This window comes from Amborella trichopoda, chromosome 3 (genome assembly GCF_054954075.1).
Source record: "Amborella trichopoda isolate Santa Cruz 75 chromosome 3, AtrichopodaSantaCruz75HAP2 v2.0, whole genome shotgun sequence".
Classification (NCBI taxonomy): Eukaryota; Viridiplantae; Streptophyta; class Magnoliopsida; order Amborellales; family Amborellaceae; genus Amborella; species Amborella trichopoda.
This window is the reverse complement of record NC_142338.1, coordinates 8,958,337-9,030,425: the sequence shown is the minus strand read 5'-3', so window position 1 is coordinate 9,030,425 and position 72,089 is coordinate 8,958,337. Positions and strand designations below refer to the sequence as shown.

The window sequence follows — 72,089 nt, the reverse complement described above, 5'->3', positions numbered from 1 at the left end:
AAGTTACAACATTATATAAACTTTTTCCTTTATGAATCCAAAGAAATTCAATGCCCATAAAACTTCATTATCTGTGTCAGGTGTTTACAAATTCGGATAGGGCGCATGCCATGAAGGTTCTAATGAGGCTGAATTTGGAAGATTGCTTTGAGCAAATCATATGCTTTGAGTCTCTTAATCCCCATATTTCCATGTCTAGAGAGGTCCCTGTGGTTCTAAAGCCATCCAAGGAAGCAATGCAAATTGCCATCAAATTAGCACAGGCAGATCCACACAAAACTGTAAGTCCCCTATTTCCTTTAGAAAAAGCTTTTGGTAATTACTACTTGAACAAACTAACAAAATCCATCCGTATAGGAAGTAAATAGTTTACACAAATACCCTGATTAGAGGTCACAAATTCTACAAGCAAAGAAATAAGCTGGGGATTGTATACAATGAGAGCACTTACCTTTGATACAAGGAGGTCACAATTACTTACAATCATTAGATGTCAAATCTGATAGTTTGGAGGTGTCACAAAATTCAAAAAAATTAATTGTAACCATCTTGTACCAAAGATAAATAGTTTGATTGTGTATTTTTCTACTAGGCAGTACAATATGTATGCTTGATAAGAAAAACTTCAAATAGTAGGGAGGCATGCAAAGCATTTCACATAGCGCTTTGAAATACTTTTAAGAGTTTTCAATTTGAATGCAGCGTTAATATATTTAGTTTGTTTAATTTTTAAGTCATTAATTTTCATACAATTTTTAAATTCTCATTTTTATTTTTATCAATATTGTTTAATTTTATTTTGTAATTTCAATCATATATATATATATATATATATATATATATACACGCCGATTTGGTAGTGGAAACAAGTTTTGTACGTTTCCAAAAAGAAAGAAAAAATGAATGAATGAATAAATAAATAAACAACTACGTAAAAATTTCTTATTGTATATAATTGTTTTCTTATTATTTTTGAGTTTCTAATTGTTTTTCCTCCCATTTTCTATTTCTTCTTCATCGTTTATTTTTAGTGAAAAGCAAAATCAATTAATAGAATAAGACAAATTTAGATAGACTTTAGTTTTTTTTTTTCTTGGTTAATTGTGATTAGATTAAGATAAACAATGAGAGGCCTATCACCAAGACTATCTAACATAATAATGTTAATCTATTTGGTTACAGAGGGCTATGTGTTTTGGTTGGGAAAGGGAAGCGCCTTGGCTCCTCATCTGAGTTAGCGGAAGTCTTCGATGGTATTTTTTTAAATAAAGATTACAATATTTTAAAAAAATATAAGTAAAAATATATCTGTACATAAAGAGCCTATTTGAACGACAATTACTTTTGTCTAGAATAAACTATCTTATCTGAAATTAATATATTAGGAATAATATTATTTTGTTGTTTGGTTGGTATTTATGTCGTAGGATGCATATAGAATGGGGTCGGGGTCGTGGTGGTAGCACCATTTGTGTCTCAACTAAGGCCTTCCATTCTCCCTTAACGCATTAAAAAACTACGAACGATTTCAAAAAACGGGTAGAGGCTCGTCATCCTCATTGAATTACCAATATATATATATATATATATATGAAAAAAGCTGGGATTAGCCCACTAGCTCACATGAACTTATGAGCCCAACGGCCCAGATTGAATCTAGGCCGATTTGATGATCACAGATGTCCGGTAGTGATTAAATTTTATTGTTTTTCTACAGGTCCAAATCACTGAAAATTTTAAGTGTGTGTTCTTCTCATCAAGGCGCACAGAATAAAAATATAAAAAAATTTATTCATGAAAAATAAAATGGCCAAAATACCCACTGAAACTTTTTTGGGGTATTTTGGTCAATTTATTTCATGTAAAATATTTTTTTGATATTTTTTGGAGATTTACTAATTTTTGATAAATTCACACCTAAAATTTTAAGTAATTTGGATTTGTAGAAAAAAAAAAAAATTCAAACACTACCGGACGTCCGTCATCGTCAGATCGACTCATATTCAATCTGGACCATTGGATTCATATGTTCATATGAATTAGTAAACTAATTACAGCTTTTTCCTCTACATATATATATATATATATATATATATATATATATATATATATATATATATATATATATATATGAACATTTTCACCAAGTTTCAATTGTATTCCCTTATTTACTTAAAATCCGTGGATTGATATAGACGGTGGATGTTGAGTCATAATACCCGACTATACTTCACCTGAGTATTAAGACCATATTCATGCCAAGTATAGAATATTTTCCGCAAATCCTTAAGGTTTTATTTTATCTAATTCGTAAACCATTGGAACCGGTGTTTTAAAAAACGGCGAGTCAAACCAGACTCGCCCGGTTCGACTTGAAAACACGTGTGCCCGTGCCGGTTCCAACCAAAAATCGGGAACCACCCGGGTTCTAAAGTGGAACCGCTGGTTCTATCCGGTTCAGCTCGGTTCACACACGTAATGCAGGACATACACGTGCGAGCGTGCCCCACGCACACTCACACGCGCATAGAATATTTTCTGCAAATCCTTAAGGTTTTATTTCATCTAATTCATAAACCATTGGAACCAATGTTTTAAAAAACGGCAAGTCGAATCGGACTCGCCCGGTTCTACTTGAAAACACGCGTGCCCATGCCGGTTCCAACCAAAAACCGGGAACCGCCCGGGTTTTAGAGTGGAACCGCCAGTTCCCATCCGGTTCTATCCGATTCAGCCCGGTTCACACACGTGCAAGCGTGCCCCACACACACTCACACACGCACATGTGTGTCCAAGCGCATGTGCAAGCGTGCCCCACGTACACTCACACGCGCACACTTGTGTCCAAGCACACGTGCGAGCGTGCCCCACGCACTCACACGTGCACACGTGTATCCAAGCGCACGTGTGACCATGCCCCCTCGCACACTCACGTGTATCCAAACGCACGTGTGAGGTTGCCCTAATATTTTTACACACATTTTATAATTCATATTGTATAGGTATTTATATACCAAAGTTGAATACCCATCTTTCGATGTGGGATAATTCCCAAACATCATTAAATGAAAACGAAATATAAATATAGTCTATTAATCAGCAATTTACAATCACATGTAGTTAGATGGCTTGATGGTTATGATTTTACGTTTTTTACTTGAGGTCCCAAGGTTGAATCCCCTTGGGCATGTATTCCATTCGAATCCCCTTGGGTATGTGTTGCATTTTTGTTGTGTATATAGTGGTTGGTATAAATATAAATTTTTTTGTAAATAATATAAAAGACAAAAAAAATGAAAAATAAAAAAATTAATTTTTTATATAACAGTTAATTTTTGTTGTATATAGTGGTATAATTATTTTTGTAAATAATATGAAAGGTATAATAAAAATAAAAATTTTATTCTATTTGAAATCTCCATCTTTCTACTAACAATCTCTTTTACTAAATTTATTATAGAAACCTAAAAAAATAAATTTTTGAAAAATTGAAGTGTTATTTCCAAAATTTGTACGCATTTTATTAATTTTTACATTGATAACTAAATCTTTTATTTTATTTATGAATCTTTACATTATAAATCATGTAATGTACTATTTTTCTTACAGTTGTCAATAATACATTTTAAATTAGATAATATTATAAAATATTTTTAATTTGTTATTATTTGTCTAATAAAATAATTATAAAATGTAAACTAATAATTATAATTTCAGTATATAATATTATAATTAGTGAGGTTGTAATAATTTTGGATTATAGTTAGTTAGGCTGTAATAGTTTGGGTTTTTTTAGCGGGTTAGGGTTTTTCGCCAAAACGAGATTTTAATGGCCATTCTTTCATTGATTAGTCTACTCTTTATAATTGTCCATTATAATTATATATTTTATCCATGATAATTCTATGATTTTTTTTTATGTAATGCAAATTTAATAGTTAAAATAAGTTTATATAGAGAAAGAACATCTCAATATTCACAAATTGATAAAAAAAATGAAAGTTATTAATATAGTACCCTCAGTTTTTATTGGATTCCTAAAAAAAACATTTATAATGAATTTTAATAATTTTTTCGGATTTTTTTGAAGCTTTAATCTGATCGATTCAGCCGATTCCTGATCCGGATCGATTTTTGAGGTGCCCCATCTGGGTCACTGATCCGCTTTTTAAACCATTGATTGGAACCATCAATTATGCATGATAGGAATAAAAAAGGATTAACGCATAATACTCTTACAATTTATTATTATTGCCCACATGGGAGTAGGGTTGGGAATGGATCGGGTTGGAGCTGGGTCAACCCCCACCCCGACCTCGCTATTTATAAGTTGGATCCAGACTGGTCTCAATTGGACCGGACCCAAAATTGGATCTACTCCAAGTCAACTGGATGCAGACCCGAACCCCGACCCATCAGATCGGGTTGGGTCCGGGTCCATAAATAGCAATATGAAAAATATAGTATATATTTTATATACTGAGTCAGGTCAGGTTGACTTGGACCCAACCCAACAAGATCTAAGCTGGATCCAGGCTGGAGTCAGATCAAGGTCAAATGGATTTAGATCTAAGTTCAGATCTGGACCCGGTGTGGTCGACCCATCGGGTCCACTGTTCTACACAACCCAATTCCCACCCCTACATGTGAGGTGCCTTCATTTTTCATACAGAAGAAGCAACTTGAGGTTTCTCATGATATATTTTAATGAGACATTTTTTCCCACGTTGGAACTTTCTTGCTATTGCCGTAGGAAATTTAAAAAATGGCACAACAACAACAAAATAAGAAAATGTATATTAAAGTAAAAAGGGAAAACAAGAAACATAAATAAAAGGTAAGTGTTTATATATGGTTGAGGCACTAAACAATCAAATTAGGGTGCACCTTAAAAATTCATTAGTACATATTGTGTTTCAATGTCGAAAAACCTTAGAAATCAATCATCACGACCTCGAGATGTATAGACATGAAAAAAAATAGATTTCAAGCCTAGGAAATAATGCATCTTGTAATGCATTAGCTGGGCCATCAATTTTCAATATTTTCAAACGTTTATAAATTTGCACGATCTACAATATTTTTGAATATTTAAATTTTATAATTTGATAAGAAGATAAATTTTTAGGCTATCACAGATATTTCCTTGTAAAATTTATCTTTCAACACTATTTAAAGTACGCCTTACTTTGATTTTTCTGAGCCTCAACCTTATACAAACCTCACCCTAATTAAAATAACATTAATTTTTCTGAGCCTCAACCTTATACAAACCTCACCCTAATTAAAATAACATTAATGTATTGGTAATAAAGTGACATTATTATTGTGAGTGTTGGTGACACGAAAACCAGTGCTTTTGGCGTTTTATCACGTTGGATTTTTGTGACCTTTAAAGGCCTCATGAGATCTTGTATGAGCATTGTATATGATGAATCATAAACTCAGTGAGAGTGTGATCCTCTTATAGACCATACTAAGCAAATGCAATTTGCTGATACTCAAACTATGCTTGACGTGCTAAGCCAACAAATTTGAAAAACCCAAAATACCTGGGTATAGAGATATAATCAATGAGCGTTTAGTAGGTTAGCCTTTAATGAGGTTGGAGTATGCTCGGATGAGAGACGAGGGACTATGTGACCCTTGTTTGTGATGAATAGTCTATAGAGACAGGGCGAAAACATCATCGTTATATCATCACACGGCATGTACATAGATAGTCGTATTAAAATAGTAATCCACCATTGAGGGTGAAGCGTGTACATGTGCGAGAGATTATCCCTATGCAACATAGAGTCATGATTGCATCATAGTATGGCCGATCATGATTTGTCTCTAGGGGAGAATCTGAAATCTATAGACTGGGATTACATCCTCTAGCCCATTGATTGACTGACTTTGGTGGTCCAATCCTGAGCCCCTGTAGTGGACTGTGAGTCATGGAAACTGCTGGGTCAGTTTGAAAAAGCTAGTGTGGATCGTGGTCCACAGTTGAAGGCGGAGTGCTTCTATGCGTTGACTAAATCCTAGACTTATTCGAATCCGATTCCCATAAAAATTAATTTAATTTAATTAATTTAATGTTATTTTATTTTTTTAGAATGTTTATTTGAATTTTTATGAATATTTTGATAAAATAAACAAATAGGTTTTTTTATTTTTTCTAAAATATGTGGGACCGTCCATAATTATTAGAGGCCCATTTAAATCACATGAGATAATTGGATAGGGCCCATGAGGCCACCAAAGGGTAGCACCCTCCCACTCATAAGGAATTACCTTTTTTTTGCTAAATATGGGGAGAGGCATCTCATACTAGTTGGCTTTCCTTTTGTGGAAAAAAGCCTATTTGCATTAAAGGAATGAAACATATGGGTTTAGAAAATCTTGATAATCAAGAAGGTTTGATTGAGAAATAAGGAATGAATATTTACTATTAGAGAAAGTAAAGAAATATTTTTCTTATTTAACTTATTTGATAGGAATAGGTTTAGGAAGGAGATGATAAGGTTCTAATATATTTCTTAGCATCTTGATGGTGGATTTAGAGAATGGATGGCTGACATCTCTTATCCCACAAGTCTTCTTATATTGATGGTCAAGATTTGCTCATACGATTTTATGGCAAACCCTGATGCATAAAAAATCTATAAAATGGATCATTTTCTTCCTTTGTCTCTAGACTCCTTACTTTCTCTCTCTAAAATAGAAGGGGCACGCCCAAGCTAGGCAAGGTTAAGCGTGAATATTTGGTTATGTGATTTTGTGGGCAGCAAAAGGATCATCCCTAAGTAGTAGTTTTTTTCCCTCTTTTCTTAATTTCTATATCTTATAAGGATCAAGCCAAGAGGCTTGAATTAGGCTTAATCATTGAGGCTTTAGGTGACTGGCTCTAGATTGGGATCCATATGCATTGTTTGAGTTTTGCCACAAGAAAGAGAAATCAAGAGACCGATCAAAAATCTTGAATACTATCGGAAGAAAGAGACTCGGTATGGGGTGTACTAAACTCAATTGACATAATTTCCGGCACCCTCTTTTGTTTCTTCCATATTTATATATTAAGTCTTTTATTCCCAGACATAGGTTGGGTATTTTCTTTGTTATTGAAAGAAAGGTTTTCAATGGCTTCAAGTTCTTGAGATCTTATTGTATTATTTTCTTTTATTTTATTTGAAGTTGTTATATTGTAAAAGGACTTCTTGTGAGTGATCTAAGCCGTGAAGAAAAAGAAAAGAATTTAAAAAGAAAGAAAAAAATATATTATATATTTCGGCTAGATCACATGTGTCCTTTCATATCCTATGTTCTAGGGATTCGTTTGAGGAAAATTGTTCCAGGCGTCGGGGGATGCATTTCTACATTTGTGCATCCCCGAAGTATAAAGCAGCCATCGTAAACAGGCGGTTCATCTAAAAACAGTTAAAACTAACCGTCCAAATGATTTCTTCATAAAATTATTATTTGTAAATTTAAAATTTTATTTATTTTATCATATTCATGATCTTCATGTTAGAGATCATGTCCTTAAAAATTGGGTCAAAAAATCCATCTCAAATATATTTTTAATAATAAGAGACTCATTTCTACATGGACTCATATAAACCTTGTCCTTAGTCGAATTCATTTTATAATTTTTGCAGTTATTTTTTGATGATGGTGGCCGGAATATTTCAGCTGGTAAAGCATGTGGCCTTGTGACTGTCCAGGTAAGGGAAATGCCTCCATCTTGGCTACAAATTTTATCTTTAAAATCAAAAAATTTATAGCTCTTCACTGAGTAAGAACATGGAAGATTGAATCTTTTGAGTCACTTTTTAACAAATGGAAGCTTTGAAGCTTCCTTCCTAATGTCAAATGTTAGATAAAATAATAGTTTTCTTACTTAGAGATTCAATACCATGTTATTTTCCAAATTTTGATTTAAATTTCATCAGAATTAAAACTAAATCCTGGCAAGTGAATTATTTCGTTGAGGGAAACATTGTTTCTAGAATATTCCCACACCTTGCACATATAGAAAGGAAAAGAAAATAAGCTCACCAAGACCCTTTAAATATGATCTAGATAGAACCTTCATTTAGTTGTTTTATTGAGGGTGGCAGCGGGTCGGGCTAAAAATAAATGAAGAAAAATAAAAGAAAAACAATAAAAAAAAATAGGGTCGAAGCAGACCAATGCTAGCCCTTGCCTAGCCCTTAGGTCATAGTTCGTGGCTCAGGCCCTACGTTTTCGTGGTTAGGCTGCCAGGCCCATTGTCAGCCCAATATTTTATGAACTGAAATTTGGGGATCTCAAACTTAAAACAGATGTTAGTGAAAAATAACCAAAATTTGGGAACTAACGGAACCAAATCAAAATTTTTATTGAACCCAAGCTTCTTTGAATCACGATTCATTGCCCAAACTAAAATTTGAATTTTTGGTATCCAAGGTGGGAGGATCAGCAGATGCTCGGGGAGCGGACTATATTATTGAAAGCATCCACGACCTACAACAAACGATTCCACAAATTTGGGTAAATTACAACAAAAAAGAAATCACCCAAGACATCCTCACAAGAGACCGTCGTGCTTTAGCACACACAGGGAGCCAAATCAACCTAACCATTGCACCCTCTCCGGTGGAAGCTTGATTTCCTCTATGCAAAACAAGGGGTGAGCCCTAATAGCCAACGGTTCTGGTGTTTTAGAGTTACCCTTGATTGTAGGATCTGATCCCAAGCTTGTATAGTTTGTATTTTTTTTTTGAGTATGATGTAGAGTGTATAGTTAACAAACTTGTGCGGCTTAACACTCAAATAAATAATTGTACTTTTGTGGCTTAACATTCAAATAAATAATTGTACTTGTGTGGGTATCATACCTGACCCCAATTAGAATTAGTTAGGAATAGGCTTTAAGGAGCATGACTTGTGTTGCTATGGTTTACTTGTAGTCAATAGGCTATGTGGTGAGTCCCTACAACTCAAATACAAAAACAAAAGACTCGCCTTTACTTTACTTATACATTAAGCAATGGAACGTGCGTCGTATGTTTTAACTCGTATATAAAACGTTTATAGGTGAAAATGAACAATGATTTCGTCTACTCTCATAAGCATTCAAACTTCATCGCACGGTCACAGTTGTCTGGTAGTCTTTCAATTTTCATTTTTTTTTTTACAAGTAGGAATGAACTGAAATTTGAAGCGTGTGTAAATTTTAGTGAGACGCATCTAATAAAAATATTGAAAAAAGAATTAATAAAATATAAATTGACCAAAATACCTCCGTAATTTTTTGGGGGTATTTTGATCAATTTTTATTTTACGAATTGTTTTTTCATATTTTTATTAGGTATATCTCACTAAGATATACACACGTTCTAAATTTCAAGTAATTTGGATTTTTAGAAAAAAACAATGAAAAATGAAATACTACCGGACTACTGTGATCGTACGATGAAATTTGGATAGTGATGAAAGTAGGTGAAATTACTATTCATTCTCGCCTATAGACGTTGGGAAGAGTTTTCCTACTATTTTTATGGGCAAAAATAGGTTCTTCTATAGGCGTTGAGAAGAGTTTTCCTACTATTTTTATAGGCAAAAATAATAAGCTGCTGAAAAGTTATTGTTAAAGAGAGATTCATGGTTCAATTCTATGTTCAAATTCTAGTGCTTTATCAAAAAATGTAAAAGGTTTAACAAATGCCTTTAACATAAGCATTTTATATACATATGAATAGTTTTTAAAGCACATTAGAAGTTCTCACGGAAAACTAACCAAAAAAGGGAAATTGGGACTCTTTTTCCCTACATTAAAAAACTCCCATTCTCTTTCTGTCTCATTTCCATTTTTTCTCTTCTCAATGGTGAAACCCAAATGAATTGACCAATAAATTTCTTTCATTTCTCTTATCTTGCTCCGGCGAAATCAAACAGTTAAAACATCAATTTTTCTGTAGTAAGTTGAGAGCGGTTAATAGTCATTTTGTAAAAAACTTGAAGAGCTCCATAAGAAGTACTTATATGTAAACTTTAGTTGCCTTTGCACTTGTGCAAATAATACTAACAAAATCAAATATTAGTATATGTACATAGAAAAATAACAACCTAATATTGAATAGAGAACGCTCAACTTTTGAGTGGTCAAGCAAAGAAAATGATTTAAAGAAATAGGTATATAAACATGTATGCAAGTTGATATTATACAGAGCTAAGAGAACAATAATTTATGGCTTTTCCAACTTGAATATAACACCATAGCCTAATGTGAAATATGGTTGTGAGGTGATAGCGCTAAGCAGGCTACATTTCTGAAAAATCACAGCAATGGAATGAGATGAAAACCCAAACTCGAAACTCTCACATTGTCTTGAACTCTCTCTCTCTCTCTCTCTCTCGTAATAACATTACTAATTTTTTAAAATTAGCAAAGATACATTACTAAAAAAATTTCTAGACAATAAAAAAATAGAAAAGTTCTTACCAATAGTACATCATGGCTCATCCCCGATTTAACCGAGTCATTTTCCTAACCCCACCTCTTCTCACAGACACAAAAGAGTGGGCTTCAATTCTCTTTAATCCACTGCCATCTCCGTCTTTCTCACCCAAACTCATATTTCCTTTGTGTATGCGTTGAGTCTATCTCAAGAAGTGAATTCAAATATCTCTCTCTAACAACCCTTACAAATACAAATGTTAATGTCATAATGAGTTGTGATGAATGTGTTTATAGAACAAATTATATGTTTGATCCATAAAAAACAATCTACTTAATAATATTTTATGTATCTAAACTTAAGGGATCTACTTTTGCATTAGTACTTTAAAAAGAAAAAAGTTGAAATTTAAGTTTTTAGTAGAACTTTGTGGTGAGGGATGATATATCCAAGGGAACATAGATCAACTTATATGATTACATTAGTTGTATTAGTTGGGTCAGTTATAGCAGTATACCATTAAGGGTGGGAAGGAGTTGTGGGCCGTGCCAGCATTGGCCTTGAGCTGGCCCAGCCCTTGTCCCCATGGATTGGCCCAACCCTGGGCCTAGCTTTATTAGGGCTAAGCTAGGGCCGGACTAGACTAAAAATAAATGAAAGAAAACAAAAGAAGAAACAAGATAAAAGGAGTGCCAAGCCGAGTCGAACCGGGCCGCCACGGCCCTCAGGCCACAATTTGTGGCCTAGGCCTTACTTTTTTGGGCCGGGGCAGGCCACCCATGGCATTGCTAACCCTATATACCATTTCATGACCTTTTAAGTTTCGGTGACTTTTATAAGTATTGCACCCGAACCTCTTATCCAAGCTCTTATTCCATTTCTCCTCACGTACCACATGGTTCCCAAACCTATGTACCGAAGCTCTGATTCCATTCTGTATATCGGCAATGAACCTCTGTTCCCAAGTTTGAAGCTGAGAATATATATTTTGACTAACACGTGCTACATGAGCCTACTCGTACTATATATATATATATAGGGATTGTATACAATGAGACCATTTACTTTTGGAAAAAGTTTATATAAGGCTACAATCTTATAATATAGAGCTACGGATGCACTAAATCCATCTGAAAAGGTAGTTTTAATGTTGAAAAACCTTTTGATTATTTTTCGATATCAAGATGTATGGCCATAAAAAATAAAAAGATTTTAAGTCTAAGAAATAGTGCATTTTACAACATATTATCTACACTGCCCACTTTCAAGATTTTCATAAAATTTTTATAAATAGATATAAAAATAGATTTTGAGATAATCCTAATAACATTTTACATTAAAATTATATACCATGATAAAATTTGAAAGTGCACCTTACTTCTACAGCTACGGATGCATCTGTATGCCAACTGCACCCGTTACTTTTTATACAAAGTGGTCACAATTCTTTGCAACCATTTGATGTGAAATTTGATTGCTTGAATGTGTCACAAAGTTCAAAAAAATTTCTTTTGAAATTTGAACTTGGTCTACGAATGCATCTGTATGCCAACTGCACCCGTTACCTTTTATACAAAGTGGTCACAATTCTTTACAACCATTTGATGTGAAATTTGATTGCTTGAATGTGTCACAAGTTCAAAAAAATTTCTTTTAAAATTTGAACTTGGTCAATGGAATAATTGCAGCCACCCAACTTTACATCTAATGGTCAAGATTATTGTGAATAAAATGTAAATGATCTCATTTCATGCTTTCCCTTGGATATAATAGATTCTTGGTAGTTTTTAATCCAGTGGTGAGTTGACTAGGAATAACCCCAGTCAATCATTGAATGGCTGCAATTATTTACGTTTGGTGCAAAGTGGTCCCATTAATCTTGACTATTGGATGTAAAATTGAGTGGCTGCAATTATTTCACTAACCAAGCTCAAACTTCAAAAGACCAATATGACCACCTTGTATCAGTAAATGGTACTTGCCGAGTCCACCGGGTTTTAAAAATGCTAATTCTTGACAAAAACACATAAACCTAAATGCAGATTCTTGGCAAACACACATAAACCTATGGGCAAATCGAAGCTTAAACCAACTGCGAGTCTTGACTTGCATGAATAGTATTACATATGAGATAGAGCACCCCAAAGAAAACAAGTAAAACGCAGCAAATAATTCAGCTAAAATGAAAAACACAACCCAACCATTATACATACTTTCATATGTCCATGCTTGATCTTGATCTATCCATGTTCACCAAATCCAACCACACAAAGCTTAAACGTCATAAACCTGTTTCCCGGTGAACTTGACCTCAATCGGGCTTATGTTCTTTCCGACAGACCTGAAATTCAGACCCACTCCCTGTCGACCCGGGTTCACCTTCTCAGGGTACACCCCATCCTTAGGGTGCAAGTATTGCACCTCACCATTAGGAAAAACCCTATAAAACTGATATTTGATCTTATACTTAGACCTCAGTCTGGTTCCAAGGGCTAAACATTGTTCCTTTCGAGCTAATTTTAAGAGGTTGGGTCCCTCTCGCATAATTGCAGCTCCACCGGTTGGCATTTCAAAGATTTGCTCTTTCGGTGAATCCCATGTTATTACGTAGAATTCTTCGACTTGGGCCTTTCGTAGGAGGCCCCCCGTGCTTCCACCGAAGATGGGAGATGGTGTGTTGGGGTCGAGGGTGGGTGGGGTGAATCCGACAGGGGCTTCAGGCGCGGCTTTCTCTTCAGTGGTGGCGGCAACGATCGGCTTTGATCGGATAGATTGGTTTGAGAGGGGGGTGGCTCGTTGAAAGAGGGAGGGCGAGGAGGTGGATCTTGGTTTTAGAGAGGGGATTTTGGGGGGTAGGAGGGCTGCTTGGGCTGCCATGGCCATGATGGTGGTGGTTGCGGTGGTGGTGGCTGCGGCGGAGGGAATATGTTGGAGTATGTGTTTCGAGTGGAAGGGAGTTTGGAGAGTGGAAGTGGAGGGAGGGAGGGAATATGAGGTGAGGTGTGGATAAGGTGATCTTCCGATGAGCCAATGGGAGGTTCAGGTTCGGCTACCTCTCTTACCCACAACTAAATTCTCTTCCCTCTCTCTCTTCCTCTCTTTATATGTATTTACTTTTGCTCGGTTCATGTATAATCATTGGACCCGGTCCATGTAGAAATGAGTCTCCTCTTGAAAAACTATTTTTGAGACGGAATTTTTCCCTTAATTTTTAAGGACGTATAATATCAAAGGAGATTATGGATATGAAAAAAATAATTAAATTTTACAAATTAAAAATAATAATTCTATGAAAAAAACATTTGGACCTTTAAGTTCAAGTTTTTTAAAATAGACTAGACTACATATTTGTATCAATCTTTAAAATGAATGCTTTATACCTTGAGAGCTGCAAATGTAGAAATGCGATTCTCCAAAACAATTTTCCATTATCATTTATCGCTTGGTTTCCCCTCTCTCTCTCTTCATTTATCGCCTGATATTTCTCACTCTCTATAGAGAATCATCCTATGTTGTACAAGGGAAGTTGTTTTGCATAATAAAAACTTGAGAACATTATCAATATCCCCTAAATGAACTTTATAGACATCTTCCGCTCAATACTTTTAATATCACACTCTAGAACCAAATTTCGTTTTTTGCATTTAACACCTCTATTAAAAAAAAAAAAAAAAAAGAGAGTCTAAAATGTCTTTCTCCTCTCTCCTTTCTCTACCCACCCTCTCTTTTTTCTCTCTCTACCAGCCGTCTCTCTTTATCTCTCAACCTACCCTCTCTCTCTACCCGTCCTCTCTCTGTCTCTCTTTTTCTACCCAAATTTACTGAACTTCTTTTTTTAGAGAGAGAAACCATGAAGTTATTTTTTTTTTTGTGGGAAAAATAATTTTAAGTGCTCATAAGCAAATGAAACCCTAATGTTCAGTTTCTTTGCAACTTAAGATAAAAAATCATGCATTTTTTTTGTTTGTTGTGAACTTCAATCTCTCTCTCTATCTATCTCTCTCTCCATTTAATAGACAAGGAGTTAAGGAAACTAAAAGAATTACATCATATTCACTCTTAAATGAAACTGATGAAAACGTCTCTCTAATTTTTCAATCGTCACAGTAAATAAAAAAAATTTGAAAAGAAAGAGAAAGAGAGATAGAGGATGGGTAGCGAGGGGGTAGAGAGAAGGTGGTAGAAAGAGAGAGAGGGGATAGAGGGAGGGTGGGTAGAGAGAGAGTGAGGGAGAAGGCGGGTAGAGAGAGAGGATGGGTAGAGAGAGTCAGAGAGGAGTAGAACATTTTAGTCTCATTTTTTTTTTTACGTTTTTTATTAAGGGGTCAATAAAAAAAAAACAGTATTTGGGTCTTGGATGTGATACTAAAAGTATTGAGGGAGAGGATATCTACAAAGTTCATTTTGGGGTATCTATAATTTTCTCTAAAAAATTCATAAAATGTTTAAAAATCATACACATTTCAAATACGCTTTGTGAAATAATTTTTTTTTTCTGCTTTTCGAGCATCAGTGAAAATTGGCTTAGGAAACACAAAAGCAATACAACTTTTTTCATGAGAATACGAGAAGAGATGCATTTTGGTCATAATCCTAAAATAAATTTTGGAGGTTTTTATGCATTTTGCTTCGTAACACAAAAGCAATGCAATTTTAAACTTTTTCTTTTTTTCCACATCTATATATATTGATGTCGAGATGATCAATTAGTGGGGTTTTAACTTTCAAAATAACATTTTTTGATGGATTTTCGAGGTGTGCCTTCTTTTTTGCAGTTTAAGGTTACAACCTTATATAAATTTTTTCCTTATCAAACTACCCATTGGAGTGAACTACCATTTGCAACTATTTCAAGACATGATCATGTGAGTTTTGATGTGTATTTTAAAATTAAATCAACAGATATTGGTAGAATGTTCAATAGTTCATCTCTCATTAGTATTGGATAAATTCCTAAACTTATTTAGACAATAAAGTGCATGCCTGACTAGAGAAATGTGCTTTAGGTGACTGAACAATAACTTACAATGAATCACCAAAATTCACCAATAGTGGACAAGTTCTACAAACAAAAAGGATAAATTTACGTGCATATTTCTGTGAATTAATTTTATTTAAAAAAAGGTTTCCTCCATTTCTATTATTATAGTTATACCCTATTTCATTTTTTTTAAAAAAAACAACCAAATTGATCCTATTTAGAACCATCAAGTTGTGAAGTTCAACTCTAAGATGAATACTTCCCTAAGTTTGGCCTACATTCCTCCATCATGTGCCCCCCGGGCGTATGAGAGCAACATAGTGAAGGTAATATAGAGTCTATGATGCTCTTTATATAATACTAAAACTTGATGCTTAATATTTTTACATGTAACACTTTTAGATAGAAGTTTCTACAACTCTTACTGACTGTCACAACCACAATTTTGAACTTATAAAAACTCAAATATCACTGAAAATGAAAGAATTGCAATTCTATAGAGTCTCCAAATCATAAAAACAAATACAATGCTCATATAGAAGAAAACTACACCACTTAACACATACACTTACAAATAGACTTTGCATAAGCTTTCGTTTCAACATAAACCAAACTCCAAACTTCACATAATCAACTTTTTATGACATAAAATATTAATAAACTTAAAGTTAAAACAAATAAGTGTAAAGTAATGAGGGGAAGCCAATGGTCAATCGTTTCGTACCCAGTTTACACAAGCAGACCTTTTAACAATTGAATTTTATCCCATGAATGATAGTACAAATAACTATAAAACACAAGGATACCTTTTAACAATTGAATTTTATCCCATGAATGATAGTACAAATAACTATAAAACACAAGGATATCATTTATGAAGAATGATATCATTTATGAAGTGGAAAGCGTACACGCATTTGAAATCAATGATTTAAAAATCGCCGACCCGATCTAAAACTCAGATCAACAACTTAATTTTATCCCATGAATGATAGCACAAATAACTTATGAAGTGAAAAACTTACACACACTTATAACCAATAATTTAAAAATCGCCGACTTGATCCGAAACTGGGCGATTCAACAGATCAGGTATCAGTGAGACCATTCCGAATTCACAAACAAAACGGGATTGTTTTACCAATATTATACCACGTGTCAAAAACCTATACTACGTGTCAATGTAAATAAACACCAAAACCCCCAGCCTAAGAACAAACCCCGCTATAGCGAGGCAGTTCACAAACACAAGCCCCAACCTCATGCAAGGACTTCCTCTCAGGCCCTCATATGGGTTTGATTTATAGGTACTGCGACAATCCTAAATCTTCGATGCGGGATTGTTTCTTCTTTAAATAGTAAAACTATCATACGAACTTAATGGGCATGCATAAGGGCACCATAGAAGTGGTGAAAAAGACCGTGTGTAACTGTAGAATCACAATATACACGTAATCCCTTAGGTAAAAAAGCTTATTTATGGAGTACTTTTAGATCTAAAATATTTTCTTTTTGAACAATAAAAAAATATCTAAAATATTATATTCCACTTTACAGTATATCAATATTTATTAAAATAAAAAATAAAGAAAAAGGCATTTTGAGTTCCTAAGTACTTAATGATTTTTTTTATTTTTTTATGAGGGTCGAACCTTGTTTTTTGAATCATGGTTATTATAATATTATAATTAATAATTATATTAATTATAATAATAATCAAATATTATATTTTATTTATTAATTTATTTCATTATATATTATATAATTTATTATTTTTTGTTATAGTTATGAATTAGATTTTTAAATTAGATGATATTATAAGACAAATTTCTAATTTATTCTTACTTGTATAATAAAATGATGATAAATTAATAAAATACCAACCAATAATTCTAATTTCAATGTATAATATTGTATTTAATTAGGTTTTAATAAATGTTTGATGAGAATCTTTATACAGGGAAGCAACATCTCAATATTTGCATATTGATGCAAAAAATAAAAGTTATTAATGTAGTACCATCATTTATTATTGGATTCTTAAAAAAAAAACATTTATAATGAAATTTAATAATTTTTTTGAATTTTATTTAAGGTTTAATCCGACCGATTCGGTCAATTCCCGATCTGCATGGGTTTTTGGGATGCCCGATCCGGGGCACCGATCCGTTTTTTAAACCACTGCTTGAAATACATTTGAAAAACTTTAAAATGAGAAGAGAAATAAACTTTGGTGATGAAAGAGTGAGCAAAATTCAGCTGTAAACAACTTGTAACTATATAGGTGTTAAAATAAAAGTAAGTTTTTTTTTTTTAAAAAAAAAGAAGCGAAAAAAACTATGATCAATGACCAATGATATAGTAATTAAATGGATATCAAATGTCTTTTGGTATGATAAAAAAAAAAAAAAAAAAAATCTTAGAGAAAACATAGAATCAAAATCATGAAAAAAATGGTGTCTAAGAGCTAAGTAGTAAACTAGACTATGCACATATGATGATATACATGTATAGTTCCATTAGGGGCTTAAAAATCATGAATACTCAAATATATATGGATGAAAAGCCTATTGTAATATGATATTTACACCAAAAAAAAAAAGATGAACAAAATACTTTAAAAATGAAACGATTAGAACTATATAAGTTACCTTAACAAGAAAAAGTTAGGGGGAAGAAAAAGGAACTTACTGCATGTTTCGCGCTTAACAAAAAAAAAAAAAGGATAAGTTGTAAAAACAATTTCATAGCACGGTAGAACTTCTCTCTTTAGGCCAAAAATAAGTTTTGTGTAAAACCAAGGATTTTCAAAAAAGAATTTTCACCCCGTAAAACAGGTTCACTTCCGTCCACTCCTTTTCTCTGCTGCTCACTGCATTCCTCTGCTCTCGCAAGCCAAGGTCTACTCGTGCCTCGCCTCATATAACATGTACTTTCTCACGCCTCTCTCTCCCCTATCTTCTCTCTCTCTCTCTAAAGCTCTCACACCTCTGCATTATCTCTCTCTAGAGCTCTCTCACCCCTCCACTCTCTATCTCTCTCCCTCTCTCATCCCCATCATTTTTCTTTCTTTTTTTTTGCCTAATTTTCTTTTCTTCTTGCAATTATGAACTATTTTATTTTATTTTAGTTTACTCACCTATTAATTTGTGATTTTTTTTTTTATAAGTTATTTTCTCTTTTTTTTTTGCCTTCTGTAATGTTTTGTATCTTTTTGGTTTCAAATTTAAGATACATGTAGAACTTGAGCTATTTTGATATGAGAAAAGTTTATATAGAATCTAGGCTTTAAACAATCAAATTAGAACCTACCTCAAAAATTTCAATAGAAGAGGTTGTTTTGATACCCAAATATCTTCAAATTGATCATCTCGAGATCAAGATGCACGGACTTGAGAAAAAAAAGGATTTCAAGTTTTGGAGATAGTGAATCTTGTAACGCATTTTTGGACCGTCAATTTTTAAGTTATTCAAGTTTTAATAGATCTGCTCGATCTACACTATTTTTTATGCTTTAAAGTTTATAATTAAAAATGAAAATATATTTTAAGGCTAGTTAAAGATTTTCAGTATTGAAATCACTTTTCTCGACACTATTTGAAGGTGCGCTCTAATTTGATTGTTTAGAGCCTCGGCTCTATACAAACCGGACCCTTATGATATTGACCGCAACTAGATAATGGTAAGATTTTTAATGGATTATACATATTTAATAATTATTTCAAAATTGATTAAACCAGATGATCAACGTTTTTAATTTTGTAAGAATAACATAAGAAGAAAGATTTTTAAACTAACATTTCTATAAATCTTTCTTAGTTTTCCCCTATTTATTGGGCTGATTTTTTTTCTGAAACTCTCATGTGTTTATCATTCCAATAAAACTACTTCTTATTTCTTCTTCGGTTTTTCTCTCTAGATGTTTCAATAGAATTTTTTTTCTTTTTCAGGTGTTTGGGCTGGAATTCCTAAATTTACATGAACTTTGTTGTATTCTGAACTATTTGCTTATCCCTAAATTTCTATTTGTTAAAAGTGTCGAAGAAGTTTATTTTATTGCCAGCCATTGGCTTATGTTGTTAGACTACTTTGTAGATTTGAAAGACTCCACCAACACTCAATGGAACAATTAGAATATTTTGAGTCTTTGGTTGTCGGAAGTTCACAAAAGAATTTTTTATTTTCGAAGTTTTAAAATGATTGTCCTTCTTTCTTGTGGATGATTTATGGGATTCTTAGTAGAATAGTCATACACAAGAGTTTACTTCTAGAAGGCCTCCCCATGAGTCTCAATAGATTTTATGAAGTTTCATAAAGCATTTAAGCTCTATGAAAATTAGATTATTGAGGGTATTGAAATATGACATTGGTACCCTCTTTCTTCTTCTTTTGCATTCTTTCCTTTATCATCTCTCATTCTGTGTGGTGATAATATGTATTAGTGCATTTTGTCAACTATTTAAATAAAATATTTATTTTTGTCTTCTTATTCTGATTAATCTCTCCCTTTTTCTTTTTCTTTCATGTGTGGGACTCTTGGATTTTTCAGGTACCTAATTTTTCTTTTTCTATCTATCTTATTCTCTTGATCTTTTGTTTTCACCTATCATATTGGATCTGGGGTATGAAACAGAGGCTTTGAGACTTTCTCAGGCGAAAAAGAATTGCCACAATGGTTTTTCTCTCATAAATTACCATTTAAACATATCCAAAGCCCTACAATTGTTCATGCCTCATTCTTGTTCTCTTATCTCTTTAAAAATCCTTATTGTTTCATGTTCTCTTATTTTTTGAATTTTTGGTATTAGCTTCATTATCATTCGAAGATTTGTGTATGTAGCTTTGATCTATATTCCCATGCCCCTCATATGACACCTCCAAAGGCTCAGAACCCGATCTTATTTGATGCATGAGCTTCGAAGATATGGTTACAATCTGGTGAACTTGCAAAGTTTGCAAAATGGAGCATTGATCTTTTTGGTAAATTGGATCTTAGACTCCAATTGATGTGAATCAGAAAAAATTAATATTGTTTAGGGTCTTAACCTTAATATTTCACATCTTACCTGTAACTTTTAAATACCCAAAACTTCCTAATCATCCAGTAGGTAATCAAACATAGGTATTTAGAACTTCTTTAATATTCCAACAGGTTATCAAACACATAAACCCTAAACTTCTTACAATAACTTCTTTCTTCCCAACAAAGAAGAATTTCTAATTTTCAAGAACCATTTACTTTCCAGTTATCAAACAGGCCCTAAGTGTTAGCCTAAACACTATAGGAAGAGAACTTTAATGACTACAAAAACTTTTCTCACAAGTGGGAAAAAGAAGGATAGAAGAAGAATGTGGGTGTCAAGGCTCTCTACTCTCTCTTTCTATCTCTCACCAAATGTGTTGTGGGATGTGATTCGAAATAAGGCTAAGGGGGGCTATTTATAGGCAATTTCAAGTGTGAAATTTTAAGTGAATTGATCAAAGCTCTTGGTGCTCATTATATATAGCACATGAGAGTTTTTGGATCCTAGAAACTCATCTTTGTTTAGCCATCAAGTGTTGGGTTTTTGTGGCCTTTAAAGGCCTTATGAGTGTGTAATGAAAAACATTTATTATAGTGGAACATAAACTCAGTGGGAGTGTGGTCCCTCGAAGACCATACTAAGCAAATAATATTTACGAATACCGGACTGTGCTTGACGATCTAGGCCAGTCAGTTGGAAAACCCAAGGTACCTGGGCATAAAAAATAAACTAAGAAGGGTTTTTAGGTTAACCCTTGATGAGGTTGGAGCTTATGCCTAAGTGAGTGAGCCGAGAGACTGTGTGACCCTTGTGTGTGATGGTAGGCATACAAAGACGGGAGCCAAAACCTCATCCATATTCCATCACACGGCATGCATATAGATAGATCATTCAGAAAAGCTAGATATCCAAATTTGGGTGAAGCATATGCATGTGTGAGAGATACCCCCCTATGCGCCATAGAGCTGTGGTCGCATCAGGTCGTGGTGACCTTGACTTGTCTCTAGAGGAGGACCTGTAATCCACAGACTGGGATTGCGACTCCTTGGCTCAACGACTAGACTTTGGTGATATGCTAATGAGCTCCTACTTGGACTGTGGGTCATGGGAAACATTGAGTCGGTTCGATAAAGCAAGTGTGGTCTGTAATCCACAGTTGAAGGTGGAGTACCCCGTGATCATTGATTGAATTCCTGAACCATATGGATCCACTTCCCATCATATTTATTTAACTGTGTTCATTTTATTATTAAATTATTTTAGATTTATTATTTGAATTTTTATAAGTCATTTGATATTTTATTTCTTATTTTTGAACTTATAAAGATGAAGTTATTAATTTACAAAGTTATAATGTTTTAAAATTCATTTTATTTAATTTTAAAATATTTATTAAAAAAATACATGGGGGCCCATAGTGCACATGGGCCCATGTGGGTATTAGGTGGGGCCCCACATACCATACATGGGTGGCACGCCCCCACCCTTGGATACCTTCTCTTGTTGCATTGTTTTCAAGTTTGTTAAATATGGTAACTCTATCTTGTAGCATATGGTCAAATATTGATTAGAAAATATTGACCATATCTTATCTTGATTATTGAAGGAATATCTTTACTTGATATTATTGAAATATTCTTATAGAAAATATGAGATGGAATATGCAATTTATGGTATGCACTATATCTTCGATGGATTTAATTTATTTAAATATATTGATGGGAAAAATGATTTAAAGAAAAGGGGATAATGGTTTATGCACCTTCCATTATGTTGATGGCCCATCTATGAAATGATTGGCTCAGATCTCTCACCCCACAAGTCACCTTGATCTCTCACCCCACAAGTCACATTGATTAACGGTCTATATTCAATCTCAAGAAAGATGCAAACTACGGGAAACCCTAAAAAAACCCTAGACCTAAATTTTATTATAAATAGCAGTGCTTTCCCCATCTCTACACACCTTTCTCTCTCCCATAAACTCTCTCTCTCTGTTCTCTAGGGGCCACGCCCCTCTCTCTACTCTCTAATTCTCTCTCTCCTAAAAAGACCCTAGGGGGCACGCCTCAACGTAGAGATTCTCTCTCTCTCTCATGATCTCATCTAAGGGTTAGGAAAATTAGGGTTTGAGCCTAATTATTTTAGAATTAGGGTTTTGTAAAGATTTAAGAGTGGTTACCTAGTTTGGTCGAAATTAGCTTTCCCTGTTCGGGATTGAAACTAGACTGCTCATCCCGCGGCATTGGATGTGGTGACTCGGTGTGGTGTGTAAAAAGCCCAATTGAGGTAATCTCAGGCATCTTTTCTTTTAATTGTTTTTATTTTATTTTATATTCTCAAGCACAGTATTAGGTTGTATAAATGACATCAAGTAGTTGAGATTTATTTTATTGATGTGTTATTTATTTTTGGAATTTCTATTGTTTGTAGTAAGACCATCTGTGAGTGATCTTGTTGCCATAATTATAAGGGGTGATTATTATTAAAAAAAAAAAAATTGTATTTCCCCAGTAAAAGATTACATAGGTCTTTCTTTAATCAAGATCAAATGATGAGATTTTACACCCTTATCACTCCTTAAAAACCTTAAATTAGGATATATTACAGAATTGTCCTAATCACATATTGTATTTAAGCACTACTAAAAGTGCCTATGATTAAGTTTTGAAAATCAATTAAGAATGAAGAGTGAGGGGTGTGCCACTCTTGTAAATTTTAAAATATCTTCTTTCATACAACAAACTTGAGCCATTTCGAAAAATTCACATAGGCTCAAGCCAATGAGGTGATGCCACAAAAAGAGTAACTTTAAAAATATCATTTCCAACGATAGATTACGATTAAGGCCATAATTTCATGACCCTATACACATGTGAATAAGGCTACATATACGCTAAATTAACATGTAACTTAAGGGTGTGGTTTATATAAGACCTGGCCCGAAATAATCAAAGTAGGACGCACCTTCAAATAGTGTTGAAATATGTTGCTTTAGTATCATGAATCTTTATGATGGCTTGAAACTCTATTTTCATATCTAATTTATAAAATTTAAAGTTAAAAAATAGTGTACATCGAGCAGATTTATCAATATTTGAAAATCTTGAAAATTGATGATCTAAACAATGCATTAAATGATGCACTATTACCAATACTTGAAATCTACTTTACTCATGTCCACATATCTTGGGGTCTTGGTGATTGAATTGAGGCTTTTTCAACATCAAGACAACACTTTCTAATGAATTTTGAAGGTTCGTCTTAATTTAATTGTTTAGGGCCTTAGCCTTATATAAATTTTTTTTATGACTAAATAGATACTTAAGTTTTAAAATTATTATTTTTCTTTAAAACTTTAAAAAACTTATTTAAAAAAACACCAAAATACCAATGAGGGATACCTCATTGGTTTTGATGTCATGTTGACTCAGCCACTAGTGGGTCCTGTGGGGTGCCACATGTCACCCTATGCCCACTTGGGTGATGCAAGGCCCCCCCTCGCTAAATGTAAAATAAGTGAATACAAAAATGAAAGAAGTGTGAGAAATAAAGTAAACACGCAATACACACTACAACGATATACAATTTACATAGTTCACTCCAAAGAGCTACCTCTATGACCTTGGCAAGTGGAAATCTACCATCTCAATTAATATTACAATTTTGGGTTAGATGAGAAGACCTCTCTCTAAACATCGGCAAAAATCTCATTAATCCTCCCTTCTAAATATGCTCTCCTAAATCGAGAACACCATTGATCAGCCTTGTCTTTTCCGCTACTATAGTAAAAAAAACCTTGAGAGCAATCAAGAGACTATTTCTCCTTAAAAGTGGAAGGTCAACCAACTCAAAACTCTACAAAAATACCCCTATTTCTTGGAAGCTATATTTATTTCTCTCTAGGAGATTGATCTCCTTCTTGGAGATGTTTTTCTATGACCACCGAAGAGATGACCCGATAAGGGGTGAGTATTATGTCTTCCTTGATTCCTTTATATAAAAATCATTAGGGTTTCTACCCTGCTCCACAAGAAAGCCCGTTTTTGTTTTATAAGAGTACCTTTTATATTTTAAGAAAAACCTAACAGTGCTGATTTGGCTATCATTAGACCAAACGACCTCCACCTTGATAGCAAAATCATCGTAATTTCCTTGCGGAAATTCATTAGACATATTTATTTGTTTATTCTCTCTTGCTTCCAATGCGGAATTCCTACAGATACTTAACCTCTATATTTCTCAACCTCAAACCTTGTATCCATCCAACCTGGCCTCTAACTTTCTCATTCATTTTTCCTTCTTCAAGAATACAAAGCTTAGCTATTTATGTACACACCTCATGTTCTGATACCAATAGTAGGGTCCTATGGAACCCCATGCTTGTCAAACTAGAAATCGCAAACACCGTGATACCACCTAAAATCATGTACATAACTAGTTGGAGAAAATAAATGAATATAATGACAAAATAAATGTGGGAAATAAAACAAACACAAAAAGAATACTACAACCTACATATAATTTATGTTGTTCAACTTAAAGGGCTATGTTTATGGGCTCACCAAATAGAATTTCACTATTTCAATAAAGATTACATTTTTGAGTTATCAGATATATACCTCTCTCTAAACATTGGCAAAAACCTTTTTGGTCTTCCCTTCTAATATAATAGATCACGAGCCTTAAAGGGAAAAAAAAATAGAGAATGAAGAGAGATTTTGAAAGTAATGAGAACTCTAATTCCCACATTTTATTAACTGAACTTTTTCAAAGAAAAAAAAAATTGATCTCCCCTAAACCTTTCAATGCAACTATTTAAGTAACTCAAAAACCCTAAAAAAGCTACCATAACCATCTATTATTAACTTAAAAATAAATGACTAATTTTACCCCTGACAAAATCCTAAACAACAACTAAAATAAAAAACAATTAAAATATAATTTGCGACTTGCTTAACTACACTAACCTACGCAATAAGAATATCCACAGAAAACCCAAATTTGTCCAATCCGTGCCTCTGTCAATCTTTTCTTCATCAAAGAGGCCAATGTTGAGAGGTTTCGAAGATGCGATTGTGGAACTGAGGGTTCGGATTTTGGCTCGAAACTTGTAAGTGTTGGGCCGATTTCTCGTTAAAAACAGCTTTGGATAGGAGACCGCTCAAATCTTCTTGGTGCAATTAGAGCTTTCTCTGCTCCAACGATTTGCGGATTTACGGCTGCCAAAGTCATCAGGGTGGCAATGGATCCAATCAGACCCAGGACCGATTGGGTCTAGGTATGGAATCAATTTTTGGACCCGAAGGGTTGGGTCTCGGTTCAGCCGGACTTGACCTGTACCCATAAACCGTCGAAGATCAAATACTTTACTTTAAGTCCTATTTGTTTGAGTGCATTAAGTATCGTATATAATAAGAACTCGTAGTTAATTTTAGCTATTAGATGACAAATCAGATAACTTGAAATTGACATTGTTACCAATAATATAGGTATATGATGGTTATAAAAAAAAAAAAATAAAAAAAAAAAAAAAAAAAAAGCTCATAATCATAAGATGGTAATTGACCAGACCAGACGCGTGACCCAAAGGGTAAACCCAAACCCATGGGTACGCATATGGGTCCAAGTTTTGAACCCAAAGGGTTGGTCCAGATCCAAAACCTAGATCCGCATAACTTTACCCGTACCCAACCAGTTGCCACCCTACCAAAGCCTGACTTAGGCTTCCCTTTCGCTCTCCAAGTCGTTCTTCAGGGATCCTCTCTCTCTCAAAGGACATGGAATATTATGTCCTCTCTCTCATGCTACCCCCTGGAGAAACCATCCCCATCAACTTTCTCGCACTAGACGAATGTGAGAGACAACTCGAGCTTTGTAAAGCACTAGGGGGGTATTTGGTACGCATGAATGCAAATAATTTACACGAAAAAATTACTCCGGCCTTCTTTTTCTTTGGTTATCACATATGGAAACAAGAAAACACAATAAATTTTAAATTTTGAGATAGTTTCTCTCTACAAATTTTGTAATTGCTTCTCTCTAAAATTTAAATTTGAGATAGATTTTCTCTTCAAAATATAATTTTTGAGATAGTTTCACTATCTAAAAATTATGAGACAGTTTTTCTCTCTAAAAGTTTGAAAATTAGGATAGCTTCTCCCTATAAAAACTATGAGATAGTTTCTCTCATTAAAAATTTTGAGATAATTTCGTTCTAAAAAATTGAGATAGTTTCTCTCTCTAAAAACTTTGGAACAATTTTTTTCTAAAAATTTTAAGATAGTTTCTCTCTCTAATTTTATTTAAGTAATTTTTTTTAAAAAAATCAATATAATTTCTTTCTCTAAAATTTAAGACGTTCCTCTTTCTAAAACTTAAAATTTGATATAATTTTTGTTTTTAAAAATTTTAAGATAGTTTTTCTATTTAATATCGCTCATCTTAATAAGACCTTTATAGTAGATTAGAAGTTAGCTTTTTGATAATATTATTGGGGGAGGAGTAAGTGGTGGGAATAGAAACCATCTGGTGACTGGACGAGAGTGAGATCATTTGATTATTACGAATGTGACGTTATGAATTTCGTAACCGAATAACCGTCCAACAACTTGGATGTATGGGGCATAAAAGAAAATGACTTCTTGCATCACCGTGAAAATTAGCAACTCAACGGCACTCAAATTACTGACCACGCATTTGTTGTGCTCACATAGATCATCAATATAAATTGCACACATCTCTCTCTTCCTCTCTATCCTGTTTTAACAATCCCACCCCTTGAAACCCTTCTCTCTCTCTCTCTCCTGTTTTTACGATCCCGCCCCTTGAAACCCCTCTCTTTAACAATCCTGCCCCCTGAACCCCCCCTCTCTCTCTCAGCCACCGGGCCTCCCTGTCTCTCTCATCTTTTTCAGCCATTGGGCCTTTGAAACTCTCTCTCTCTCTCTCTCTCTCCATTTCTCTTCAGAATGACCACCATCCGAAGATTCTGCTGTGACGACCTTTTACGCTTCTCTCATGTCAATCTCGACCACTTAACTGAAACCGTAACTCTCTCCCTCTCTCGCCTCTGATAACAATTTTTTGCATCGTGATTTTTTTATTTGAGTTTAGAAGCTGAGTGGCCCATTTGAAACTTGCAGTTTAACATGTCTTTCTACATGACCTACTTGGCTCGTTGGCCTGATTATTTTCATGTTGCTGAAGGTCCTGGAAATCGAATTATGGGATACAGTAAGATCTTGACCATCAAAACCTCCAGAGTTTTGTTTTCTTCTTTTTTGTACATTGTACATTGAGCTAGGTCTGAGATTTTCTCTACAACTGGCCTGAGAAAGCCTTTTAAATGCACAATCACTTTGATGCAAACGTTGTGAATTCTCGGATTTAACTGACATTGGGCAATTAATTATCTCTGGTTTCTGCTTTTCAATAGACGAAAGATAGCACATTAATTAACTGAACCTTTTTTTATTTTTTTTGGGTAATTCAGTGGGAAAGACAGGCCCCTACCCGTTTTTCAAAAGATTAGGTAGTTACATTTTGAAAGTGTTAATTGGGGGTGTTAGCGTTAGGAATGGATACCACGATGTGGTAACTGGGTGTGGGGATGCTACTACGACGACCCCAGCTCCTTTCCTCATTAGCTGAACCTTTTCTCATTAAAGATAGCACATGAAATTATCTTTTCAGTTTCATCGAAGTTATTGATCTCTTGATAGTTAATTAACTTGATCTTTTCTCAAAAAAGATGGCACATGAATTTCTCTTTTCAGTTTCATCAAAGTTGTTGATCTCTTGATAGTTTGCTTGTTATTTGGAAAAATAAAATAAAATACCAATAATCATCATGAATTAGTCTTACCACTGTTCTCTGTGGTCTGCATTCTTAAATGATTTCTTCAGTGGATTGCAGCCTCAAATCACATAATTAAATAACTTTTGAAGAGCCAATCTGTTTATAAAGATTCGGTGTTGTTTTTCGTTTAATATGGAAAATTCATGGGGGATTGGGTTTGGATAAATTGAGTGAAGAAAAATCTAGCATTTATCAATTTGAGGTCATTGGGTAGCACCCTTTTAGCAATTTCTATGACTCCTGTTAAAAATTTCTCTGACTCTTGCCCTCCTAACAATCTATGATATTCCTTGAATTGTAATGGATGGTGGACTGGAGGCTAAAATATTTGTATCTCTTTATTAGTGGATCTGTCATTAATTTTGATTAGAAAAAAACACTTTTCTTAACTATATTCACCAATAAGTAATTCATATCCATAATTCCATAGAAAGGTTTGAATCTGAAGGGTAACTCAAGGCCCCCTCCCCTATTCCACCGGAGATACACACATACATACATGAAAGAAATATTTTATTTTTGCAGCATTTTTAGGTTCCCTTTTACGTTCCTTGGTGAATTAATGAAATTTTAAATTTTGGGTGGTAAGTTCCATGTTATGCATCTTAGTTCGATGCTCCTATAATGTATTTCATGGAAAATCAGTATCTAAGTTTTGTACGTAGCCCTGTAAGGCTTTGAAAGTTTGAATTGGATCCATGCTATATTTCTGATTGAAGTTACTAATTGTCAAAAAACCTATCATGGTTTCTCATGTATTTCTAGATCCACCTTAGACTAGAGTTGTTGAGATCACTGCTCCAATCGATATAACTCACTGTAACATAACCAAGTCTATATGTATTGGCTTCTAAGATACGTCGTATATATTCCTTTTCTCAATAATAAGCTGCATTTTGATTGTGTAAAATTTACAAAATTATGACACCAGGCTTGGTTGTTACGGAGTCTCTTTATAAAAATCCTAAATTGAGGATCTATGTTACAAAATCTCTGTACTGTGGTCTGTGGGCTATAGGTGGGATGGGAATGGCATTGAGTGGTGATTGATGAAGAGGGAACTTCCGTCAACTCCATATTTGGGTGTGGAGTCTGCTAACTTGTTCTCCAAAGTGTGTTTGAGACACAAGTCACGGCGTAGTTGGCGAATTTATCGAGCATTTGGTCAAATCTCTATTGACATGGGGTCATTTCTATTGGTCCAATGAGATTACGTTTGTGTAGTCACGCCCTACGATATGATTTGTGCTCCAGCTCTTGTCAAAATGTTGAAGTTCTACAAGAAGATTGTGTGGTTTGGTATTGGTCGAGTCCTTAACTTTAAGGGGCCCTGAGAGAGTGAGCAAATTCGAATCGAAGTGATCTCAGAAGAGCCCTCTAGATCTGCAGGGCCCAGATTCCATCGCATCATATTTTTATGGTTCCTAGAGATGGTGGTAGCCAGTGTGGGGACCTTGGGTCTTGTTTGGGATATGGGTGGATGATCAGTTTGCATTGACTGTTGAGGTCAACTGCGGATTAGCTTGTGGAATTTCTCTCTGGTTAGAGTGCAGGAGATGTTTAGGATTTTGATCTATGCTAGAGGCTTTGCCTTGGAAGTGTCTTCGATATCTTTGTAACCATATTGATCAGATGATGGCTTGGAATACTGTATTGCCACAGTGGTTGGTAATTTTTGGAAGAGGTGCGGATAGCCAAGTTTGGACAAACAACTATGGCTATACCCATATGTTTGGAAAGTCGAACCGTGTTTGGAAAGTTTGGAAAGTCGAACCGTCTCAGAAATGCTAGCCATATGTTGGCAGTCGTTTTGCAGTGCAGGAAGAGGTGGCCATGAGACTCCTCTTCCCCACACATGATGTACTGGTTTGGAAATTTAATTCCGTGATGTTGGGAATGACCCGGCAAGAGCTTTTCTTATAGTCACTAACCAACTTAAATCTTGGACCTTAGGCTTGACCCGGATGCCCCAAACCACTGTTCGACTTGGCCTGAGACTTAGTCATGGAACGAGCTGAGCCTACTTGCCAAGTCTTGAGTCAGCTTGGTGAGTCTGGCAAAGTCCAGTTTTTTTGGCATTAAAAAATTCTAAAAGTATGATTAGAAATTGAAAATCAGGAGATGTAATTTGGCTTCAGCCAGACTGTCAAAAATCAAAACCCAAGGATTTCTTGGGGTTAGGCTTCAAATCAGAATAATCTAAGGCTTGCTAAGTAGGTATGTTAATAAAAATTCCCAAATTTGATCCCAGTTTGGGAGCCTTTGGAACCGGGAACTCAGTGAGTCCAATCAACATGGCCGATTCCAAGCCTGAGTTGCAAGTTTTTAATCAATGGACCAAAGCCTTCAAGCATTGGCAGGGCTGTGATTCCTAACGTTAAACATTTGCATTACATTGGAATTCACCTTATTGACCCATAAACTAAGCACATGTCGTTGTGGGCCTTAGGAGCTTTCTTTGAATCGAGTGTACATATCCGTTGATTTTGTACCCTCTGCCTCAATTATCTGGTTAGTGAACCAGGGTGCTCTTCATGACTTGCAGTCACAGCTTATACAGTGGAAAACTCAAATAGAAGTCCATTGTATTTTAAATTTGTAGGGGAGCCACAATCCATGTAAGTACGAATCTTGTGTAAATGAGTTGAGGTTTCTTTTGTGATTTTCCTTAACTTCCTTTAATATTTGACCCTTCACTTATAAATTTATGTTGAACAGTGTGGTCAACTTGCATTTTAGGAATAGAAAATTGAAGAAATCATTGGCTTCTGTTTGAGTTTGATCTGGTTTCATTTTCGACATGTGTTACTTCTTGTCACATAGGAACCGAGGGCGATGGATTTAGGGAGGTTCTGGGTTTCTTCTTTCTATCTAGTCTTCAACCCCTATCCTAACTCTGCAGCCATATCAAACATGACCTGGTTCTCCTTTGTTCCCCCAAAAATCCAGGCTTTTATACAGGCTTGCTAATTCAAATACTGTCGACCAGCTACAAAGAAAAGGGATCCATCTTAACAACCGATGATCATAGGCAAAATAGCCAAGGATATCCCAACCATCTTTTCATCAATTGCCCTCTGGCCAATCGCTTGTGGTCCACTATGCTCCAAATGTTTGAATTGGCATTGTCACCCCCAATCTGTCCATCAGCTCTTAACAGCCTTCTTCTCTTCCCCAACCTCTACTCTTGTCTCTTGATGTGGCAAGCCTCTATGAAGTCTATCCTCAGTACAGGACTCCTGCCTAACCCAAGGTTGGGTTTTTGGTGGCCACCCGAATGGGGTGCCATCTAACTAAACTTTGATGTGTGTTCCTTTGGGAATCCGGGGACAGCGAGGATCGGGGACCTATTTAGAAATGGCTCCTCTGAGATATTGTTGTCCTTTCCAGGCCCAATTGGCACAATGGGCTCCATGGTAGCTGAAGCAAGATCTCTCCTTTGACAGAATGGGGGCCAGACTCCCCTTGTCGAAGTGTCTCAAAAAGTGTTATTCCATGGGCTACCAAATGATCCCAGCTCCATGGAGACTGGAAACTTTCTTTGACAAGATTTTCAAGCATAGTTTCTAAAAGCAGTCCTAGCGCCTAGGCGGGCTTGGAGGGCCTTGGCGGACCAACTAGGCTGGCTGTCCCTGGGCGCCCAACTAGGGACCCTTGGTGCCCACCTAGGACCCTGCCTAAGCGGGCGCCTAGGAGGGCGCTCAGAGACTGCGCCTGCATGGTGCAAAAATGCCCATTGGGTGGTGCATTTTTGGTGTTCTTTGTTTGGATATTAAAAGATGCATGTATTAATGCATTTTTTATACAAAATTTGGACCTAAAACATTAACTAGACACCCTTTGCCCCCTTTTGAACCTAGGCCCAATCCCTAGGTACCTATCTAAGCGCCCGCCTAGGTGCTGGGCGGCTTAGATCCCCCCGGTCGCCTAGGGGCCTCCCGGCATTTTTTGAAACACTGTTTTTGAGATTTGCTGCTTGCTTTAGGTGCCTTTTAAACAAATTTGGCATGAAGCAAATGGGGCCGTGGATACTTTAGCAAAAGTAGGGGGACAAGCTCAAATTTTGTAATAAACTATAACCAGATTCTGCTCAGTTTTTGGATTGTTCTTTTGCTGATAAAGCGCCGATTTTGTGTAGGCACAAAACTTTTGTGCTCTATGTATGCTTTTATACTTAACATTAAGTCTATTTCATCCCTTCCTCCCCTCCCTTGGTTTTTCCTCCCCCGAACTCGAACGCCTACAGTTGGCCCGTCTATCGCCCTTCTACTCTTCAGGAGGCCACCCCACTTTTGGACCAGTCCTTTGTGGTTCAATTTTCCCCTCATCCTCCCTCTTCTCGAGGACCTCCTCATCCCATCCCTGCCTCTGTTTTGGATCAGGACTTCGTGCATTTTCCCTCTCTGTCGGAACCCCCCTCCCTCCTCCCCACCTTTGAACTTGACCCTGTACTCAAGATTCCCCCACCTCGGTCGCCAGCCTCATCCCTGGAACACCTTCCTCCGCTACCCCCTGATCTTTATCCCCCCTTCGATCCCGTAGCGTCGTCGCCCCCCCCTGCTGAAGCTTTCTTGGTTGGTCCTAGCCAGCCCAACCGTCTTACCCCTCGCTTTGAGGAGGTACCCGCAGCAGATAAGAATCCGAGCCTGGAAGAAAAGATGAAGAACATGTACAGAATCATGGGTTTCCACCATGACAGACCGGAAGGACTAGCCAATAAGTTTCTAACTGCAGACGCGTCAAGCAGGCTAAGGTGAGACCCAAAGCACACAGGGAACTTCTTAGCCTCTTCTCCTCTCCCTCCTTCCAGGACGAGCCCCCCCAGGGACATCCCTTCAGCCCCTCCCATATCTTACCCCAGGAGGTCCTCTAGGCTAGCCTCCCACCCCCCCCCCCCCCCCCCTACTTTCTTCTTTCTTCTCCATGAAGTTCGTTTCATGGAACATACGGGGACTGGGCCAAGAGCGCAAGAAGAATGCGGTCAAATACCTAGTTCTCAAATACTCTCCCACTGTACTGGCTCTCGTGGAGACCAAACAACCAAGCCCACCCTGCAGCTGATCTGCCATGTCTGGGGGCATAAACCATCTCAGTGGGCTGCTTTCCCAGCGAATGGTGCTTCAGGTGGCATCTGGGTGGTTTGGAATCCACAGGAACACACTCTCATTTCCTCTCATTTAGGCGATTTCTCGGTTACTGTCCTACTCTCTAGTATCTCTGCCGGATCACTCTGAAAATTCACAGCCGTCTATGGGCCTAACATTTCCTCGCTCAGACCCTGTCTTTGGTCCAAATTGGATGAAGTTGCAGCTCTACCACACCCTTTGTGGTGTTTGGGAGGAGACTTCAACGTCACACGATGGTCCTATGAGTGAAACTTTTCAACCTCCATCTCCCAGGACATGAGAGACTTCATTGATTTCATCACTAGGAATGAACTCATCGATATCCCTCTCCAAGGCAGCCTATTCACCTGGTCCAACCACTCTCCCAATCCCACCCTTTCTAAACTCGATCGTTTTCTCTTCTCCACCAGCTGGGAGGAATTTGTCCCTAGTTCCATGGCCCTTGCCTTACCCAAACCTGTGTTTGACCATTGTCCAATGCTTTTGGATACAAATGCTGTACAAAGAGGGCCTAAACCCTTCCGGTTTGAACTGGCTTGGTTGCAAGAGACATCCCTTGTTTCTTTATTACCTACTTGGTGGTCCTCCTTCTCACCTCAGGTTAGGGGAAGAGCAGGGTGCAGGCTACAAACCAAGATCCAACTCCTAACAAATTCCCTCAAAACCTGAAGCAAAACCCTTCCTGGCAATTACTTCAAGACCAAATCTCTCCTCTTGGACTCTATCCATAGCCTCGACCTCATTGAAGAAACAAGAGCCTTAGACACCTCGGAACTTGACCTCAGAGCTCAAACCAAACTAGACTACCTGGCTACCCTAAAAAAAGAAGAGATCTTTTGGCACCAGAGTTCTCGAATCAAGTGGTTAAAAGTCGGAGACTCCAACACTGCTTTCTTCCACCGCATTGCCAACTGTCGCAGAAGGGACAACTCTGTTCTGACTCTCAAACTTAACAACTGTCTTCTGGACCAACCAGCACAAATCGGGCAGGCCATTCTAGTTTTTTCCCAAACCTTATACTCTGCCCCGGCTGACCCCGGGCCTAGGATGGCCGACCTTGATTTCCTACCTCTCTCAGATGATTTAGCTGCCTCTTTAGAGCTTCCTTCTCCGAAGCTGAAATCTTACTAGCTATTAAAGCCCTTGCCAGTGACACAGCCCTTGGACCTGATGGCTTTCCGATTGCACCCTTCCAAACTTTCTGGAGCACTTTCAGAATTGACTTCTTGGATTTTTTCGAAGAATTTTTCCTTAGAGGAATCATCCATAAAGCTCTTAACGCCACCTTTATTGCCTTAGTTCCCAAAGTTCAAGGGGCAGAGGAGATCAAGGATTTTCTCCCTATCAGCCTTCTAAACTCTTCTTACAAAATCCTTGCAAAGGTCCTAGCCTCTAGACTCAAGCTTGTCCTCCCCATGGTTATCTCTCCCTCTCAATCCGCCTTCATTCAAAACAGACAGATTCTGGATGGGGTCCTAGTAGTCAGCGAGTGCCTTCACTCCAGACACTTAGCTAAGACACCGGGATTCATTTTCAAAATTGACTGGGAAAAAGCCTACGACCACGTTGACTGGTCCATCTTGGACAAAACCATGGGGAGAATGGGTTTCAATAATCGATGGAGGAATTGGATGAGAGGTTGTCACTCTCATCCCTATCTGTCCATCCTCATAAATGGGTCTCCGAAAGGTTTCTTCCCTGCCAACAGGGGACTCTGACAAGGGGGCCATCTCTCCCCATTCCTCTTTGCCATTGCAGCGGAAGTTTTCTCTAGATCCCTCTCCCGCCTTTACTAGTCTGGTCTACTCTTAGGCTTCTCTACCACTTCATAGGGCCTCATGGTATCACACCTGCAATACGCAGATGATACCCTCATCTTCCTTGACGCCTCCCGAGAAGAACTTGACACACTCAAACTCTTCCTCCTGTGCTTTCAGAAAGCTACGGGGTTCAAGGTTAACATGCTGAAATCTAAAATGATGGGAGTAGCCATGCCAAAAGCAGAAGTTGCTACGCTCATCTCCGACTGGGAATGTTTAGTGGAAGACCTTCCTTCCACTTACCTGGGCCTCCCTCTGGGATTGGGGAAACCCAAAAAGAGACTTTGGTCTCAAGTCTTAGATAAGGTAGAGAGACGCTTGGCAACTTGGAAAGGTTGATACCTCTCGCCTACAGGAAGAGTTACACTCATCAAAGCGACCATGGCAAACATCCCAATCTACTTCATGTCCCTGTTTCAGATGCCAGTACACGTGTCTAACTGCATAGAACAACTTATGCATAATTTTCTCTGGTCGGGACAGGCAGAGAAGATCAAGTTTCACCTAGTTGCCTGGGACACTGTTTGCCTACCTAGAAAGCAAGGGGGTCTTGGCATTCGGACGCTCAGAAATCAAAACACTGCCCTCTTAAGCAAATGGTGGTGGCGGCTAGCCACTCAACCAGATTCATTTTGGGCCCAGGTGCTACGCAGCAAATACCGAATTCAAGATGGTACGTAGGTGCCAGAGAGAATACAGAGACATAGGGCTTCAGGGGTGTGGCTGTCATTAGCCTCTTCTCTGCTTCAGTTCAGAAGCCACCTTAGATTCCATGCCCGAGATGGTCGTAGGGTCAAGTTTTGGACTGATCTCTGGCTTGGTAGCTCCCCTTTGTGCAAGGCCTTCCCCACCCTTTTCTCTCTCTCTTCCATAACTAACTCTTCAATCGCCGGCGAATTGCCTCTCTCAGGGGGACGGAGAACCTGAACTCCCTCCTTCCTTAGAAACCTCTCGGAAGAAGAAAGCTCGCTGTTTCAACAACTTTTGGGTGTCCTTTCTTCCCACTTCGTCCCGCTTTTTGGGAGTGATAGTCTTGTCTGGTGCCTTTCCCCCTCTTGTCTTTTTACCGTCACTTCTTTCTACAAGAATCTTACCCAATCCCCAACCTTTCCCCTTAACCCCACTTCTACCTCGTCAAGAGTATGGTCCACCATTGCCCCCCCTAAAATTCAGTTTTGCAATTGGATCGCATGCTCTCAGAGAGCCCTCAATATATACGCCCTCTGTCTTTGTGAGGAGGAATCCAACCCTCACATTTTCATTCATTGTGATTTCTCCCATAATCTCTGGTCACTCTTGCTTCAATTATTTGGTATCCAATGGGTCTCGCCACCCACGGTCCGAGCCTTGATCTCCTTTAACTTCGAAGCCCAGTGGCCTTTGGCGGGAAAAACCCTCTGAAAGGCCGCGGTGGCCGCAACCATTTGGACCTTATGGCTTGAAAGGAACAACTGTATTTTCAACGGTGCCCGCCTTACTATACAAGCTCCATTCAACTAGGTGGTCTCGCTGACGACCTTTTGGGCTTCCAATCACAAGACCTTCTCTGGCCTTTCTAGGAACACCCTTCTCTGCCACTGGAAAAATGGCCCCATCCACAAGCCCCCAAAACCCTCAAGAGCAAGCAACTGGAAGCATCTACCTGAAGGCAGCATCAAGTTAAACTTTGATGGCTGCTCTTTAGGTAACCCAGGCCCTTCAGGCGCTGAGGGGGCATTCAGAGACTGTTAGTGAAATGTTCTCCTCACCTTCTCTGTGCACCTTGGGACCTTTGACTCCCAATATACTGAAGCTTCGGCCCTTCTTCTGGGGTTGAGATTTTGTGACCCGTCCTGGGGCAATCGTCTGATTGTGGAAGGAGACTCCCTGAACACCATCTCTTGGGCCGGCGGTTTATCCCCCCCACCCTGGTATTTGTCTTCCATTTTTGATGAAATTACCCACCTTTGTAGGGATACGAATGTCTCATGGCAGCATATCTGGAGGACCTTCAACGATCTCGCGGACATTTTGGCGAAGGAGGGAGCTAGCCTACACACTAACATCCAGGCCACGTCCAACTCTTTTTTTGTTATGGACCACAGCCTCTCAAGATAGCCCACCTTCCAGCGCGTCAGCCACTGTTTTGGCCTTTCTTTTTTTCACTTAATTTCTTTCTTTCTTCTCTCTGTAAATCTTGACTGTAGGGCGAATCTTATAAGCCCATGTGCATGTAATCGACTGATGTATTTTTTACTGATTGCTACCCAGTGAGGGTGCTTTCAGTCCTACACTTTTTGTAATCCCGGACTCTCTTTAGTAATACAATGTTAACAATTATCAAAAAATACTATGCCATCCAATCCATCCATCAACTTGAACAAAAAACAAAAGAACATAAATATACCAAGCACTTAAGAAACAAGAGCACTATGTAGTGAAGGAAATATAAAAGAAGTAACTGTAGCGTATAGCCAAATACTAAGTACATCGCAAGTACAATCAAAACCTAATGTTATAAATTTTAGTTTCTTTGTTCCATGAATCACCTTCAAACCCTTGATGAGTGATTTAGTTGATATTGTGGGATCAAAATCCTATCAAGATGAAAACCAAATCGACTGAAACTTGCTGGAAAAATCCAACTTTTGTTCATAAATTTGAAATTGGAAAAAGAAATTGATTTTCAACAGGTCGGATTTAATTCCCTCGGAACAAAACCAAAATTGTTCTAAGGTTTTGGGGAACCTTTTTGTCCCTTTTTTTTAGGGGAAAAGGAATGAAACTAACCCATGATCAAGGCAGTTTGATAAGGTCATTGCCTTGTCACATATGCTGCAGCCAATGGGGCCAATGTGCCGCCTACCTATGTGGCCAATGTGCCGCCCAGGCAGGCATGTAAGGTATGCCAGCCTAGGTGGGCTGAAACATGGCCATACCACTTCGATGCGGCCACATAATGCACGAGGCCACATTTGATTCATAATACTGCTAATGGATAAAGTGATTTCTTTTGATGAGTTTAGAGCAGAGACTACATTATGGAAGTTTGTTTTAGAGAGTGGAGGGGTGTGTTTTGCATACAACTTTAGTAACGTGGATTGTGATTTTCATTTCTTGCCATCTGTTCTAACATGTTTTGTCTTGTTTAGGAAACAAAAAAATCTTATTATGTGCAGCTGATGTGTGTGAATTTCCATGAAGATTTTTATATTTCTGACCCCCAGATGTGTACGTTTATTGACATACTTTGAAAAGTGTGTTCCCAACTTGTTCTTTTTTCTAGAACCTAATTTGTTGTTCCTTTATTGTGCATATTTCTTTGCCATCTGGTTCTATTCTTTCATGTGTGGAGAATTAGTTTTAGCAAAGGAAAGTTTTCATTATTGATGTTCTTCCATATTGATTTTTAATTTATGCCTTTAGTTTTTTAAATGTTCATGCAATTGTTTATTGCTTGTTCTTGTTAATGAGCTAAATTTTCTTGTTGGGAACATAACCAGTTATGGGTAAAGTTGAAGGACAAGGTGAATCTTGGCATGGTCATGTAACTGCTGTGACAGTCGCTCCAGAATACAGGAGGCAGCAACTAGCTAAGAAACTTATGCACCTACTGGAGGAGATTAGTGACAAAATGTGAGACGCATAAATGAATAACCTATTGGATATCTTAGATGTCTTAGTTGAATGCAAAATCATCTGGTTTTATTGATAATGAAAATGAGTTTTACATTTAAAGATGTTTGATGGTATTTCTTTCTTGTTCCATTCTCTATTTCTGCACTTTATATTTGTCATGTTCTGCTGTTACAAATATTGAAGTCTCAGTAGGAGCTATACATTTTGAATAGTATTTAATTGGCTTACCTGACAGAGCAATGATGGTCAAACTGGATTACCATCTCTGAATATTCCAAAGTGGTTTGAATTAGTGAAAGCTGGAATGCTAGTTGCAATAGAGTTGGTCTATGTCTGTTTGAATTAGCAAAGAGGCATGAAGCCCAGGGACATTAAGCCCATAAATAGAAGGGATAAAAATAATAATAGACTAAGGAAAAATCACCAAGATATAGTGGGCATGGCTACCAAGTGTCCCTGTGGAACCACCTAGTAATTTTGATTGGATCTTCTTTTGTAATTGGAGTCTTGAGAAGAAATGGCGTAAAACTTCAAGGCCTATCTGTAGAGCTCACGCTTCTATTTTTGAAGAATCAAACCAACCAACCATAAGTCACAAAAGTCCTGAGCTCACACTTCTACTTTTGAAGAACCAAACTAACCAAACCAAAAGTCACAGAAGTCCTGCTAAGTCTATCACTTACTAAGCCACCCACTCAAGACAGCTCTAGGTTTCCCCCAAAGTTCTTTTAAACTTGAGCATGACATAGCCATATGACAGCCAGGCCCTTAGGGCCACTTCAAACTAATGAATTCCAATCTCAGTTTAGATTTGTTGATTTGAATCCAGATAACCCTTGCTGTGTTCCGTCAGTGCCAACTTAAGAAATCCGTAGAGGATCCTTTGAATACATTGTTGTTTCCCCTATAACCAAAAAGATAGCTTAGGGACACTAGTTCTAGAAAAGGCGACATTTCTCAGGCAAAGATACCAATAAGCATGAATCCTTGCACCAATTTGGGGATGACTAACGCAAAGAAATTCCAAATTCTACATGCTAAAAAACAATGTAAGCAAAAACAGTTCCTTCCACAATTTCCTTGGCTTCCCAGCATATAAAACAAGCTTCAGAGTCGTTCAACCTTGCTCTTTTTTGATATTTTTCATAGCAGGGTTATGATCTTAGAAGAGTCTCCAAGCAACTCTAGACAACATGGTTCTCCATCTTCAATTTTATGTTCTTTCCGGACTTCCTTCTCTTATGTTTGTAGCTGAAACATTCATACGGTGCCAAACCTGCATCAACATTCTATTTTCCTTGATAAAAGCAAGTTGTCAAGGGAGAAATATGGCTGAAAATTGACTTCAAAAGAAAAAAATAAAAATAAAAATAAAAATAAAGCTTAGCATAGCAATACCTTATTTTAATAGCTAAAACTATGGCTACGATCTTATAGAAGCCTCCCCTTATGCTAATATTTCTGAAAGACTTTGTATTCCCTTTAACCTTGGAGGTTAAATTAATGAAGGAAGCAATCTTTGAAACTAAGAGTCTAGGACCACGATCATTAAACTAACTGGTTCTACAAAGAAGGTGGAGTTGGATAGTAGCATGTATTGCTTCTCTTTTTATGTTTACTGATACCTAAGAAAATCTCAAGAACACATGACATGTAAATGTTTTTTTTTTTGATACTGTTAACTGTTGTATTGAAATAGGAAAAAGAGTACAGGGGTCCAGGGAGAGTGCCCACATACTGGGCCTCTCGGAAAATAAGCTAACCTCAGTCAAGTGAGCCTATACAAAAAAATGAGAGGGGTTTATAACAATGCCCGTTACAACGATGTACAAAAAAGTCAAAGAAAGGGGTCCGTCAAGGAAGGAAGTCCTAAGGTGGAGGACCACAAAAACCCAGATGTACAAAAGGAGAAGGCCGCTGTCTTGCGAGCGTGGGTCCCGAGAACTTCTAAGGATCCGCAACTTGTGTGAGAGCTCTGTCTTTAGCCAACTGGTCCACCAGGCCGTTTGATTCCCTCCAAATTTGCGTCCATGAGATGGCTGTATCCCTGCAAAGCTGTGAATCTCATCGTCAATAGAAGGAAGATATCAAGGTGGGGTGGCATGGCCGGCAGCCTAGGTAACGATATTATGGGCATCTCCTTCCACTAAAAGAGGTTGATCCCATTCGGGGTCTAACATTTTGAGGCCCGTGAGGAGCGCCATGGACTCCGCAAGCAGGGAGTCGGCGTGGCCAATGTGCTTGGAGAAAGAGGCCAGAATGTTCCCTTGGTGGTCTCTGAAAGCCCCACCAATACCTGCCGGGCCGGGGTCCTAAGGGAGCACCCATCGAAATTGAAATTGATCAGACCTGGCGGTGGAGAGGACCAGTAGCCAGCTCGTGCAGCCCGACGATGTTGAACAAGGAGGAGCCTTCAAAGGCATTTGTACTTCTTCCTTCCAACACGTAAATGTTAAATTGCAGAATTCAAAACCTTGTCCACTAAGCATATTGGCGAACTTGTCAAGCACCTTGTCTCATTTCCTGGACACATCTAAATTAAACCTTGCATACAACCAACTATATATATTAGGTTTTGTAAATACGACTAGGGACATCATTGGGTCAGGTCAGCCTGTCCGGCCTGAGGTCCGGTTGTGAAATCTTCGCCCTGTGGGTCGGTTCACAGGGCATATTTCAAGCAACTTATCTCATCTCTGAACCCTTATATCTCTGACTGCATTCAAGTCCGTTCCATCTCAGCCTTCTGTCGCACGTCTTGATCCTCTCTTCATGTTTCTGAATTTCAAAGTGCATATTTCAGGTTCCCAATCATCTCCAGTTCTCTGTTCCTCATTCTCTACGGATCTGAAGTTCTGAACTTTGAAGCCGGCTTCACTTTGAACTTTTGATCAATTGATCTGCAGTTCTGAACAAATGAGTTGCACTGCTGGACTACGATTTAGTGTCATCTGTTTTGCAAGCTCCTATTTTTTAAAGACTCGACCTCTGAGTTAGATCATTTTGAAGAAATCGTTCTGTTTCTTTTGGTTGTTTAGTGGGTTGATTGTGCTAAAAGGAGCTGGGATAGATTTTAGTAACTTGGGCCAGGATATCGAGGACATTGGGTGCTCTCTCGTGGTCGTGGGGCATTTTAATCCGATGGCTGTTTCGTTATGGGGTTGGAGGTTTCCCACTCAAAGAAATGGTGTGAAATGTTATCTTCTTCTTCTTCTTGTTTTATTTTTTTTTTGGTTTCTGTTTTTGGTCTTGGTAGTGGTGTTGTTATTGTTGTTGTTTATCGTTGTTGGTCACGTCAAAAACACTTAAATGCCCTGGATCTAAACCATTGGATGTGATTCATCCAGTCCAGGGTTTTTACCTGATCCTGGAGCTGCACCTGTTAGATTTTCACGATATGTTGCATGATACATGGCACATGCCCCTGATGATAGTCCTTCTCAAATCAATAAAATTGTCATCCTAGCCATTCAGTATAGCCCATTGACAGTTTTATTTCCAACCACCACTTGTGAATCATTGATGAAGTAATGATGGTATCCTAGATGATGAATCTTCTTATTGTACTTTCAATTAGCTCCATCTCTGTCCATAATGTCTTAGATGTTCCATATTCACATTTTCTAATTTAATGCTTTTTTATCTGAATGTGATGATATATTAGCATAGTTCTGACTTGCTTTTCTGAACCTAAAATTGGTTAAAATTTTCTTTCTTTTGTTTTATGCAGAACAGCCTAAATGAAATGTCACACTCACTGAATAGTGAAAATTGGTCAAAATTTACTTCTATTTGTTTTATGCACCACACCTTAAACGAACATGTCACACTCACAATATGGTGAAAACAATATCACTTCACTTGCCCAAAAAAAACGAACAATATCACTTATTTGGACAAACCATCATCCCACAAGAGGAAAAAATTAACATCTCCATTTTGGCAACATCTCAAACAGAGTCCAATAAGTGGAAAGAAGTCATAGGGCAATATGCAATTGCTGTAAGGAAACATGAATAGTGATATTAAGTGTGAAACTTTCTTCTTTTCTATTGTATAGTAAGTATAAAATAATATACCTAACTAGACATTTGGACAGATGTAAAAAACTTGCTCAACATGACAGGAAACAACTTCCATCTACAAGTCAAACTTCGGTTGGAATTGTTGCTTTGTCAAACTTTTAGTTGGGCTAAGAGCGGAGTCATAAGCATCTTGCAAGGCTGATTATCTTGCACAAATACCCATAAGGGGTGGCCTAAAACACCGTATTTTGACAATTAGTCTACAATCTCCAGCCAAAGTTCATTTCAGGGGATCGTGTCATGCAACAACATAAAATTGGTTAATTGGTGCTCTATCGTGAGCAGATGGATGTCCTTTTTGTTTTTTCAACGATTCCTCCATGAGTTAGTCTTATAGTGATCTTGTGGATGTCATACACTCAAGTATGAGTATTTTTATGCATTCCTTGGTATCAAGTGGAATTTCTGAAATGGATTTTTGATTTCATGGTCGAATCTCCTTGTACTACAAATAATCTTAGTAATGCTTTTCCTCAAAAAAAAAAATCTTAGTAATGCATTTTTTTGACATGCTCGGCTGACTAGAAAACGAGCAAGTTGTTCACTATGACATTGCAGCGAACATGTGAAGATCGATTTGAACACTTAGGTGTGAATATTATAATACACTTCATTCATATTGGATGGAATTTCAAAAAGAGGATTTCGAATTTCATGATGGTCGAATATCAACATACTAAAAATAATCTTAGGAATGCTATTTTGTAATGTTCGGGTTATTGGAAACTTAAGAGCAAGTTGTTTGCCATAAGCCATAAAATGGTTGAGATAGGGTTGACATGGTTTGGAGAGATAAGGTCTTAAATAATGGGTGAAGAAAATAAGAGGTTAAGGAATGAGGGTATTGCCATGGGATGGTGGTGGTGGTCTTATTGACCTATAAAGTTTTATAACATGGTATCAAAAAGACCAAAATACACCTTTAAATATGATTTAAGGCCATAGCTGTTGAGAGTGAGAATGGGAGCTTAGGAGGACCCATGGCTGAAGCTCCCTGTCATGGGAGTGCTTGAGAGCGTTGTTTAGGAAAGGGGCCTAAGTGTGGCTTCATCATCGTCATCATCATCATTCGAGCCTTATCGCAACTATTTGGGTCGGTTACATAAATCCTCTTCCATCGTTTTGCTTTATTGAGGGCCATATCCTCAGTCAAACCATAAGTCACCATACATCTTCTCACTACTTCCATTTATATAGTTTTGGGCCTTCTCCTTGCCCATTTAGAGCCTCTCAAGCCCAGATGAGCAAGGAAGATTGCGTTAAGTTGGCAGCCAGTGTAAAACTTTTGCCACATCTATATGTATCATGAGTGGGTTAATGCATGTAATATATGTATATTGGCTTTCTTGGGGAACACTTTTGTGTGTGTGTATGTTGAAAACCCTACTAAATGGAGCTTGCAACAATTATTTCGCTTGTCGACCTAAAGGCTTTCGACTATTCGATTTTGGTCCAACGGTTGGGAGTGTAATTTAGTCTAAGAATTTTTATTTTCTTTTTGTAAACTTGTTTGAGCTAAAATTTGCAGTGTAGATGTGCCTCTGCCTCACATACCTAATAAAAATATTTAAAAAATATTTCATATAGTTAAAAATGACCAAATTGCTCCTATAACATCCAGGGGTAGTTTTGTCATTTTAAAATATGTATTTTTTTTATTTTTTATTAGATTGTGGTGATTGATCACACCCTCTCCAAATTTCAGGTTGATTTGAATTATATAAAAAGTATTAAAAGTAAATTGCTATTAGATTCTCTCAACTATCTTATTTTTGATCGAACGGTGTGATAGCCTTTAGCCCCAAATCACTATAGCATTTCACATATGGCTGTTCGGCAAGGTTTTCCTATATATATATTTATATGTATATATGTATATTAAAATGTTCGAAAATTTGAGAAATGTAGAATCCTCTTTAGCATTATGTACATATGTACATTGAGAACTCTATAGCATGAAAGTCTCATAAAACTTTGATAAAAATGAGATTGTAGGGCCAGGATATCAACCTAACTTAGGAATTGTCGGACTCCCTACCGGACAAGACAGGGTAATTCTCCATAGTGAGAACCGTCTGACTCAGAACAACTCTACCAATTCCCCTCTTTCGGACTATTTAGGACCGGGAAGCCCCCCCCCTCCCCCCCAAATCCAAACACACCTGAGGAGTTCCAAGTTGGTTTGCTAGTTTTCAACCACTTATGCAAATGTCGACTATGAAAACCGAGAACAAAAATTGTTCACTAGTGGTTATTCGCTAGAGAATTGCCAAAAAGCAAAAAAATGAGCACAAAATCAAAGACGGTTCAAATTTCATAAAATTTTGAAACTTCCCTTGGAACTCGCTTCAGACCATGATCCTACCCCATTCTTCTAGGGCTGCGATCCCCTTCCAAAGCAATCAAGGTCCCTTTCAGTTAGGGATCTAGATCCTTTATAACATAGGTCCGCTTGGTTTCATTGTTGAATGAACTTCATGGGTTCAAACCTAACTTACTTCACACTCTAGGATGTTTACTACTAGCTCAAATTCTACGGGACAATTTAAAATTATTTTCATAAGGTTATTTTTTGTCTTTATTATAATTATCAGTGTTTCAAAAAGCGCTAGGCGGGTCCTAGGTGGCCTGGGCGCTCGCGTAGGCGGGTTCCGTATTGCCTAGGCGGCCGCCCAGAGACTGCCGCCTAGGCCTGGGCGATGGGCCTAGGCCTTCTGGACCGCCTAGGCATTGGGCGGTCCGCTTTTTAAATCACTGGTAATTATTGAATGGGCATGGCCAACCCAATTGTGACATACATGTGATGACCTGATAGGCTGACAACACTTGACTCAAGCCCTGCCTGATTAGCAATCGGGTCAGCTTTTCCTGACTTGACCCACTCCACGGGTCTCGACTTCAAGGCCCAATCCCAAGACTGAGGCATTCTAGACATGATGGGCCAAAGCAACCTGTTGGCATCCCTATGAGTAAGGTCCCTCTCTCAAATTTGTGTAGCTGTTACGGTGTGCTTTATCGTCACGTTTTGCTATAAGAGTGTGGTTATTCGATCCATCTGATGCCGTCATTGCAACCCTTTTCGACAAACCTTACCTTGTATTATTTGATGTCTAAGTCTTGTTCTCTATGTTCTCTCCCTCTGTATAGGATTGTTGTGTTTAGGCATGGTAAATGAATCCGTTTTCAATCTCTTCCAAGATATTAGTTGTTTTTTTGCTTTTTTATAGACTAGAACCTCTATGCTTCTGTTGAACTTCCTCATAGGATTTACATATCTTAATATACACTAGATACAAGAAATGCTCTATATTTAGATGAGAATGATCAAGAAACATGTGGACTAAAAAAGGATTTACATGTGGAGATCTTATATTGCTGTTGAGGTTCTATGATGATTGTTAGGGAGTGAGGATCGTTCCACTAGAAACTTGAAAACTTGAGTGACACTAAATTGTTGGTGGTACATAAGTTTATGAGATGTGACATTTGTAGTTTGGTTCTCGATATATAATTTTGGCAGTTGGTGTCTGAGCATGGGTTCAGATCAAAGTGCCAATTCATTAGGTTAAAAGGGTTGAATGAGGAACACAAATCTGATGATTGTTACTCCTACAAGCTATGCAGTTTTTTGTGGTCCATACACCATGTTTTTATCTTTAAAAAATAGGTGAGCAAAGAATTTCTCCCCCAAAAATTTTGTTCTTATTTCATTTGTCTTTATCGGGGATTGATGGGTTTGTGACCCAATTCATCATCATCATAGCATTTTTCCAATTAATTGGGGTCGGCTACACGAATCCAAGTCTGCTATTTTGCTCTATTTAAGGCCACACCCTCAGTGAGGCCATAAGTTCTTATATGTTTTCGGACTACTTCCAACCATATCTTTTTGGGCCTACCCTTTGCCCTTTTCAATTCTTCCATTTGAACTAACTCGCACCTCCTAACAAGTGCTATACTTGGTTGACGCCACACATGGCCATACATGGCTGGCCTACCTAAGTCTGCTCTGTCTCATCTTGTTGCCTATTGGTGCCACACCTAAACTTTCCCGAATGGATTCATTTTGGATTCTATCCCTTCTTGTCTTGCCACTCATCCATCGCAACCTTCTTGGGGATTGATGGGTTTGTGACCCAATTAAGTCTAAAATTTATCTTAAAACAAATTTTAGTATATTTTGATTATTGTAGTTTACAATGAAGTGGGGTATGCATGGGAGACTTTTAAGGTTAGGTTTATTCTTTTGAGAAATAACCTTTTAGTCACACAACCTCTCAAGCTGTTATTCCTCCTGCTGTGCAACTATGGGGTGATTTGGAATTCTTTAAACCTCCATAGTCAAAATCTTTTATCTTGGTGTTTCATTCAATTAATGAATACATTTTCTTTTGGCAGTTATCATTCATAGAATCATATAACATCATTAATATAAGGCTATTAAGAGCAGCAACAATCGCATTAAATAATGTATTCTCTCTTATGTTATTCATTGGTGGACTGAATTGCACTTGCTTGCTTCCTGCCAGGCTTTGGGCATGGGTAAATGCCTGTGGGCAAATCCCAGATGCACAATCGTCGCACAAATTGTGCCGAACATTTATGCCTGGGCAGTGAGGAAGGTGTACTGCCTAGGCACTACATGCAGGGTGCCTGGAATTATTAGGTGCCAAAAATGATAAAACTTTACACTAATATTAAAAAGTGGATTTCATATATATTAAAAATATACCTGAGTACACGTCTCTAGTATAATTGGGTCATGTTTCTATTTAGGTTTGTACATGCCTTTAAACGTTGCTAAAATGTTTAGGAAACCCTTAGATTTGAGTGGTGGCACTTCCTTCCAGTGAATAATCAGTCCACCTCAATATGGCCATGTAGAAGCCCCTTCACAATATACTAATCCACAACTCCTGTTTTGCATAGGGACAACCAACCAAATTATTAATAGTTTTTAAATTTTATGTTTTTAACGGAAAAATTATGATTAAAATTCCAAAATTTCTTAGTTATAATATGAAAAAGAATCATATCAATTTTCATAAATTTCATTAAAGCAGAAAAATTAAGGGTTCAAAATAATTTTGGGAATTTATTAAGCTGTTATATATATTAGGACTCTATGGTGTAATTATAAATTATTTTTAACGGCCCCTATTTTATTGGAAATTTTTAGAACAATAAAAATTCCTCATTAAATAGTAAAAAATCTAAGATAGTATCATATTTCTTACTTTTTCGTAAAAATAAAATAAAAAAAATGAAAAATCTAGGTTAATCCTGCATATGTATGGAACTTTACTTGTTATGTCTTTTATATAAACTTATTTTAGTTTAGCAAATTTGTTTAAACATTTAAAATTTGTATTAAAATAAAAACGTCAAGAAAGTGTGAGATTTTTTTTTTTCCTTTTGGGCAATTTAGTAGGGAAGGGGTCTCCTACCCTTAGTAGGAATAAAACTCAAGATGTCACATTCTGATACCTGTTGGGTGTGTTTTTAGTCATCATATGAGACTAAGTACATTTCAACCGATGCTTAATAAATTGCAGGCATAATTATAAGACAAGTGTTTAACCAATGCCAGATAACTGTCTTAACGGACAAGGGATAAAATATGCAAGCTCAATGAGCGTTATCCTTGAAGATATTTGCTAAGATATGCTCCTGATATGATATAAAGGATGTGATATGTCCAAGGAAGGCCCCAATATGCCTTAGAGCCCTATTCGTCAGTCAACCCATACATGCCCTAACTTACAACCAATGATAATGAGAGGAGTCAAACCATCTCAATACGTGACAAATTTTAGGATACATATACTCCAAAGGCTCATATATGCCGCTTCACAAGATATGGAAGGAATTTGATACGATATGACATGCTTTCCAATCTGACGTTGGTCAAGTGTGTCCATCTTGACTAACAATTGATGATAGCAGATATTAAGCCATCTCAATATGAGATAGATTCTAGGATATATATACTCTTAAGGTCTCAATATGCCTCTCCATATGATAAGAGGAGGAATTTGATTTGGAATGATATGCTCCCTAATCCATCGTCGGTCACACATGTGCATCGTGACTAATGATCGATGATAAGAGACTATTAAGCCATCTCAATTTGAGACAAATTCTAGGATACATATACTTCGAAAGGCCCATATACGGCTCTCCACATGATATTGGAGGAGTTTAATGAGAAGCGATAAGTCTTTATTAATCCGTTGTCGGCTAATGATAAAGTGTTTGATGGACGGAGCATAAGAAAATCTCATCATATGATATCACGATGTGGTGCGTGCAAATATAACTTATGAGGCTTCATCTGCCTCTAAGTCCAAGAATTATACAAATTGGACATCATTCGGAGTTGGCTTATCCCTAGCATCTGTATCCATTAGCGGTCAAGATATGCTTTGACCGACGCCCCAAACTTTAATGTTTGGCATTGATCCGAAACTTTCAAGGATTTATATTTGAGGCATTATCTCCCTCACCCTGAACTCTCACAATATCCGGAGATGACCCCTCATCCGTATCCATCGGCAGTCAAGAGCCTTATGCGTTGTCTATTAAAAGCCAGCATAACCTCCGATCTTTAAAATTGAGATTTCTCCCTATCCAAGAGGATTTTTCTCATGGGACCAGGACCATTGGATTCCTAACTTAATGCTCTGTCACCCTTAAAAGGTGCAGGCATTATATTGATCGTTGTGGTGAAAGCAGTTGAGCCTGCAATTTCTTGATCCTGTTGGTGTAATTTCCAGCAACGAAGGGTCGACTTCGGTGAACCATAACTCTCTCATCTGTGATCCATTTGAAGAAAGACTTGAACCATTGTGTTCGTCTCTGAGTCCTCTATCATCTCTTTAAATTTCATGGTCAAAGGATTCGCCATCAAGAAAGCTGTAGAAGAAATATGAAGACATGGCAGAACTGTGTTGCAGCGGCTTGACCGATGACGGATAAGAAGTAACAAAATTCCTTGATTTTCTCACATGGTATCTTATTGAATCTTGGAGTTGCGAGTTCAAATTCGTACATCAGATGGATACACATTGACGGAATATATGATTATCATCAAGATCACCTGTGTGTGCATTCAAATTTAAGCAAAGCTGCATAGTTATCGTCTCAAGCTAGATTGTGAAGGATAGTGTGCGTGGTCAACAAGCGGATAGGTATGACAAGCTTTTGTGATTATCAACTCGTGGATGATTATATAAACTTCGTTTCCTGATGAGGAAGGGGTTTAATCAGTAGTTTCCAGTCAGTGAGAGAGAGATTGAGACATACGCTCTATTCTGTGTGATATTTGCATGATAGTGAGATGAGAGTGACTGTATCCACTGTTTGCAAAGAAGTAGCCCACTGATACTACTTCTTTCTGAACTACAATGCATATACTACTTCTTTCTGAACTACAATGCCAGAATCCGATAGAGAGAGAGAAGTTATTGGATTTAGACTCACTTGAAGCCTGATATCGAAGAAGGAGCAGACCATATGGATAGTACCCTCGCGTTTAGTTCAGGTATATGGGCTCGTGTTGCCCTTGGTATTGATTTATTTTCTATGCATATGTATATTTTCCTTTCCTATAATCGTATATATAGGCTTCAAGGCCCGAATCAAAGGTATTTGGATTAGCTTTTGGGCTGTTGTAAATTGTTACAGAGGTTTAAACCTTTGGAACTCTTCCGTTCCCAGTAATATACGTAAAAAACCTGTGTTTCTACAATATGAAATACATGGATGAATTTGGCTCCGGATGTGTTTGCCCTATGGTTGTTCATTTGGAGTCATGATGTTTCTTTAAACATTTTAAATTAATGCGGCACATTTTCGGAGCAACCAGTGCCCCATCACCCTGACCACCTGGCCTTAAGCCCATTCCTAATAAGTGTCAGATTTTGTATTTTTAAAGCCAAAACTTAAAAAAATTGAAAAACTAAGAATTAATCTTAATCCTATGTGAATGGAAATCTGGACTTATTTTGTGAGGATAAATTATTTTCCATATACCTCATTTTATTGGCGCTTTTCATCAAAACAATTGTAATTAGAAGAATACGAAATAAGATAATGTCATATTTCTTAGTTTTTTCAAAAAGTTTTTCAAACATAAAATTGAAAATTTTAGCTAAATTCTTCATCTTTATCCAAACTTCATTTATTAGGTTTCAATAAGGATCTACATGCTTTTCATATCATCTTAATTTAAATTAGTAGAGTATTAATAAACAAAAATTAATAAATTGTCAGATTTCTTTTGTAAAAGTAAAAATTAAAAAATTTAAAAAATTAAATTTATGGACACCTTATTTATTAGGACCCTAGAAGGAGTCATTTTGTAGTCTCCTTACCGCTCCTGATTAAGATTCTCAAATAGAACTAAATCAATTTGTATCGGGACCCTATCTAATAGGATAAGGTATGACTTTTATTTTCTATGGTTATGCTCATATCTATTGTAATGAAAGTCTATGGTGTTATTTGAGGTTTTAGTTTTCTTGAGGGTTATTTTTGTTTCTTTAGTTGTAGCGATTTAAAGGGTAGAATAGTAAATTCTTAATGGGTTGATGAGGATCATGAAAGAAAAAACAAAGAGATGTGGAACGGAAGCTAGAGAGAGAAGAAATAGGAAAAATGGGTAGAGATAAAAGGAGAAAATTAAATAAATGTGTTTTTTTATTTATTTTATTTTTTATTATTTCACTTGAGAGAAGAGATTTGGTGATTCAGTAAAGAATTTAGGTCTTGTAAAAAGATCTTTTAGGGTGGACTCCCTTGCAGACCTTGAGAGACGGTATATTCTCGCCGTTTATTATGATTTTTATTTTAATTATTTCTTCCCCCATCTTCCCTCCATCAGTTTGCTTTGTTTATATGTTAGGTATTGGTAATGATAAGATAGATCCCCAGGTTGTCAAGTGTATCTGTCTTGGGTATTCACAGTTCCAGAAAGGTTGTCGTTGTTATCATCCTGGTTTACAAAAAAAATTGTTTGTGCTGATGCTACCTTTTTTAAAAAGGCTCCATACTTTTCAGAAGAGAGTATGATTGATACAAATTTTTTTTATCCTACTATTGAAGTAGTCTCAAAGTCCTCGCCTTCTATGAATCATCTTCCTATTCCTGTTCATACTTTTTGCCTGACTCCATTGATTCTAGTGCACCTATATATCATCATGTTTCTCAAGAGCAGCCCATAAAGGTTTACACAAGAGAAATACAGGTTGGACATTCCCCACCAACTCTGCCGGCTTCTCAATCGTTATCTTCGTCTGCTGATCCTCTTCCTTGTGATGATAACGTACCTATTGCCATCCGTAAAGGTGTCAACTCTCGTACTCTACATCCAATGCTTTGTTATCGTTACAAATTTGTTGCCATCATATTGAAATTTTGCTTCAGCCCGTTCATCTATGTTTGTTCCTAAAACCTACCAGGAAGGACTTCTCATATTGGGTGAAGTGAGCAGTGGAAGAGATGGATGCTTTTCATTTAAATGATACATGGGAACTCACCGAATTATCAGTCATTTGAAGGAATTAGTCATTTGAAGAGACATTTAAGACAATATGTTCACACTAAGATTTGCTCCAGCTAAGTTATTTTCTAGGAATTGAAGTAGCTAGATCAAAGTATAGCATTAGTTTGCCTCAAAGAAATTATGTGACCGACATGTTGAAAAAAACTCAATGTTGGGTGCTAGACCAGTGGATACTCCTATGGATTCAAATATGAAATTATTGGCTGATCTGGGGGGGAATTGTTTGAGGATCTAGGAAGGTACAACAGACTGGTTGGCAGGCTGATTTATTTAACCATCACTAGGCCTGATATTGCTTTTGTAGTAAGTGTTGTAAAGATGATTTATACATGCTCCTTGGATTCCTCACTGATATGTTGTTTGTGGAATTTTAAGGTGTCTGAATGGAGCCCCAAGTTGAGGGCTGATTTACAAGCCAAATAATTATTTGGCCATTGAAAGTTTACTCAGATGCTGATTGGGTAGGATCACCATCTGACATGCAGTCTACCACAACTTATTGTACATTCATTGGTGAAACTTGGTGACATGAAGAAGAAACAAAATGACATGGCTATATCTAGTGTCGAGGCTGAATATAGAGCAATGGAGCACACTACACGTGAATTGATGCGGCTGATAACACTAATGCAGAAGATCACTGTTGCCGAACATATGAAGATGTATTGTGATAACAATGCTGCTACTTATGTAGCCAATAATCCAATGTTTCATGAAAGGACTAGGAATATTGAGGTAGATTGTCATTTTATCCAAGAGAAAGTTGCTAGTAAGAAGGTGTCTCCTCCATATGTGTAATCTAGGGATCAACTGGTAGACATTTTCACCAAACAATTTGTTCCAAGCTGGGCATGGGCGACATTTATGCTCTAGTTTGAGTGTGCCTTGTGATAATGGGAGTGAAGATGTGGAGTGCAATTATAATGTTCTAAGGACCAAGTTCTCTTGAATTTAATACTCCAATACCCTAGTTATACGTACTTTGTTATCTGCAAAAGGCATTAGAATCCTACATGTTATCTCTTAACTCTAAACATTTTCCTTTGAAATTTGATTTGAGTTACAAATATTTCAGCATTGTGTTTATCACATTACTATTCGGAAGACTATAAACCATGGTAAACAATGTCCTCCAATTAAGTTTCCAAATAACTGAAATTAAAATCCTTAAATATTTGAGGTAAGATTGCTATACAACAAATCCGCAGATTTATGCACCTATGAACAACAATATTGGATTTTGTGGAATCAAGATTCCAAAATATTTTAAACTGAGATTCTATGGAGGTCAAAGCAAGATTCCATGTTGATTGAATTGCAGTGCTCTACACCTACGAACCGAGGTACTTGATGTTGTGGGTTCTAGATTTAAAACCAAAACGAATCGAGATTCATTACATGTAGAGTCAGGAATCAACATGTGTGGAATTAAGATTCTATGATGTTGGAACCAAGATTCGAAAAAGTTGTGACTGAGATTCCTAATGGGATTGAGATTTTGAAATGGTTTGAAATGTGATTCTTAAATTAAGGAAACGAGAGTCTTGTGTTCCAGAAAACAGGTTCCATGAAGGTTCCATGTCGGAATTTTTGAATTGGGGTTCCGAACCACAATGGGAACTTCGGTAGAGATACCAGTGACCATGAAGTAGCACAACCAAAGGTTTTTGGTGGAAAAGAAACAAAGGAAGTGCATGCTGGAGAAGTTTGCAAGGATAAGCACCATCGAGAAGATGTGTAAGTATTCTATTGATCATATAGGTAGCAGTAAGAACTGCTTCAGCTTAATATGTCTTAGGAAACTTCATTCCTATTAAGATGCTTCTCTCCACTTCTAACAAGTGTCTATTTTTTTCTTTTGCCACACCATTCTATTGTCGTGTATAGGAACACGATGTTTGAGTTTCTATACCATGTTCAAGACAATAATCTTTTAATCCATTGTCGAGATTCTCTCGTGCCTTATCAGAATGAAAAATTTTTATTTGGGGATGAATCGTTTTATGAAACATTTAAACTACTGAAGGTACTCCATCTCTACTTTTCTTAAGATAGATCCAAGTATAGCAAGAGTAGTCATTGATGAACGAGCTAAAATACTGATATCCAAATAAGAAATTACTGGAGCAGACCCCCAAGCATCAGAATGAACAAGATGGAATGGCTTAGAACTTTTATTTTCATTATAGAAAAAGAAGATTCTACTGTGTTTAGACAATTGATAGGTCTTACATGTAACTGAGGAACAAAGAAATAAACGTATCTAGAAACTATAATTTTAAAGATTTTAGAGACATGTGGCCTAAGTGGGTGTGCCAGAAAAGGACTTGCTCATGACTTTGAGATTCAACGCTGAGAGTAGTAGAAGTGCATCTTGTGTTGAACAGGTACAATTCATTGTCTTCACGACCATCACCAATTGACTTCCTCATTTTTAGGTCTTGAAAAATACAATTTGTCAAGTAAAAATGACACTGCAGTTTAGTTGTTTTGTTAGGCTGCTAGCAGAAAGAAGATTGGAAGGAAAAGAGGGTCCATGTATTATAGAGGTAAAGATAAGGATGATTAAAGTTTGTATGTACCATAGTTACGGGGAGCGCCCTTGGGGGGCATAATTCCGGCTCCGAAATCCAGATCCTGTGCTTTGAAGCCGGGATCTCGATTGGAAATCATTTTTTTTCGAGGGAGCTCGCCCCCTTTTCACGGAATCTTGATTCCTTATTAATAGGGACCTCGATCCCACCTTATCATGGCGCTCGATTGCTTTATTTGTGGATCTTGATCCCTCTCATGTTCGGATCGCTATTCCTCGATTAAGTGATCTTGATCCCTATATTTATGGATCTTCATGCTTATCAGGTTCTTGATCCCTGTATTTGTGGATCTCCATCCTGATCGTATATTAATCCCAAACATCAAGAATTAAATTACATAGTAAAATATCATATTAAGAATTAAAATAATTAAAGCATTTAACACAACGAAAAGGGAATCCCATTTGTTGCATAATGGGATCTAGTTTCTGTGAGCATTGGGACTGCGATCCTTTATATTTATGAATTGAGGACCCCAATATATATGGATCGCGGTTTTTGGGTATTTGGTGTAGAGATCCCATGAGAAGTGGGAAAGACGGTCTTGCGAAATGGGATCTCGCTCCCATGAGCATCGGAAACGAGATCCTTTATATATGGGACCCAGCCCCAGGATTGATATGTGGCACAGAGTGCGCTCCTTGAATGGCGGAATTTCTGTCACCCTTCGATCCACTGTTATTGCTCCCGATCCCGGAGCCATTCCTGCTCCGGCTCTTGGTAACTATGGTATGTACCATTCCCAATGGGACTGGTCATGGATCCATGAGCAAGTTTTACTTCACGAGAAGCAAGAGAAAAAGACAAGAAACCAAATTTCTTACTAGTCATATGGATCTAGGGTGTAGCATAGGTGGAGTTGGAGGCATAGTTTGCAGTTGCATATGTACCTGGCTGCTTTACCGGTGTCTTAGAGTTGAGTGAAGCCTTGAGAGCAGTCAACTGGTGTTGCAAATCTTTGATGGCCTGATCTCATGGATTGGATGCATTGGGTTGCGTTTATAGGTTTCCTCCCCCTCGCTCGATATAGTATAGGCACTTGCATTTCCTAGTTTTGGTCTTGAGTGTGAATGCAAGTCCCAACGTAGGTGTGTCCCCTCATACCTTAATGGGAGCATTTGAGTTTCTCCTTTTTGGCAAGAGAAAGTGAGGCACAATTTGGTCCTTTCGTACTTGCTTTTCCCTTCTTGAAGCTTGTTGCAATGGCTGATTGTTCAGGATGGATGCTTGAGTTTTATCCTTCTGCAATAGTCTTTCTACTAGCTTTCCCTCTTACATAATAATAGACTGATTTAAGAGCGGTCAATTTGCCCTTTCCTAGAACTTGTATTATTCGAAGTCCAAAGTCAAGATGTAGGCCTGCTAAGAACTCAAAGATCCTTCGTTGCTTGGCCTATCTTTGAATGTCATCAACGATGGAATTAATAGGCTGTTAGTGGTCTATTTCTTCCCACTTATGCTTTAGTATCCCAAAGTACTCTTCCTCAGTCATTTCTCCTTGCTGCAAATTCACTATTTCACGATGCAATTAGTATATCTCGGCTACTGCTTCCCATATCCTTTGCAATTTTAAGAAATAACAGACCCCTCCTGATACTTGGCTGCATGGAATGAAGGGGTCATACCATTACTGTCAAGTTCTCACTTTCCCATTCATTATGGGATGGATCCTTTGTTGGAGGCTCTTTCACTTCTCTTGTGATATAACGTAATTTCCTCCGTCTTCCTATGAACATTTTGGCCGATTTGGGACTATTAAGTTGTTTGTCCCATGTAGCTTAATTGTAGTATGCATCATTCTTGGGTGGTCAAATTGACTACCCAAGGAAATATTGGGTTTGAGTTCTGACATTGTCCTCTCTTTAACTAGAAACCCCAAGACATTTTTTTCAAGCTACTAATCATAGTTAGTGGAATCTCTCCATCCACCTTGCGTTTCCGGTTCCGAAACCCGATTCTGCGTTTCCGTTAAGAAATTCTACGGAAACTGTTTTTCGGAACCAAAGAAACTCAATTCCTTAATTATGGAATCTTGATTCGACACATCTTTAGAAAATTTTTTTCGGAACCAAGGAAACTTGATTCCTTAATTTCGGAATCTCGATTCAACGTATCTTTAGAAACCATTTATCGAAACCAAGGAAATTCGATTCCTTAATTTTGGAATCTCGATCCAACACATCTTTGAAAACTTGAACCCATTAATTGCGGGTAGACATTCCTAAATATATCGAATCTGGATTCTAGCGAGGATTAAATCTTGATTCCGTGTCAATTGGAGTCGACATCTTCTTTCGAATGCTTCTAGTGTTTGCAGGGTTTCATTATTTTACTTGTGCCACCTTGGATGGCTTTTGCTTTAAATCTAAAATATAATTGGTAAATACAATACGTACAATTAAATGTAAAACCATGGCGTAGACATAATCCTATTTTGTCTTTGTAATAATGAAGTCAAAATCACAATTTATAAATACTTGTCTTTTGTATATAATGACCATAAGTTCAATAGTCAACACAATCACTTTAAAATTCGAGAAACCTTCTAATAAGAGATATCCAATATAAGTTCTAAAGTTGATGAGGCTCAAGATGTGCTTGTGGCTTCCTTCTCCATAAAAATGAAATCTTGATTTCTGATAGGGGTCGTCAAATGCTTTCCATAGTCCATATTATTATAAATCTCGATCTCAAATTGGCATGGATCTCTGATTTATATACTTTAAAAACTTGATTCCAAATATGTTAGAATCACGATTCGAAACAACAACATATCTATGTTCCACATATGTCAGAAACTCTATTCCATGAATGTTGGAAACTCGATTCTGTATATTAAAGAATCTTGACTCCTGGAGTGTCGATTTCAGGGGGATGGGAGTCTTGATTCCAAAGAGATGGAATCTTGATTCCATAGGTAGATGAAACTTGGATCTATTTTGGTCGAAGCACGATTCTCAAAAACAAGGAATCTCGTTTCTAGCGATTCCTATTGTACGGACAACGATTCCTAAGACAAGAATCTTCTAGCCGGCTGCGATTCAACGATTCCGGTTCCTAAAACGATTCGGGTTCCCAGGTGTTTCCATCAACTATGGTGTACTAATTCCTTAGTTTCAAATGTGATGTTGCTTGAAATGTGATATTGCTGGAAATATGAGGTTGTTGTAAATGAGGTTGCTGAAATAGAAAGGAGTTTGGGATAAAAACTTACATCCGCGTAGACCAAGGGCTAACACTCATAACTTAGTGGTAAGGAAAAGTGAGATGATCATGTTGGAAATACGAGATTGTTGATACACCGCAGCTGGAAGTACTGGATATCCTAGGGTTTCAAGTCCTGCTTTGATACCATGTTAAGATTGAGAGAGCGAAGACAGTAATATTCAAGCACAATATAAAGAAAATGTAGATTTTTTTTTATTCTACACAAATTGTGGGGCAATGTGCCCTATATATATATATATATATATATATATATAAATCTATGAGAGTTACAACACCGGTAGGTCAACATGCATAGGAGTTATAGTCCATTATGCCTTATTGCATGACTGTTACAGCCCATTATGCATGACTCACAGCCCATTACGTATGAATGTTGTTGTCACTACATACTCCATCAAATTCCCAATTACTTCATAGTACGAAAAAGCCTCTAGAGAATACCATGATAAAATTCTCCACAAACAATAACCCAATCACAATATTTGCTATTGAAATTCTTATGCAAATCCACATGTGTACGCCCAAGCTAGTGTTTTAAAATGTGGGATGCGACCGAAGGCGATGTGGGGGCCAATGCGGTGATGCAGCTTGATGCAGTCCAGATGCGGGTGCATCGCAGTGATTCGGTCAATAAATATAAAAAATTCTAAAAAATCTAAAAAAATAGGTTAATGCATAGAAAAAAAATGTGGAGGTGGTATATGTGATAATAGGTATTAGGTTTATTCATTAACTCCAAAAATATTAGCTGATGGAGATTCTGTATCTACTATCCCTTAATAGAAACTAGAAACTTGAAACTAGCTTCATAAAACATTCAACAATGAACAACCATGAGCACAAATCTACAACCACAAACTTTAAAGTTACAAACTACTACAAATTGTCCATGAAGATTAAAGACTTTTAAAGTGAAGCTCAAAAAGAGTTAATACAATCATCATTTTGTTTGGGGGGTTTAATACCCTTCAAACCCTCTACTCAAATCAACACCCAAAAGATACAGATCAACAACCAAGCATCAACAAATGCACAAATCGAAGAACTTCAACAACTAAAATTTCCCCCCAAAATTGTTTTTTGGTTCAATCAATCCAATAAAAGCCACGAATGTGGTTGAAAAATGTTTTTTGGGCTCGGGCTGTTTAATACCCCCCAAACTCTTTCCCCCGAAGGCCAAAATGACCTAAATACCCCTGCTCGAGGGGTAGAGTTAGAAAAAAAATGGTGGAAGATTATGCGGCCTGATGCGGTGAGATGCAGGATGTGGCTCTGATGCAAAGAGATGCGGTGCATCTCTCCAAACCGCATATGCATGGATTTTTCGATGCGCTGCCCAGCGCATAGCGCCTGATGCGGCTGCATTTTAAAACACTGACCCAAACAAATTAATTTATGGAAACACTGCATGAAATGAATGCTTAACACGTAGAATGTACATTGGCAAACACATCCAAACCCCCCCAAGCACACACACGCAACAACCAAGTTGTCAGCTCCATCCAAACTTTGTCAGACAAGTATATAGCCTTGCAGTGGATTTTTGCCATTTACTGTCTACATGATTTTCTTCATCCATTTTCTTCTCCTGATAAATTCTGTTATGCCTTTACATCTCATACTCATTGTTCCATGCATCATCATTAATGTTTCGAATTGTAGGGATGCTGTTTCTTGCTCGTCACCTTTTTATGCATTTTAATTGTCCTTTCCTCTTAAAAGTTTATTAAAGTATTTTGTCACCTATCAATGATTTTGAACCACTGTGTATGATGTCCATTTCTTGTCTGTGTTGCTAATATTCATGCAATGTCCTATCCATGCATCATTACATTCTATGTTGTCTCCAGATATAAGGCCTTTTTTGTGGATCTTTTCGTGAGGGCATCCAATATGCCGGCCATTAAGATGTATGAAAAGGTGTGCTTTCTTGGCAACTTATCGATTTTTGCTTTCTAGCCGACCTCATAGAATCAAAGTATGGAATTAGGAAAAGCTGACATCATTATCGGGATTGCTGTATGAAATGCTGATGCTATGATTGACATCTTTGGTCTTAGTTGGGTTATGTTATCTATCGACGTGTGCTGCGTTACTACTCAGGCGAGGAGGATGGCTTGGGTGAGTGATGGACCATAGAATCATCTTTTCTTTCACTTTCACTTATTTTAATGGGTTTTATTTCATTGTTTCCATTGGCCATCATGGAAAGCTGCCAAGCTAGGATGGGTTGGGAGATTGCTTCATGCTAGACCATGCCATTGTATTTTTTCCAAACCTAGGCAGCCATTGAAATGCGTTTTATTCCTTTCCTTATGTGGCCATCATGGTAATAATATATGTAGAGGATGGTTTCAGTGTGCAATGACTATGACATCATGTTTTCTCTCACTTTAGGAGCCATTGAAATGAATTTTATTCCTTTTCTTTATTGGCCATCATGGTGATTCTTAAAGATCAGATTTGGGGCCTGTTTGTCTGACGCATATGTTTTGCTTCTGTCTGCCATTACAGATATGAGAAAAGCTTTATCTCGTGATGTTGAAAAGAAATCCATAATCCCCTTAAAGAGACCTGTTACCCCTGATGAATTAGAGTATGATTGATGTTATTGCTACATCGATCATGATGGATTTAAGAGTCCAATTGATGTGCGTGTACCTGTACTTTCATAGAAAAGCTGGAAATGTCATGTTGCAGAAGCTTGTGCTTTGTTGTAGTCAATATAATTTTTTTGCGGACAAAGCATGATCTTTCATCTTTCTTTGTAGTGGTTTCTTGTCTAACCGCCCATGGCTCAATTAAAAGGCGCTTATCAGTGCGAACTTCAGCTTGTCTTCGAATTTTGGGTACATACTATTCAAAAAGAAGGTAAAAATGAAGCCTCTGAATGTGGATAAGAGTTTGTTGATATGGGAAATCTTTTTAGGGAATGACAGTATGATATTGGCTGATCTTGATTTAAACAACTGTATTTTTTATTGGGAAAACATTCCATAGTTGTCCAACATATGCATCTCATATATTTCTCCTCCTATCCAGCCATCTGGACGGTTGGCACAAAAGGTCACAAGTGAGCCACTGACCATGTGATCTAGATTTGGCGTCTCATAGTATTTTATTTTATTTTACTTTTTAACAAATCATATGAATCTGAAATTCGGTATGGGACATGCCTAAAGAAAATCTTAAAAAAATAAAATAAAAATAAAAATGTTCCTAAATACTTCTGAAACTTTTAAGAGTATTTTAGTCATTTTATTTTATGGGGAATATTTTTTTTTAAATTTTTTTTTTACTTTAAGAGGGGTGGATGCTCCAAATTAGGTATCACAATGTTTTGTAGAAAAAAATTAAAATAAAACAATGTATAAGCGTGACATTGTGAATGAGCCATTTCAACTGTCCATTCTGATTGGATGGCTGGGAGATGGAGGAAGTATAATATATACGGTGAAGAAGTACAGGCAGTTTTCCTTTTATATCTTAATTCCTTTTTTATTTTTAAAGTTTTATAATCTTTAGCTACTACTAGGAAAATAGGCTCGAGGAAAAAAGAGGTGAAATTTCGTGGGAAAGAAATTTTGTTCATGCGAAATCTTTTGGCCCAAAAGTCAAGCTCTTGGCGTCTGAAAGGTTTATGGTTGTGAGGCCACTGGCCTACTGTTAGACTAGTGGCTAATGTCGGGAGCAATTGATTACTGGCTAATGTCGGGAGCTATTGATTAGTGGCTCTGCAAATTGAATGGTTGGAAGGTTTTTTTTTTTTTTTTGGGTGAGTCGGTGTGGAGAGGCCCCTATCTTTTGTAGGAATTGAGCTTAGGACATAGTGTTGTAAATTGTCAAAAGCTAACCAAATGAACGCAAATTGAATGGTTGGGAGCTTCTTGCCCACTGGACATGGCATAGCAGTGCTGAAGATTACCATTAGACCAGTGATAAAAAGTAAAGAAGAGAATCTATCCAAACGCGCCAACGTTACCACTTAGATGTCACAGTTTCACAACGAGCAGCTGTGTGCAGAGAGAGAGAGAGAGTAGCAACGGGTTAGTATTTACGGTTGACTTCGAATCGCCTAAGTCAGTTTAGATCAGGTGGGGGGCGGGAGGGACTCTGGAAATTGCTCATTTCCATTTTCTTTTTCATTTTATTTTTTATATTTTTTGGTTATCCCGCCATATGAATCGAGCAAGTAAGATTGGAATCACCAATTCAATTCGGTTCATATGGGTCGAAGTCGGTGGCTGCTTGCTGTTTATTGAGGACTAGGCGCCATGTTCAAGCTCTGTTTCCATGAATGAGAGGGGGTGGCCATTTTTCAATGATAGTAAGAAGAATATGGTACGAGCTTTGAGCTTTTCATCCACTGACATAGAAATAGTGTTTATTCCATCGGGAAAAAATACTAGATGTGTATCACCACCTCATCGATGGATAATGGCCCACCAGAAACATGAAAAGTGGTGGGCCCACCATCTCCAGCACCATTGGTCGATTGCGTGGTCGGTGATAGACTCCTATTTGAGATGTGGGGCCATCACTTATCACTTGATTCATCGAACCTCGGCGAATTTTAAATTTTTTGGATTGTAAACTATAAGAATATTTTCTTTTGTTACAAGGAACTAACACTTACAGAAACAATCCGTCAATTATTAAAATTTAAGATGTGTTGCAAAGATTGAGAAATATTCTTTTGAACATGGGTTTTGTTAATAACACACTCCTAACTGGCCACTTTTAGATCTACCAGCCATTAGTAATTGTTAACTTTTTGTACTAAAAAATAAATGGTTATATTTTTTACTTTTTTTTAAAGTTTTTCTCAAATATATTTCTCTAAACAATATCCATAAGTTTGAGCCGTTAAAGCCAAATCTTACTTTTACTTTTTACTCCTTTCATGGACATGTAACTAAGGCCCAATATGGACATAGGAAAATTCCACTTCAGGAATATAAAAATATGCAAAAACAAGGTTTCTGGAGCGTTATGACCAATTTGGTAGAGCTTTGTTAATAAAGGTGCTCGACATGAATGGTGCAGGGGACCAAGCCACAATTCCACTACGAACATGAAAGCGCAAAGAATTGTACTATTCATTATTAAATAGCCTTTCCAAACAGAAACCAAAATAGTCAGGATTTTGTTCATCGTCATAAATTAGTACACTCCTAATTCATCTCAAGGATTTTTGCTCTCTAGTGTTTGTGGAAGAATTCAAGGCCGATTTCAATCTCGACTCAGTGCATGAGTGATAAAATTACATTGGGAACCGGGTAAACTCCCTGCGATATATATGACACGGTTGAGATGGATTTTGGACCTAAGTTTTTAAGAAATATATAATCTTTAACATGGACACCATGAACACGTAAAATAAATAAAATTTGAAAACAAATAATCATAATTTTAAGGATAAAATATTTGGACCATTAATTCAAGTTATTTTCAAGGGACTGCCCTGTTCCATGTTTAAGATGGATGTTTTATGTGTTGGGGATATATATATCTATATATATATATATATATATATATATATATATAAAATCTTTTCAACATCTATAAGCGAAAATGAATAGTGATTTCACCTACTCTCATCACTGTCCAAATTTCATCGTACGGTCACGATTGTCCAGTAGAGTTTTATTTTTTATTTTTTTTTCTAGAAATCGGAATGACCTAAAATTTAAAAGGTATGTACATCTTACTAAGGCGCATCTAATAAAAATATAAACAAAATTACCCGTGAAAAATAAATTGACCAAAATACCCCCAAAACATTTCGGGGGTATTTTGTTCAATTGTTTTCATGTAAAATATTGTTTTTATAATTTTTGAAGATTCCTCTATTTTTGATGAATACATGCACCAAATTTCAGATCATTCTGATTTATAGAAAAAAAAATGAAAAATGAAACACTATTGAACAATTGTGACCGCGCGATGAACTTTGGATGGTGATGGGGATATGTGAAATCACTATTCATTTTCGCCTATAAGCGTTGCGTAGTGTTTTTCATATATATATATATATATATATAGGGAAAATATGAGATTAGCCCACTAGCTCATATGAACATATGAGCCCAACGGCCAAGATTGAATCTGGGCTGATCTGACGATCACGGTTATCCAGTAGTGCTTGATTTTTTTTTTACATATCCAAATCACTTGAAATTTTACGTGTGTGTTCTTCTCATCAAGGCGTACTTAATAAAAAAAAAAAAAAAAATTCACAAAATACAAAATGATCAAAATACCCCTCAAATATTATTGGGGGTATTTTGGTCAATTTATTTCATGTAAAATACTTTTGTTTGTTATTTTTCAAAGATTCACCTATTTTTTTATGAACACGTGCTTAAAATTTCATGTGATTTGGAACTGTAAAAAAATTAAAAAAAAAATTCAAACACTAACCCCATCTTCTTTTAAAAAAAATGGGGTTAGCCCACTAGCTCATATGAATATATAAGCCCAACGTCCCATATTGAATCTGGGCCGATCTGACAATCACGGATATCCGGTAGTATTTAAATATATATATATTTTTTTACATATCCAAATCACTTGAAATTTTAGACATGTGTTCTTCTCATCAAGACGTACCTAATAAAAATATAAAAAAATTGTTCAAAAAATTAAAAATATCAAAAATACCCCCCAAAGAATTTTAGGGGTATTTTGGTCAATTTATTTCATGTAAAGTACCTTTTGATGAACACATACCTTTTTGATGAACAGCTATTTTTTTATGAACACGTGCCTAAAATTTCATGTGATTTGGAAATGTAAAAAAATTTAAAAAGAAATTCAAACACTAACCCCATCTTCTTTTTAAAAAGATGGGGTTAGCCCACTAGCTCATATGAACATATGAGACCAACGTCCCAGATTGAATCTGGGCCGATCTGACGATCACGGATTTCTGGTAGTGTTTAAATAATTTTTTTTTTTGTTTTTTTACATATCCAAATCACTTGAAATTTTAGGCATGTGTTCTTTTCATCAAGGCGTACTTAATAAAAATATAAAAAAACTATTCAAAAAATTAAAAATATCCAAAATACCCCTTAAAGATTTTTAGGGGTATTTTGGTCAATTTATTTCATATAAAGTACCTTTTTGATATTTTTCAAAGATTCATCTATTTTTGATGAACACACGCCTAAAATTTCAAGTAATTTAGATATGTAAAAAATAAAACTAAAATTTAAACACTACTGAACATCCGTGATCGTTAGATCAGCCCATATTCAATCTGAGATGTTGGGCTCATATGTTCATATGAGCTAGTGGACTAATCTGGGAAAAGATAGGATTAGCCCACTAACTCATATGAACATATGAGCCCAACGTCCCAGATTGAGTCTGGGCTGATTTGACGATCACGGATATCCAGTAGTGTTTGAATTTTATTTTATTTTATACAAATCCAAATAACTTGAAATTTTAGGTATGTGTTCATCTCATCAAGATGTACCTAATTAAAATATAAAAATAACTATTCGTAAAATAAAAAATGACCAAAATACCCCTAAAGGATTTCTAGGATATTTTGGTCAATTTATTTCATGTAAAATATTTTTTTGATATTTTTAGAAAATTCAAATATTTTTTTATGAACACACACCTAAAATTTTAAGTGATTTGGATTTATAAAAAAAACACTAAAATTCAAACAATACTGGATATCTGTGATCGTCAGATCGGCCCAGATTCAATCTGGGACGTTCGGCTCATATGTTCATATGAGCTAGTGGGCTAATCTCATCTTTTCCATATATATATATATATATATGAGCTAGTGGGCTAATCCTATCTTTTCCATATATATATATATATATCACACTAACAAAAAAAAGAACAATAGTAATGACTATATAAAGGGAAATCATTTTTTGGGATGATATACTATGAGAGTTTATTTTTAGTATAAGGAAGTTACAATTATTTTTAGCCATTGGATATGAAATCCATTAGATAAAAGATATTCTAGAAATTTTCTTTTGGACTTTGTGTTCAATTAATGACGCATCCTCAACCATCCAATTTCAAATCTAATGGTCAATCAGAATTGTAACATCCTTGCAACAAAAGCAATCGGTGTCATTGTATATATTTCCTCATTTCTTAGCATTCCCCTACCAGTCATGTCAACAGGGACGTTTGGGGGTATAGTCTTCCATTAAAAAAAACATACTCATCTTTCACTCAAAAAATACATCAAAATTTTGGATTTTCAATGGAGCAACACAACCCAACCATTTGGTGGTGACATATAATAGTTGGGGCATGAAGAAAATGCAGGAAACTCAGTTATCCTTCCATAAAGCAAAAATTAACGTAGGTCCAATTCAAATTTGATCCCTCTGTTCTAGAAGCATTTTCACTTAAAGAACCATGATCATGCAGCTTAAAACAGTTCAGATATAACCATCAACAAAGAAATAAAAGGAATGTTGATGAATGATCCTAAAATAAAGTTCAAAACAATCTATTAGAAAGGCAATATGCCTTTTTTAGTTCATGATTCTATTATAGAGATTCGGACCCATAAACTTTTAGGTTCAAAATCCATCCCCTAATGGATTTATGAAGGACATAGCATCTGAATGGGTATGTCGGCCGACACATCAAAACTTAGTCCTTATAAAAAAAAAAGTGTTTCATGTCATTTCTCACTCTTTATGCAAGATCATAAAAAGCTAAAGAATATGTCCAAGCTGTTAAGATTTAAGAACCCTCTTTTATGTTTTAGGAACCCCAAAAGCTGGATCCCATCAAGATTGTGTACTTATTCGACTAGAAACTAAATCAGTTAGAGAAAATGCAGATTGTGTACTTCTTCGACTAGAAACTAAATCAGTCTGATTTAGAGAAAATGCTTGAGGCAACAGTGGCTAAGGCAGGTTAATGCCTCAACATAACGTCCCACCATCTATTCCCACCGTTAATATATCATAAAAAGAAATAAAATAAATGAAAATACTAATTATAATACGATAAATAAAGCATAAAAAATACATACTGCAAGAGTACAATAATTTATGAAGTTCACCTTAAAAAGGCTATATCGACCGGCATGAACAAACTGGAATCCACTATATCTATGAGACTTATTTCATATATTTAGGGACATAAAAGGTATTTTACTATCGATCGATAACACCCAGACGAGCAATAAGTGAAAACACTCTACCAACCAATATCACCTATTATTCTTCATTCTTTTTACTTCTCGCAACCATTACCAAACACACCAGACAGATATGTGAGAGCAATGAGAAACCGCCTTTCTCTTTACAAAAGTGATACCACTCAAAATAGCCCCGAGAACTTTCACTACAAGAAATAAGCTTCTCTTTCACATGAGGCCTGGACATACCATTTCTCAGACTAGAAACTCACTTGTCTCTTTTGATGCTCTTTCAGAGGCTCCTCTTTCTCTGTTCAGGAGGGCCTTGCCTCTCTCTGGGGGAAGTCTACCTTTCCCATAAGGTAAGCCAAATAGGGAAAACAAATTCTTTTATCTTATTTGATGCATATAAGGTTATGAATTTCATGTCATAGAGAAATACCATACATGTCACGTACATGTATATAACCAGAAGTTCTAATCTTGTTGGATTTCAATAGATATTTCAAGTAACTTAGAAAACTCATCAGTATCAATATCAACGTCAATCCCATATCATATGGGATTCCTTTATGATGCCATTTTAGATATTACTATATCCAATACTATGGGATTCCCTTATGATGCTATTTTAGATATTACTATATCCAATACTAACAGGTATGCCATGTGAGGATATTGAAGTTATTATTCCATACCAATTGAGGAAGTCAACTATGCGTATCTTTGATAAGCTCTATCTAGGAATTATTTTTTTGGAAAAATTACATACATATTCGTTATAGTTTCCGTTATTGCGACTCTAACGAATAGTCTCCGTTATTACCACTGTGTCCATTTTTTCATGTCAAAACAATTTTTTTTAAAAAAGATGACTTTACCCTTTTTCAGTTGTTGAACAACCGAATTCAAAGTATTTTCGGTTGTTCAACAACAAAAAATACATCAATTTCGGTTCTTGAATAACCAAAAATTTACGGTTGTCGGTTATTGAATAACCGAAATTTTTTGCTAGAAAAGTTCACTTTTATTAGCGGGAAGGAGTTATTTTTTTGCGATAATTTAGGGAAATTTTTTGTTTGTGCCCAATCCTACGCACTTTACTATCCCCCAATACATTATCCCACAAAGTTGAAGAGATTGTCTCTCTATTTGGTCGTGATTGGTACCTTTCTTACTCTTTCATTATACTGTTGATTAATTTTGATTAATTTTGTCACAATTAATAGAATATTATATTTGTTTATTAGTATTTGTTGTGTATTGTTAATTAATAAATAATATTTGTTAAATATTGTTGAAATTGTTTCTTTGTATAATTATTTGTTGTTTGTATTAATATTTATTGTTTGTATTATATTGATACATATAGTAGTACACTATATATCATATTTGTTGTTTATTTTGTGTTTGTTTTAGTATTTGATGTTTTTTGTTGTTTATTGATTAGTTGACTTTTTTTACTATTTTAATCTATTATGTAATACTCATATTTTATGAACCCTAAAGTAGATAAAAATATCCAAATTTTTTGTATTCCTTATTGTATTGATTTTTTGTAACACGAATCAAACTATTCATTTAATACAGTAGCATTGACGATGGTTACCGAGGGAGTATAACTAGTATTCCGATATGGGGGTCATTTGAGATGAATGCAGATGACGAACGTGTGGTTTATAAAAGCGGAAAATTCAAGGTTACGAAGTATCATGGAAATACTTCATTGGAGGAACTAAAAAAACATTTTGGTAATTTAACATCGTGTGATCCAAAGAAATTGGTTATTATGTACCACAACACAAGTCTATCTAGTGGGCTTGAATTGATTGATGTAAGTGATGATATATATGTATCTTTTATAATGGGAGGGGAGTCTTCGAGTACTGTTGTATATATATTGCCTCTGCAATAGAGCCAGAATAGAGATCTATGGAATTCCCAACCGCAGAATCTGTTGGTGATGGCCCATCTTCAAGGAATAGGTATATCGACAATATACTTTTTCATCTCTAATTTGCTTTATTTGAATATTTTATGTACAGAAATTGTTGCTTCATCTTATACTATCTTTTGTCAACAGTTGTTGTAACGTTCTTTTACTTGATCAAGATCAAAACATTAAAGTGGTGCTCGACCTTGAGCTTGTACCAGAGCGTGATATGGAAGATATTGAACCATTAGAGAGCCCATGTAGAGGAGTTGGTAACGAGATTAAATTGAAATTAGGTAATTGTTTGAAAATGTCAATGAATGCTGACATCATCTAGTTGATTTTGCTATCCATAATAATTTTGTCTTTGACAAAAGTGAATTGGTACGGGTGTGGGCAAGTTGTAGGGCAGAAGGATGCACATGACAAATGCGGTGCTTACGAGTTGGTAGTACAGTATACTTTAAAGTGAAGTCGATGATTAAGGAGCACACATGTAGTGGTCCAATGGGGAGGGTCCATCAGCCATTAGCTCGTAGTGATTGGGTGGCAAAAAAAAATAAAGTTTGCCTTATAGACCAACTAAAAATTAAAGTGAAAGACATTGTAAAGGATGTCCAACGTGATCATAGTGTTAGGCTTTCCTACATGCAAGCATGGCAGGGAAAAGAGGTTCTTGGAGAGATGATAGATGGATCACATGAACAACAATACAATGACATCCCTTTATATGTGGAGAAGCTTCGAAGAACCAAACCCTAGAACCAAGTTCGCATCCACACAGATGAAGGTAGGTTTAAACGACTGTTTATTGCTTTTCATCCATGCATCATGGGTTTTATTAATGAATGCATGCCACTAATGGGTATTGATAAGACATTCTTAAAAGAAAAATATATAGACATATCATTGTGCGTCATCGCCATATATGCAAATAATGGGCTCTTCCCATTGGCATTTGCAGTGGTCGAAAAAGAGAACTATCACAGTTGGTATTGGTTATTAAGTAGTTTCCTAATCTGCCACCCTTAACAATTGTATCAGATTGACAGAAAACCCTGCCATAAGCAATAGAGAAATACTTTCCTACATGTTTTCCAGCATTCTACATGCGACATATGGGAGAAAACTTCAAGGGCTTTATAAAGAAGCCAGCAAATACCAAAGTATTGTTGATGTTGTTTTGAAGGCTGCCCTTAAAGCGACAATTTGTGGGTTTGAAAAAATTATGCTTGATATACAGTGTGCTGACCTAGAAGCATATGAGTGGATTAAGAATCTCCCTCCTAAATATTGGCAGATGTCTATTTTCCAGGGATAAGATACAATAATCTTACCTCTAACATGGCCAAGTCATTCAATGCTTGGATTTTATCTGCTCGAGAGAAGCCAAGCATTACAATATATGAAAAAATAAAGGTACAATTGATGACGAGGTTTGAAAAGAAGAGAGAGTTAGGTAGTAGTTGAAGCGGCTTTCTAGTACCAAAAGCCCAATAATTACTTGACTTGTGAAAGATGAAAGCAAGATTTTTGCACACAGTTATATCTTCTATGGATACGCAGTTTGAGATCCACTATCTTGGGAAGAAGTACGTTGTTGATTTAACTCATTGGACATGTAGTTGTAGAAAATGGTAACTCTGTGGCATACCGTGTAGTCATGTCTTTGCAACTATTAACCATATGTATTTGGATCCCACTGCATATTGCCTTCAGTATTTCACAGTGGAATACTTTAAAAGGGCTTTTGAAACTCCCTTTGGGCTTGTCTCAAATGATATTGAGTTGATATGTGTGTTCAACCGGACAGTGTTGCCACCAAGGATGATACGCCTTCCTGGTAAGCCGAAAAAACAACGAAAAATATCCGAGACCGAACAGTCCATCACCAGACATTTGAAGTGCAAATGATGCAGCATAGTGGGTCATAATATGAGGACTTGCAGAGAACTGATAGAGTGAATTCAATATTGTCAATCTTGTGTTTGTGCACCGAACTATCAATTTGATGAATTAATGAATAGACTGAATTCAGTGTTGTCAATTTTGTGTTTGTGTATCGAACTATCAATTTGATGAATTAATGAATAGACTAAATTTCGTGTTGTCAATCTTGTGTTTTTGAACTTGGTGTTATATACGGATCGTTACAAGGTCAATGGTGTTCAACAACCAAAAACAATAGTTTCAAACTGAGTAATGACTGCAATGAATATGCAAAAAATAAATAAACATTCAAACTCATTATATAGAGCCGAGGCCCTAAACAATCAAATTTGAGCCTACCTCAAATTGTATTGCTCTTTTTAGTTGTTGAACAGTCAAAAATGTGACTGTGAATATCCAACAAGCTTCTGAAATTCTCAGTCACATTTTCGATTGTTCAACAACCGAAATTGTGACATTTTCGAACGTTGAACAACCGAAAATGTTAAAATTTCGGTTGTTCAACAACCGAAAACAACAAGTGAACCGAAAATGTGACTGCGAACATCTAGCAAGCTTTTGGAATTCGCAGTCACATAGCGGGAAGTTTAAACGAGCTAATCCCGTTTTTTGTTGTTGAACAACCGAAAATACTTTGAATTCGGTTGTTCAACAATATAAAAAGGTTAAAGTCGACTTTTTCAAAATTTTTGTTTTGACATGAAAAAAACGGACACGGTGTTAATAACGGAA

At 36.6% G+C, this 72,089-nt stretch overlaps 3 protein-coding genes and 1 long non-coding RNA gene across 12 annotated transcripts in view; 2 read left to right on the top strand and 2 right to left on the bottom strand.

The window, feature by feature from the left end:
* LOC18428886 (Haloacid dehalogenase-like hydrolase (HAD) superfamily protein) overlaps window positions 1–8,864 on the top strand; it is a 12,392-nt gene extending 3,528 nt beyond the window's left edge. For 3 of the 8 annotated variants that reach the window (XR_016052977.1, XM_088863268.1, XM_011623105.3), the window contains 3 exons: window positions 81–281; window positions 7,647–7,712; window positions 8,437–8,864. Coding sequence is in view for 5 of the 8 variants with exons in the window: in XM_011623105.3 (XP_011621407.2) it covers window positions 81–281; window positions 7,647–7,712; window positions 8,437–8,637 (468 nt within the window). In the remaining 3 variants the exon portion in view is untranslated. Of the gene's footprint in view, window positions 1–80; window positions 282–1,182; window positions 1,416–7,646; window positions 7,713–8,436 lie in introns of those variants that run through there. The other 5 variants (XR_016052978.1, XM_011623106.3, XR_016052979.1 and 2 more) reach the window with 3 other exon arrangements.
* Window positions 8,865–10,151: 1,287 nt separating this feature from the next.
* LOC148782720 (uncharacterized) lies at window positions 10,152–12,029 on the bottom strand. Its single transcript, XR_016052980.1, has 2 exons — window positions 10,475–12,029; window positions 10,152–10,301 (listed from the first exon to the last, which is right to left on the bottom strand). It is a non-coding gene; the product is annotated as an uncharacterized LOC148782720 (long non-coding RNA).
* A 484-nt stretch (window positions 12,030–12,513) lies between these two features.
* PSAD-2 (photosystem I subunit D-2) lies at window positions 12,514–13,324 on the bottom strand. The gene has a single exon (XM_006838184.4). It carries the CDS (start codon window positions 13,311–13,313, stop codon window positions 12,705–12,707), a length of 609 nt encoding a protein of 202 aa, XP_006838247.2. The 5' UTR covers window positions 13,314–13,324; the 3' UTR covers window positions 12,514–12,704.
* A 13,859-nt stretch (window positions 13,325–27,183) lies between these two features.
* LOC18428888 (Acyl-CoA N-acyltransferases (NAT) superfamily protein) lies at window positions 27,184–61,342 on the top strand. 2 transcript variants are annotated; one of them, XM_006838185.4, is made up of 6 exons: window positions 27,186–27,484; window positions 27,581–27,671; window positions 38,725–38,857; window positions 60,183–60,252; window positions 60,393–60,453; window positions 60,847–61,342. In XM_006838185.4, exons 1-6 carry the CDS (start codon window positions 27,407–27,409, stop codon window positions 60,936–60,938), a joined length of 525 nt encoding a protein of 174 aa, XP_006838248.1. In that variant the 5' UTR covers window positions 27,186–27,406; the 3' UTR covers window positions 60,939–61,342. The 2 variants fall into 2 exon arrangements, with proteins under 2 accessions (XP_088719392.1, XP_006838248.1); XM_088863266.1 differs by lacking the exon at window positions 60,393–60,453 and having other exon boundaries at window positions 27,184–27,484.
* The last annotated feature ends 10,747 nt before the right edge of the window (window positions 61,343–72,089 follow it).

Bases quoted from the DNA above. Each gene is read 5' to 3' on its own strand.
- PSAD-2 (XM_006838184.4), bottom strand. From the start codon at position 13,313: ATGGCCATGGCAGCCCAAGCAGCCCTCCTACCCCCCAAAATCCCCTCT.
- LOC18428888 (XM_006838185.4), top strand. From the start codon at position 27,407: ATGACCACCATCCGAAGATTCTGCTGTGACGACCTTTTACGCTTCTCT. The intron at 38,858-60,182 runs GTGAGACGCATA...TGTTGTCTCCAG, and splicing joins GAGGAGATTAGTGACAAAAT to ATATAAGGCCTTTTTTGTGG. The intron at 60,454-60,846 runs GTGAGTGATGGA...CTGCCATTACAG, and splicing joins AGGCGAGGAGGATGGCTTGG to ATATGAGAAAAGCTTTATCT.